Source organism: Lytechinus pictus, chromosome 5 (assembly GCF_037042905.1).
Source record: "Lytechinus pictus isolate F3 Inbred chromosome 5, Lp3.0, whole genome shotgun sequence".
NCBI classification, from domain to species: Eukaryota; Metazoa; Echinodermata; class Echinoidea; order Temnopleuroida; family Toxopneustidae; genus Lytechinus; species Lytechinus pictus.
In genome coordinates, this window is record NC_087249.1 from 10,554,764 (window position 1) to 10,626,852 (window position 72,089).

The window sequence follows — 72,089 nt, forward strand, 5'->3', positions numbered from 1 at the left end:
AATTGGTAAAGCCGAGGTAGATTCTATGTATGTTGGTGGGAAAATAGTATCGTTGCTTATTCGCTAACAATTCTCTTCAATTCAATATTCATACACACTAAGAAATTTTTGAACCCTAAATGAACATTTGTACCAAACTTTAAGGGTGTAATCTTACACCTTAGGTGGAAAAGGTGCAAAAATGCACCTTTCTTTTTTTATTTGCACCAAGAAATTCTCGTTTGCTCCCTAAAAGGTGCACATTTGAACCTTTTGAGGTGCATCGTAATACTTGACATTAAAAATGGTTCTAATTTGAACCCTTATTACATGGTTCTTTTCTGCACCCTATAGGGTGCTTACTATAACTAATTGCACCCTTAAAGGTGCACAAATGAGCAAAATAACACTGATAAACACTCCTTGGTGTACTGCTATTATACCAATCCCTAGGGTTCAAATTTGAACCCCATATTTATTAGTGTGTAGGTAATTCCTATTGGTGATTAGAAAGGAATGACTGTGTAGACCCAAGTCCTTCAATTTTTACATTTGATATTTTTCTTGTTGTTTTTTTACCGTAGGTTATTTGGTACAAAGTGTGCGAAGTGTGCTCAAGGATTCACCAAGAATGACTTCGTGATGCGAGCGCGGAATAAGATCTACCACATAGACTGTTTTCGTTGTGTGGCTTGCAGCAGACAGCTTATTCCTGGGGACGAGTTTGCGCTCAGAGAAGACGGTCTATTTTGCAAGGCAGACCATGAGGTGATGGAGAGGCCTGGGGACAGGGACCAAGCACCTAATGTCAACCATAGAAATTATATTAATGGTGAGTTTAGGCCGAATATAGAACTGACTATGATTGTTCTTCACATTGACTGAATTACCAAAGATGAAGAAAGAATATATCTTCTTAAAATCCTTATCAGGAAAATCTGGCGATTTACTTGCTATTACTGGGAGAGTTGGGTCACGTGACCTTGTGATGGTTTAATGAGTTACGCCTTATGCGCCATATTTCTATATTTGAACGTAAATATTGGAAAACAACACCCCCGTAGCTTTGGTGTCATAGCACATTCTGTTGATTTAATTGATTACCAAAAGATGATGTCAGTACTGATAATTGGAGACGTATATAAAACTTTTATGATATATCGTTGTAACATTATTTATAATTTTTAATTTCTAGAAGTAATTGTGCGTGTAATGTACCTTCGCTCGATTGACATAAAATCCAACGTGGAATCGTAAAAATAAGTCGTAATTATGGCTTCGTAGCAACCGAAATATTATTAAACAACCTTGAACTTCACTTACTAACAAATATCTTGATCCGAAGTAGATCACGTGATATGGGAGGTTCCCCAATCTGAAATAGAACTAGAACAAAAATGTAGTCAAATTGCGATTTTGAAACATATCAAGTATCTGCATTTGACAGTTAACACCGATAAACACGGTATTAGATACCCCGCTTGGATGCAGGAATCCTTAATTTTCTGGTCAATTTGGACTCTAAAGGATGAAACCTAATAATAGCCAATACAAACAGAATCTGGGTAGTACTTCCAAAGATGCGTCATCTCGCTATCTCCCAAATTGTATTCATATTCAGATTCATTGCGGGATGTCTTCGTTACCGTATTTTCTTTAGCACGAAACGGGGGAAACGGGACGACGCGTTTAGATTTCAGCCATTCGTTCGTCAAAATAGGGCTTAAATTGAAAGGGAATTGCAATTTTTTTACATTATTATTTCGATGCAATAGTTTATGATTCAATGTCACCAACTTCACGATCCGAAATCCTTCTCCTCTCTGTCCTAACCCCTTCTGCTTTCATTATTCATGTAAATATGTGTTATGGGTGGAGGCAAATGTTGAGGATTTTTATTTTTTCTACGTTTGAGCCCCTATCTCTCTTTGTCTCCTTCTATCTTCCCCTAAATGTATTTTAAGGGTACAATTATATATGACCCTGTTACCTGTTCTTAAAATTTTCGAAGGCAGATCAACCATTTAACATGTCAAACTATAGATCTTTTAAAAGATGAACTACGAAGAAAATGAATATAAAAATAAATAACTAAATGAATTCATAAATGAATATGTAGAGCACATATATAGTTCATATTTGTTAAGTTTACAAATTGATACGAAAATGAAATTATGGTAATCAATAAAAACATTAAATTTCTCAATTACGATAGGCTTTTGTCCAGTATTCCGCTTCTGTCAATATCATGAGCCGTAATCATATTAATAGCTCTTACTCTGAATTTTATTTTGAGTGAAGCCTTGATTTATGGTAGTGCTACTATATGTCCAATCTTTATACGGTATATCTAGTTTGTTCTAAGCCTTCTTCGTTGTCTATTCACGCTCCAGCGCTAGGCCGATCGATGTGCTGAAAGTATCAACTGTCAAAAATGATGTCAATTATTTTGACTATCGATATTCAAGCAACATAATCAGTGCCCCGTCTTACAAACTCTGTGGAAATCCATCAGGTTCATAATTTTTCTTGCAGGAAATTTGCAAAATGTCCTTTGTAAACAAAGGCGAACACATCAAATTGCCAAGAAAACAATGAATTTATGAAAATACATCATATAATCTAAAAAAATATCTTGAACAAACATACATTTTAGATGTTGATGTTGCTGGCCGTCCATAATTGTGGTTGATCGGATCTATTGCAACTCTTTGTAAGACAGGGCCCAGGACATCAGTAAGTAAAAAAACGGTGTTCTGAGCAGGGAATGGTGTATCCCGTGCGGGTCGATGTTGAATTTTTCACAGTACCCATCGTTCGATGACGGCCTTTAAAATCATCATTGAGCACATCCCTAGCCTACTCGTCCACGCTGTGTTCAGTGGATAGAAATAGGAGAGAGATGTTATTACAAAATCGAGTTTGGCGCCCTGTGGGTATGCATGCTTCACTCGAATGAATCGAGAGATTCGTCGAGTAGTGACGTTTTCCAAGTCCTCCTGAGTCAGTGACAACAACCAAATTAGGGTTCTCTTTAAAGTTAAAGATTGCGTCCATTCCTGGTTAAATGATTCATCCGTAGAACAAATCGCAACCATTGAGAAAATAGATGTTTTCAGTAATGTAGATGTCATGTTAGATGTTCAAACATGGTTGTCCACGGTCATTATGACTTGACTCAGCAATAATGGAATTACATTACTATTATTCAGCTCACATAGAATTAGGTTTATGGGATAACGCATAATTATGACCCGAATGTTGATTGAAATTCCTAAAACGAACATGACGAATGCTCAGTATAATTTTGAATAATTAGAATATTCAAAACATTCCTATCAAATTATTCCACAACGATCTTCTTTTCTTTAATTGAAGAAAGATTAAAGTTCCCTTTACATCTTTCACTAGCTCTTTAAACTTACCTTCTGCCGTTTCCCCCATCCCCGTCTTCATGCCCTCTCCCGAGTTTAGTCATCCCCTCAGCACAGGGCCTCGTGTTCACCTTCCCCCTCGCTCGTGCCGACATCATGCACGAGCTCCTTGACGATTTTGGCTTGGGGCAGGACTGTGGTCGACAGCATGTGGAGTAGGGTATATCCTAGGTCGTCATCGTAGGTCGTGGACTCGCGAGTGAACAAAGGAATAATTTGTTTTACAGAATAGAATCCTTGTGTTCATTGTGCTAGAGTTGTCTTAATAACTTGATTTGAAACAATTTAACCCACAACAATTTGACTTTATAAATGCCGATGATGAAGATGGAGAAAGAGGAGATATAGGAATTAACAAATTCTTGTCTGAAAAAGAATAATAAGTCATAACAGTAGTATTGAGCTAAAAGTAATACAAGGCGTGCATTTAACATGTCCACGATCATGACGATGTTTAGTACAATCGTAATACTATGTTAGACGTCATGTGGACTGCCCGATTGCGAAACTTATACGGGAATAGCCACCATCATTTGATCCGATTTAATTTTGTTTGATTCATTTATTGAATTAAAGTTAAATATTAGACTTTCAACCTTTTACATCACCACCAAATAATAATTCGATTTGACATCGAACAATAATTCTCATTCTTTTAAATAATTGGATCTTCTACAAAAGCCCCGAAATACAATGCTAATACATATTGAAGTTATCATAGATTCATGCGGCCGTTTCGATGCTTTTTCACGTAAACCTTTGCTTCCATTCGTCACATGACTTACTCACGGCGAACAGCCTTCTCATATCCTCCCATTCCGCCTCTCAATATTTTTCCCGTTCTCCCATTCCCACTCTATTTGAAAAATCATTTTACTCCTTGATTGACATGAGAGTGGGTCGTCTGAAAAGTAAGACACGACACCCAGACAACACAACAAATCGAGACATAATAATCGGTGGTTTCATTCAAGCGACATTTCATAGTCCTGCTGCCACCTGGGGGCCCTTACACACAGTCCTTGCGGCCGGCATTTTCGGCGTAGTGTTACCTCGTCGAGCCGCTGTGTTCATGAACGTGCGGGCGACAGTATCCTGCTGCACACAACTTGCACAGATTGATTTCACCGAGCGCGAGTTGAACGGCTGTCGTTCATTGTTACCATTCAAACGGCTTCAAAGGGGGAAAATAGACTGAATTTGCAAGCAGGGAAAAAAGTCCAGCTTAAACGAACAGACTGCTTCTCTGCTTCTCAATCAAAATACACCAGCTCATAAGTGAAATCATTCCCACTGCGCCTAATATCTTTCCAATATTATATCGTACACCTCGAAGATACATGCCTTCCGGGTATGAGCCCGTCTTCACCATCCCAGCCTTCATTGATTTATCTTTCTTTTGCTTTTGCATCCTCGCGAATACCATATCACATTCCTCCCGAGGAAATTCGAGGATGATTATGGAATCGGTGATTTTTGTCCAAATGAATGAACGCATTTATCCTATATTTCTCTCAGTATCAATGGCGGGAATGGTATATAAAATTACGACTCCTTACATAGACATGACTTGCTCTTACATTTCCTTCGAAAATGTTCATATATCTTGAGTGAATTTGTCATACTTTCGAAGAGTCAATGTCCTTGCGCTGTGGAATCCCCCTATTCCCATGTATATAAAAGTACCAAACTATTTGTCATAATGTTTTTATCATGCATTGCAAACCATAACCATCGGAACATCTGAGATCACAACCAAAATTCAGAGGTAATCATTAAAATGCTGCTCAATGCTGATTCGGCAACGCAACAATCAATCGACATTGTGCATGCAGGCAAGGCTAATAAAACATGTACTGTATCTTGAAGGTCATGTGAACTTATAAACGAGTACATTTGCATTAACAGAAAAAGAAATCTACGATAATGGCGATGGACTCGACAGGTATCGATTATATGATATACTGGTGAAGAAAACAGAGAGAATAGTGTAAACTGTATCTCTTTATCTCAAAATTGTTAGGGATTTCCCCCTCAATTGTCACATTCGTATGAGTATATAAAATTCCCCCTCAACTTATGTAGATAGACGCTCAATTACGGCTGAAGTATCCACCAATCTTGCAACCAGAATTGATGAAAGGAATGAAAAGGACAGTTTTCACGCGGTAATTCTCACATCCATTTGTAAATGTCAGTTCGGATCTTTACGTTATGTCAGTTTCAAGTGACGCGAGAAAAGGCAGAATCAGCTTGTGACTCGTGGAATCGTGAAAACGCAGCATTAAGTGTGGAGCTATTGGTTTGATATTGGGGACTATATGACTTGCAAAAATACATGCACCGATACTGGTAAATTAAACAATTTGGTATTTCAAAGAATCGAAATCGACATTGCGGTTCTCGGTATCTACAGTCATCTGGCATTCGTTTTTTTTTTTACTAGTACATTCGGTCAAAAGATGCCATTAAATGATAAATAATGTAAAATTACTGAATATATTCAAACTTTATTTTTGTATGCCTATCTGATTAGATATTACAAAAGCAAGAAAAATAATAAATTTGGCTCCTTGCCATTTCAAAAGTTTGTTGTTTCGGGCATGTCCTCTCATTCAAATTTCATTAAGTGTGTAATAGAAAAAAAAAAAAAAACTATATATTATTTATATACAATATGAAGTAATATAATATTCTTATTATATATTTTGGCTGTTTTTTCTGCAACAGTAAGAGAGTACACTGTGTCTACATCTACATGAGATGATAAAACGCTTAACTTTTTTATTGTTGGCGCCGCATACAATCTGACGACGACCACTTGGTTATTTCCCCTTTCACACTCATCCACATGCATACCCCATTAGGGCACAAATACCCTCTTACACACACACACACACACAGCATACACACCCTCCCCCACTCACACACATACATCCACTACGAAATCCCAAAGAAATACACATTTACACACACGACTGCACGTCACATCCCTCTTTAGTACTTTTATCTCACCCACCCTTTATTCCCTCTCTCTCTCTTGCTCTCTTCGTCTCTCTCTCTTCGTCTTTCTCTCTCCGTCTTTCCCTCTCCTCTCTGTGTATAAGCACACGCCATCTTCTAGTCGCCTTCTTTCTCTCTTTTTCTTGAATTCTCTTTATATCATGCTCGATTATTGTTGCTTTGCTTATTTTCAAGTACTTTTAATTTCCTAATTAAGCCTACTCTCATAAGCATTGTACTAAACTCTCACTCCATTTAACCTTTCCTCTGTGACTGTCTTTCTCTGCTCAAATTAAGTCTTAGAATGGTAAACTCTCTCTTTCCATTCTCGGTATTTTTCATTTGCCTTCTTCCCCCCCCCCCTCACTCTCCCTCCCTCCCTCTCTCTCCCTCCCTCCCTCTCTCTGTGACTATGCACTTCATCTTCCGCATGTGAACATTGTTAGCCTATCCCTTCTATGTCTTATTTTCTCGCTTTCATTTTCCCTTTATCAGCGTCTCCATATGCCCCTCTCATGCTTTCGTTCACAGTATCTATATCCCTTCCATTCTGTCTCCTTCCCGATTCCACCATCGTCACCACCATCGCCACACCACAGCTCTCCATCCACCTATAAAGCTCATCGCGATTAGCTCCCATCTCATGCTTCACATCTGCCTGTAAACGATGGGGCGGTTTTTCCTCGCTACCTTAATGCATATACAACAAACCAAATTAAATCTAACGTAAACAGCGAAAAGTGAGCTTTTCATCCGACGTCCCATTGGGCGCATTATGGTTTACGTGAGCACAGCTCAATCATAAATTTTCCCGCCATTTCCACATCTCATGCATGTATCTTCCCCAACCGATGAAGCCATTGAAACATTTTATTTATCTTGCATCTCTGTCTCTTTCACTCCATCATCTACGACCATCTCGCTCTATTCATATATCTTTTTACCCCTTCCCCTTATCTATCTCTCCCTTCTTTCCAAAATATTTCCCTTGTATTTTCTATGAACAACCGATTTCCTGTAGTATTCTTGAGTTTTAGTTGATGTTGTGCTTTGTAACCATATAACATGCTCCTTTATTTATACCAATATCCTCCATACTAGTTGACTTTCACCATACACTCATATAATGGACCCGTCTTGTCATAATGTTTGCACGACATCTCCCTTCTCTGTACGCCGACTCACGGAAAGTATGAAATATTTATTTGAATATTGAATGTTCTGCGCCGACAAGCTCTTTCGTATCTAGTCACACATCTCTTATCACCACGTTCCATCTCTCAATAATCATTGTTATTGTCAGTGTTTCCTCTTCTTCCTCTTCATTTCCACCTCTCTCTCTCTGTCCCTTTCTATCCATCGTTCTTTCTCCTCTTGCCCTAGCCCTTCCCATAAAAGCGAGATGAGCACGCATGCAGGTAGGCGTGAAATCATTTTTCAGCTTGAAATTTTCCAATTAATTCTACCAGCGCGATCCGTGAAATCTAGTGCTTATGGGGTCATTAAAGATTCATGCACTCATCCCAGGCCCGGGCATCTTCTTTCCACTCTCGACTCAATGGCACGGAGGCGAGACGCGCTTCGATGTCAAAGCTACCGGCGATATATAACAAGCGTCACATGTGAAATTTGTCTAATCGTGTTTTGTTTGCCGTGTTTGCGTAGATATAAGAACTAGAGAAAACATTGTGTCTTGTTGCTTTACCCACGGTGAGCGAAAGACAAGAGGAAAAACATACCCAAAACTAACAGACAAAGATACGTTGCACTGGGTCATCAGGACAAATATTGAATCTCCATTAACTATATATTCCCTAGAAGATAGATGAAGAATAATTTTTGTTGATTCCGACAAGAATACTATAAAAACAATGTAAATATATATCCTTGGATGAAGGATTGATTTAAAATTTTAAAGTTTAACAGAGTGCATTTTGCCTTGTTTATAAGATTTCGATATTGATTCCCCCAACATGGTCTAAGAATATCTATATTCCCTGGAAAATAGATGAAGATTTTTGTTGTTGATTCCGACAAGAATACTATACCAGTATATATAAAGGATTGATTTAAAGAGTGACAGAATGCATTTTGCTTGCAAACGAGAGTAGGTGATTATCATTATTAACATGTCTTTACTATCATAAGCTGAGTTTAGTTTCAATCACGAGTATAATGTGTTAACCCACAAACTTTGCGTTGTCGCCATGCTATTTAGCACCACTCTTGTGCTTTGGTCGATATGTTTTGTTGCTAGGTTTGCATGGATATGATTATGATCTCCCAATCCGCCTCGATTTTCTCCCCATGTCCAAATGTCTCGAGTGTATACACTACTTGTTTACGGGGCGTGTATGAATTATGATATAGCGTGACCGATGATGCAGAACGTCGTCGCTTTGCGAAGATGAGACTGGTGATAATAAGTAGCTTCAATTCGCGCTCTACTTGCCAACCGCGAAAGAGCCGGGGTTCATGCTACGGAACACGTAACCGTTTGGGGAATACGGGGAATACTCTCATTTGTTTCGTGTGAAAGTACTTTAGGCAGCCTGTTGTAAAATTGATGGCTTTATTGCAAAAACCTGTTGCTTATCCCAGCGCCCTAATCAAACCCACTGTTATTCGAAGTCTGTAAGATATGTCAATATCTTGGCGAACAACTGGTAGGAATGGATGAGGAATGGTAATGTAAAGATGAAATGCTCATTTTTTTCATTTTTATTGAATAGGCCCAATGGAACAATTTGATTCTTTCGATATTGTTTCCTAAAATAAAAATTAGTGTAGGCCAGTATTTTTTTTGTTATTCAATGTGAATAGGGAACGCTTGCTAGACAATCCTCAGACACTCCGCAGAAAGAACTGGTGCTACAAGAACGAGATCCTCACATGTCCTTCTTTCCAGGAACTGTCAGGGCATGGAATGCTCTTCCATCCAGCTCCATCAATGCCTGAAATCCAACAGCCTTCCGTCAAAGCTTGACGGAAGGCAGAAGCTAAACCGCCAATACTTTTCACTTGCACCTTGTAAATGTGCACACTGTACCTGAACCCAGCTACTCACACACGTTGCACCAATCATATCTGCAAGAATCTTCCAACTTGAAGGAGGCAGATCAACCCAGAAGAAGAAGAAGAAGAAAACTAGAACTGCAATCGTTTCATTACGATGTGCATGCATTGACGTGTCTGATTTAGAGGTCAAGTCCACCTCATAAAAATGTTGATTTGAATCAATAGGGAAAAATCAGACAAGCACAATGCTGAAAATTTCATCAAAATCGGATGTAAAAAAAGAAAGTAATGACATTTCAAAGTTTCGCTTATTTTTAACAAAATAGTTATATGAACGAGCCAGTTACATCCAAATGAGAGAGATGATGATGTCACTCACTCAAAATGGCGCATGCACTGTCATGCATGGATGATTTTAGAAAATGAAATAAGAGGTACACAATAATGCATCATGGACAACATGTCTACCAAATCGGAATGAATTTGGATGAGGAGCGGAGGCAGGGGAGGACTAACAAAAATTACATGTTAATCAAAGTGGATTTTGGTACATTGTGCCCTCTATAGGAAGTTACATTCTCGAGTCAAACAGATTTCGTCCATTTTTAGACCAAATGGCCGCTCAACAAAGAGAGAGAAGGGAGAGAAAGACACAGAGAGAGTGATATGAATAAGCATACACATTTCCCTGACAGTTCATTAACGTAACTCAGTGTAAAGTATACGTATCAGAACGATGTGCATGCATAATACGTTATGCCATAGACATTGTATACAATTCTGTTATTGATAATGTGTGCATTCTGAGTAGTATACCATTTGTTCAGATTGGCTTATCTTGAAATTTTCTGTTGTAACCTATGTCATATTTGGTATCACTGGAAAGAGCATTCCAATGCAGTGACATTGATACCACTTTTTTTTGTGCGCAGGCAATAGACCGGAAGTAAATGCCATATAAAGAAAGACATTAAAAATGAAGGTTTTGCACAATAATTTCAAGCTGACGTCAGATTTTTGTCGGTTTCTGTTACAAAAGGTTGGCGAACGGTTGAAGTATATATCAATACTCATATCTGCCAAGTTAGAAAGGATAAACTTCAATAATAAGGAAATAAGAGCATGTTGAAGTTGTGCTGGCATTATAGTGCATTTTTGCGTATTTTGCTGATTTTCGGGAGCATTTTTCAGATATTTCGTCAGTGGTAAGGTATATATTTTTCTAAATGGCATGAAAGGGCATATCTTGAACACCCTAAATCTAAAAAAGGGTACGGGTTTGGCCATGCATGACGCAACGAGGAGCATTCAAAGGTAAGCGTTTTTGAAACTTTAGAGGGCGCTATTTCAATACCGGAAGGTCAATGATGCGTGAAAAATGACTCGTATGTATGATATGTTGCCAGTATTCATTCCTAAATATATGAGCTCGAATTGCAAAAAAAACAGAAAGTTATGGCCATTTTACGATTTTTTGACTTTACATTTCAATAAATATGAAGTTTTTTAAGGAAGGCTATTTCGGATTTGAATTTAGGGCATGAAGCAGGCATTTTTAAGGTCAGGTTATACGTCGCAAATGATGAAGCAACTCTTTGACTATCTATAGCCATTTGTTAGAAGTCTGTAGCATGCAGGATGCGGGAGTTAGGACGAGATTAGTAATGGTATGCAAATGGACTTGAAATTTACAAAATGGCGCCTTGATGGTCATGCATGAGTGATTTTGGAAAATGGAAGACGAGGTGCACAACTAAGGATGCTGGACAACATGTCTACAAAGTTTGGATGAATTTGGATGAGGGACGGAGCCAGGGTAGAGCTAACAAAAACCATGTGTTAAACAAATGGGATTTGGTGGAAGAAGAAGAAGAAGAAGACGACGGAATAGGAATACGGAACAAGAACAATGCATTGTCGCCATTGGGCGTCAATGCAAAGAAGAAGAATTTGATACTTGGTTGGGCATTTTCCGTAGAAAATACTACTTCTACCTCTCCTTCTAGAACAAAAAATACAGTTGCTTCTTCTGCTCTCTGCGATTCCCGTGATCTTTCTCTACTGTTCCTATTGCAACAAGAACTGCTGCTAGTACTTCTACTATCATGAAAATTGCCTTAATGTTTTATTAGTTAAATAATGTATTAATTAATATATTTATTTATTCGTTTATTTCAGTAAAGTAAGAAAATCATCTTGGTTTTCTGAGCCCTTATCTTTAATGGAAAAGCTAGAAAAAAAATTGATGAATGGCTATAGAGAACTGCAACTGTGGCTGAGCTTTCTCTTCGCAACATGCAACAATTTCTCGTCATCAGGTAGTTCTTCAATCGCTTTTCATTTCGACAAGCATCCACGATGCCGTCCATTCCCTTTCCTTTCCTGTCCATGCCAACCAGATTTCTATAGCATATCAAGACTTTTCAGGATTGTCGTTGAACGTCAGATTTTTCTGTGGATTTGGAACACAGACTGTGACCTCCGTTTTGTGTCGAACTGAAAAGAATGAATCGGTGGCCATAGGAAATAGTCATCATGGTCACGGCGGAGTAGGTGGATGAAGAGTTACACGAAAATCATTTTTTACAATTATAGTAAGGTAGAGAGGATGGAGAATGAGGATATAAAGATATAGGAGGGGAGAGTGAGGATATATAGATAGAGGGGGGGGGGGTTAGGATATATAGATAGAGGAGGGGAGAGTGAGAGAAAGAGATAATGGAGCGTTAGGGAAAGGAGATTAAACTTTATGGAGGGCATAGTTTTGTAGGTATTAAGAAGAAAATTATGCATTGAACAGCGCGGACTTCGGGTATTATAAGGAAATGTTATTACGAAGCAGTGAGATGAAATGGGATGAAATTCTTGATAAATGAAACATGATGATAGAGAAAGACAAAGTAATGCAACAGTGAAAACATTCATTAAACCATACTTTTAAATCATTCAGCAGATATCATGAAGCAACTGTCAGATTTCTTTTTTTCTAAAAATATGCGTGGAAAAGTGATATTGAATACACGAAAACATAGAAGAAAAGATTTTTGTTTTTGCATGATTGGTTCTTTTGAAAACGCAAAAGGTTACTTATCCTACCCAAGATTTCATTCAAGATTTATTGAAGAATTTCATCCTACTCGGAATTATTTATGACATGATTGGATGCTTGTCATGCTTATTGATTTTTAAAACGAAAAATATGAACATGATTAGAGTATTTTTTATAAGCAATATGGTTTCATTGAGAGGTCACGTGATCACATCCAGGTCAGGTGACTATTTATTGGTAGGGTCGAAAGAACTCTCAACCAATAAACATACAATCATTGTGTAAATCAGTCCCAATCTATGCGATGCATAGATTTATGAAAAACCTGAATGGATTTCATGACTGGCCGATTATCTCCACATGCGTTTTGTATTCCAAACTTTTCATGAATCCGAGATTGGTCGAGAAGTAGGGCACTTTTTATCTCTCTTCTGTATTTAGCATCGTTCATATCTTCTCTTCTTTTATTGCATTCCTTCCAACCCCCCTTTCCAATGTAAAAATCGCCATTGATGACGTATCGTTTGTGAGAGCGAACTGCAGGCCCTATTTGAAGTCCGTAATCATCGGATGTAATGTTGGTTCCATCGACGACAAAGTCGGATCCAATATTGAGTTGATTTAGTGGAGAAATTAGATTATGCCGAACAGAGTTGCCCAAATTAGTGTTGAGATATGCCGATGGTATAGACGCGGGTTGGTTTTTGAATAGTAGCTAGCAATCATGTGGGGGTTGAGTTCCCCTTTTTTCTGTCAAGTCAACCAAAGTGCGCAGGCTCCAGTCGAGGCTATCTTTCTATAAAAGAATGAAATGTAAAATGAAAATGTAAAATTGGTATTCAATTAGTTCATTCTTTCCTCCCACGATAGGGCATCGAGAAAAGAGGAACATTTTAGGTCGGGTTCATCGTCGATTTTAATGAGATGTACTCTTTTAAATTTATCCTAAGCTTAAAGTCATGTACAATGTATTTTGTCACAATACAAATTTCAATCAAATTTCTTTCAAAAGTTCAACATTGCACATTTCATCCTCCGTTGAATATTTAGGCTGACTTTTGTTTATTAAGCCAAAGATTGTGTAATAGTCTGTTGAAATCTTTTTATCCACATCATTCTTCATCAATATCAGCTCAGCTATTGTATACAATAGAAGTTGATGTGGGGGAAACAACAGCAAACAGATGAATCTAGCATTGAAAGGTCGATAGCAAAATAAATGGTTACATTTTGTTATTTAATCGTAACACCTGATCAGTCGGATGTATTCGGCAATTCACTTTCACCACAACAGATTGTAAGCTGTTAGGTAGGACATGCCAAACCCACTCAACGGGATCCTCAAACGAGTTCTTCATAGGTTGTTGACCTGTTACGCTGATTTTGAATAAGTTTGGTCACGTGGTCTGCCAGCATTGTACACACCCTTGTAAATGCATGATGTTCCTACAGGCGATAGCTCAGGCGCCATAGAATTGTTACGTCTTGGCTACGAAGGGCAGTAGCACGTTTCTTCAGAATGAAGGAAGAATGGCGGGAATGGGGGGGGGGGAAGTTCCAAAGCAACTAGATTATAACAGTCAATAAACATTTCATTACGATTTGATTGGCGACGAGAACAAAAGTGACAGGCCAAACTCATCATTGGGAAGTTACTGTTATTACTGACATGCCAAATACCCGGTGAGAAAGTGATAAGAATCTACACCGGCTCGTCATGGTCAATAAATACCTGATGAATGTAAGAGATGTAATACTGTTGGACATCATTGGCGGCCATCTTGGACTGCCATCTTGGATATTAAAATGGGGGCTTATTGAAGGAATTTGAATGGATGAAACCGCAGGGTAGTGGACCCAGAGGGAACACAGACCTGAAAAGTTGAAGATCTGATTGTAACAATACGCAACTATTTGCCTTAACTCAAGATTCTGGAAGATTGCTTAAAATCCCTTACAGCGCTTCAATTGCAGTGCTATCACAATGCTCACAGTCTGGTATCTTCCAGCATTTCTGCCAAGCTGATTTCATTTTTTTTCTCCTAGTCAACTGTTTACACAAATGAGGACATAATAATCTGTCAATAATACGTTACTGTTATAAATTTAATACTGGTACTTTCAGCATGAAAGAGGAACACTAACTGCTTACTGTTAACTGTATATACTAATGTTGCGACTTGAGGATTTTTGTCATAGGCCAAGGGTTGATATGTTACCTTTTGTACACCGATTGCCATAATCTTACATTTACGTTTACAATGACAAATTAGTGTGCCTGTATGGTAGAGAACACTGTTAATATAATTTAATGTAACTTATATTTTGTCGTTTTCTTCTCCTACCTTTACAGCAACCCGTGCTGAACCCATGCCGAATCGGACCTCCTCTGTTCGCTCCCATGTCCATAAGCAAGAGAAGCCTACGCGCGTGCGCACAGTTCTAAACGAGAAACAACTCCATACACTACGGACGTGCTACGCGGCCAACCCGCGTCCTGACGCACTCATGAAGGAACAACTGGTCGAGATGACGCAGTTGAGCCCCCGTGTTATCCGTGTCTGGTTCCAGAACAAACGATGTAAGGACAAGAAGAAGAGCGTCCTGATGAAACAGATTGCCGAACAGCAGGCCTCTAAGGTATGTTCAAAATTCAAATAAAAAGGGAAAAACGTAGAAAACAAACAAACTGAACAATGTAAAAAAAAAATTCCTTCATTAATGGGGTAGTTATGACTTTTCGATTCTAGTACGCTCCCAACTAACATACATATTTCCAAACTGGACGGGAAGAGGGGCGTATATTCACCTTGGGACGGTTTACTGATGTAGTAGGATGAGAAATCAACAAGAGTTTCCATCTCGTAGTTCTTACGTTTCTTGTGTTTATACAAATGCTGATGAATTGATTGTGATGGTGATGTTGATATTGATAAAGTGACATTGATGTTGATTTTGATATGGACAGAATAGTTGAATTATTAAGTCATGTCAACCCTGAATCAGAATATTTCATGAAGATTACTTGGCGTTCAACAATATCAAATGTTTATTTTCATCACACGAACTTAATAATTGCAGTTGTGACACCTCTCAATTTTGAGTGGACTAAATTAACATTTGTCAAATGGAGTTTTTTTAATTATTTTGAAAAAAAGCGTTTGATATTTTGAATTCAAACGGAAGCGATTGTAAATTACTGGTCATCCTCAATTAAAAAAAGTCGTTTAATCTTCAAACGGTGGCACGTGCATATCTTTAGCATTATCAACCGTATTTGTGCCCTATAATAACCGGAATATTTACCCTACATCCCGAGCTGGGCAATTTCTACGGTCTAGTTATTTGATGATGTTTGAAATGGGAACAAACATTTGCGTTTCGCCAAGAGAAAGAGGAAGAGAAAGGGAGAGTGTGTGAGAGACTCCTCGTCACACCCCCCCTTCAAATTGACCTACGTAATGAGAAAGCGATAAGACCGCTTAATATCACATTCAACTTGTGTGATAATGACACATTGACAGTTTGTCAGACAGGCGATCGCAGGCACGCAAACGAACAAATTGCTCGCAATATCGCGCCAATAAAAGTGGTAATATTTTGAGGGATTCCTCCGTAAGCCAATACACATCACTAGCAATCAGTCATAGTAAGTGATGAAGTGATGTGCCGTATTAAAATAAAGCCCCAATGAGCTGAGGAAATTGAAACGCAGGATTAATTTAGGTGAGATTTCCGACCCAAAATATATGTTTATTTAAGAAGATGAATCGGCTAATTCCAAGGGGTTTATCAGCGTTGACGCTGCGCTTGATGACATGACACTATTCTCTTAAGTTAACATCTACTCTCACGTAACAGAAATATACATATATGTTCAGAATTATCATAATATTCTTCTTTCGATTTATGTAGAAAGGCAGGGTGGGATTATTTTTTTGTACCCATAAATAATTCATTTCATGAAGAAACCATTTAGGGAAGATTAATTTTGTAAGACCATTTAACCCTCCGCTCTCGTTCAATTTCCCTCTCGCTCATTTATTATTCATATATTGATATAAGTTTCCAATTATTTACCAGAATCGAGGCAGTACTACTCCATGGACCCCCGCCCCGCAAACCGAAAACAGCATCATTACACAGCGTAATATCGTTTTCGTTATGTTAACCAACCATACACAACCCGTGCAAGCATGCATACATTTAGCCGGTCTAATCAGGTTGAAAAATCAAAGCATATTTTTATCGATATTTGGACGAGGTCTGTAAAACACGTCATCTTTGAGTCTTGCGCTAATTCCATCGATCTCCGCCGTTCTGCATACGTAATTGCGGACGGTCTCCGTCGATCGCGGTAAGCGCAAACATCAATGGTAGATTTCATAAGAACCATTAAATCGTTCAGTGACGACCAAATGAGCACGCAGTACAGGCCCAAAAGATGAATTTAGGTTTACAGCAATCGGATGATTGAATGTTAAATTGACGGTACATTACTTGTCTCTGATAGAGGCTTGATGATTCTTTCTCTGCGAAACACAACATGGAACAGGTTAGTGCGCACCGGTATTGCGCATCATATCGTTTATGTATCTAACTCCCTTTAGACAAGAATTAATAGGAATAGTTAAACAACAACAGCAGCGATGTGAATATTATTTAGCTTTCTCAGTGTTTTGTGTGCTCGTCATTCATGATATTGCATAACTTAAAATTGCCCTTACTAATCACAACGTTATCTTAACGTTATGATGGTGTCTTGATCTTAGGTAGATGTGGAAATAGCGAAACTTATTCTCAATATTTTGCATAGCGAAACATATTCTCATTATTTTGCAAACTCCTAATTCATGATATTTCATAACTGTACTGTCTCTACATTGTCCTGAGAAATCAAAACGTTATCTAAACGATATTACTAAATCTCTATCTATGGTAGATGTTGATATAGGGGAAATTGGTTTCAAAGGAAACGAATCCATGAAACAACCATACTACGACTCTCTTCTCTCTGGACAGTGTTTAGATAGCAAATGACCATTGACATTGCGTGTATGGTGAGCCAATATTTCAACCTTGTCCAGTTTATATCAATAAATACAAATCATTTAGCATTGACTGGTATCGATCCAGTTTGTTGGTAAGGTTACATTGATTTCCCCAGGCTCACTTTGTCGGTGGATCTTTTGTTTAAGAATCCTACTAGATTCATTTAGAACAATATTGAACGGGCTAATTAAGGGGCTAGTCGGTAATTATGTAGCTCTTTTTTTCTCCCCGGTGTGTCTCTGCCCTGGGGAGTAATTAATGAAGACAACGCTAAAGAGATGGTCGCTCCAACCAAATACTTTAGATCTTGTTGGCACTATCGAATAAGGTGGTAAATAAATGAATCGTTAGAGTCACATAATTTATGAGGTAGTAGATGGACCATTGTTCATGTGTCGTAAGAAAAGTAGGCAATAGATTACGATATCTTTTAGTGTCTTCATCTGGAGATACTTCAAGTGCTTGGTGACTGCGCATTTCTGACCCCTCCCTCAGATTGTTTGGAATTTTCAAACTAGATTTATTCACGCTGGTCATGTTAATGATTGAGAAAAAATCCCAGAATATTGTATATACGCATTAAGCATACACTTGGACTCAATTTGAAATATACATGTTAGTGAAGGGCCATGAGCCTTGCAAGCTTGCTTACCTTACTAATCATGTTCATTTACTAATTCTTTTAGATAAATCATTGTAACCTGTTTCCATTTTTCTTTTAACAATTATGCTATCAATGCATCCTGGCTTTGATATTCCTTAATAATTATAGTGGGGTAAAACAAGAGAAGCAGAATAGGAGTTAAAAAAACAGGAAACTATCACTAATCATTATTATACAGTTTGCTGCAATTGCTAGAAATATACCTTGACTCATCTTATTTAGCAAACAGACAACCTCCCCTTATCAGTCCCATAGGGATGTCTGTATAACAACAGACTGGAACGACAACAACTGTTTTCTAGGTGGATCGGTCGTCAAATGGAATTAAAGCCCGTGCCACCTCCCTGCACCCTCCTCTCGAATATATAATTACTCGCCTCTCACAGGAACAGAAGCCAGATCGGGGATAAACTTGACCGGGAAAGAAGCACCCCGAGGAAACGTTTAGTGACATTACTCGCTTCACTTGTAATTCCCACTGCTCCACCCGCCCAGAAGGCGCAAAAACACGGATGCAGTACCGATCACATCATGCTATCCCTTACGGTGATATCATCGTCGCATCCTTCCATAGCTGCATCGAGCCCTGTATCAGACAACCACCCCCCCCCCCCTTTCAACATCCCACTTCATCCTTCCTCAGTTTCTTGTCCCTCTCTGCTTCCGTGTCGGCTAGAACAAAGTGATTTACTCGTGAGTGAATCATAAGAACGGTTTGGCAAAACTCCTGTAGGTATGTAGGCTCGACGAAGCTAACCGAACTCTAGGGAAACCTCCTCTGCACAGGAGTGTGTGCTATTGATTGTCTCTACACCTCTCCAAGAAGATGACACGAACGCGGGGATCGGTCCTCACTTGTCACGCAATGAAAGCGATTGATTAATGAACTTCCTTAACGCAACATACCATGCCGTTTGCCTAATATAGAATACACAGTATGAAAGTCGACTCAGAAATTCCGACTCGAATTTGTGAAACTTTATTTCTACTTCTCATGGAAATATATTCCTTATTGATTTGGTACGTCTTCAACACATGGAACCTTCCTTTGCAATACACATCTGCGAATTATTGGAGATGGTTCTCTTCTGCAAATTTTCTAGATGGTGGGTCGGGGTGGATGATGAATTTCGCTCCCCCAAATCTTGGTATCTCTTTCAACTTGAGTGGATGAGTAAAGTGTTGTTGTGCAGTCAAGGGTGACTTGGTCCGTACGCATCATTGGAGTAAAAGCATTGACAATCCAGTTTCGATTCGAACGTCATCCTAGTGACATCCCCACCATTTTTACACTCCATCTGCTACACCAACCAACCTCGTCTCCCTCACCGACTTCCAATCTCCCCACCTCCCACTGTCACCTACAAGCTTGGCTCAAAGAAGCATTAACCTCTACCTGGTCATATTTAAATCTCAGTTTAACATTTTGTCACGGTTGTGGTGATGATCATGAAATGAATCCGAAAATGAATCCCACAACATGACCTCCTGGGTGCCTGTAATTATGTATATGTCAAAATGAATCTTGACATCTGTTGGTCACCGGGACTACTGGAGATTAGCTCCAATCGCATTACAACATTCAGGAATTATCCACTCTTTAACATGACCGGGACGTAAATGTGTTTGGTGAACTTAATCATCTTTATCATCTCGTATCCTTTGGAAAGGTGCCCCATTCAATTGCTGTGGGCTGAAAGTGCATCAATACATTTTCCAGGGACCAATGGGGATGCCTTTGATAATATTTCTCGATCAAATGGGTCCTCCTCCATATTCATGAATTACATAAATACCTCTCCGGTATTCCTTAGTTCCTTACTGTTGAATACAGGTGTCTTGTAAATAAAACATCAGTGTAAAATATACTCTCTGGAATTTCTGAATCCAGAAACTAGTAGCCGATAGCAAGGTAACTTTCTTAGCAAAAGAAATCTAAAATGTTTGTCCAATAGAGGTTACTGAAATTTCGCCACGATTTCATTGATCGAAGATTAAATAAAAATGAAATACGTGGTCGTCCAATCTTGAATAAACAACTCGGAGGAAGGAAATTGGGAAGTGACATTGTTTAGATACGCATTTACTATTCGCAGCCGTATTTTACATATAAAATGAAATAATAAAAACCGCTCAACAGAATTGAACTTACTTTCTCGTGATACTGTTATCAAGAAATCTATACTAGTATTTAATCGTCGGAATGGTTTAAATGGCAGATAATGTCTAGTAATCTTAGGTTAATAGATTGATATTCATCATTTTAATATTCAATTTATAACATTATACGACTTAAGGAAGAAAAGGACGAATTCCCGTTTTGTGGATATCGTCTCCTTCTTAACTGCCGATATCCCCTATAGCTTCGATAAAATAGTTCGGTCGATGTGAGGGTTTTCATCACTATGTAATAGAATTTCGAGAGAATCATTTCAGATCCATACATGATCGCCAATTGTCTATAGTAAGGAGAGCCAACGAATGAAATACTTACCAACAGCCTTCATTTGCAGACCATTTTCGATTTTTGTTAATACAAAAGCAATGCATTGGCCATACAGTAGACATAATTATAATGCTATACCGGCTAACTACTTACAATGTTATAGTTTTCGAATCTTGTAGAATCGCAGAGTCACAGATCATCAAGAATGTACATTTGCTTGAGATTATGTAATTATCGATTTTGTCACATAATCATATTGATTTTAGATAATCAAAACATGTGTGCTGTGTCTACCTATACATCACTTTCTTCGTACATAGATATTAAATATTAACGTACTACATGTAATATTTGGTCTAACTCAAATTTTACAAGAAGCGAATCTGTGGGCTATAAACGTGTATTTTTAAGTTCCGTCCGCAATAATATTAAAAAAAATATATATATTTTGATATAATTTTGACATAATCTACACGAATGGAATCTGTTTGCTGTAAATCATGAATGCTATGCTTATTCAAACATGAGTTTGTTTCATTTTGTAATCGATTTCTATCAAGCAGAAGTATATACCAACTATCATTATTTTCCAAATCACTAACATTTGAGATGTAACCATGCACGATGGTGGTAAACGGATGACGAAGGATACAAGCATTCTCTCGGGTATCGTTTTCAAGACTACAGGCATCTTAGTTCATCAGCCAGAACAAGATGAAATCCGGTTTTGGATTACACCGAGATCGAGAATTAAGCAAGGGTCTATTTACAATCGAATAGGATAAGCGGTCGAAAATTAGAAATTATAATTACCACAATTACCGCGACAACGACATCTGTGTCTGACCGCGCATACTGTAATGCAACTATAGCGTGCCCCGCGGCTAGCATTGGGTATTTTTTCTAATCATTGAAATAAAATACGACAAATCAACATATATTGGATGGTATTATATATATTGCGGGAACAAATAGGGACATCACTATCCCTAACAAAGTAATTAAGTTGTTTTTATTTTTGGTAGTTGCAATGTACCTGCTAAAGATACTTGAAAGACGAAGACACAATACATGTAAAATTCATATAAATGTTTTACTACGGAACATACTTTTAAGCCGTGTGACATGGTGAATTGTAGGTCTGATTTTAACAAAGGATCCCAAGCTATTCACCACTCAATAATATTCTTCATCATGAGGCTCGTGTCTGAGTCATGTCACAGAGGCCTAGTCCATGGACAATTTGCCCTGACCACATTATAGTTATTTTCCCAATACAAATGTCATCCTTTTACTATGACATTGTGTATATACTCCACATGACGGTGTAAAATAAACATTCCTCTACTATGTCGACTCGCATGTGTCTCTGCACATACACACTTGGGAGAAATAGACTTGAACATGTTCTTATTCATTTGACCTGAATCGCGGGCAATCTCCTGCACTGCTCCCAAGCGCATGAGGGTTCTCCTTTGTATTTTTAACATGAACTACAAACAGTGTTGGGCTCTTGAGGCTGCGCTAACAACACTCGACATGGCGAACACACATCGTGTACCTTCCCTCAGGATATACAAGGGTGATGCGAAGAAAAAAGGACGAAGAGATGTGTGTGAATTTATGTGCGAGGACAGCGAGGTTATAGTGAGGGTGTGTGTGTGTGTGTGTGTGCGTATGTGTGTGTTTGAGGAGGGAGGGGGGTAGTCGACGGCAATCCCCGTCCTTCGTTACACTACCCAGTAAAAAAAACCTAAAGCGACATCGTACCCAAGGGTTCGGATCTCACCAAGGCATGCCAGGTGGATGACTGAAGACTGACCCGTTCGTTCTTGTTCCAAAAGAAGCGGGTTATGTAACGGGCTTCATTGGCCTTTGAATAGGTTACGATACTGTTGTACATGTATTATCTGCTGTGGATGTCAGTGTTGTCCTCCTGAACCACATTGGGTTAAGACAACCCTGAAGTGGTATGATTTCGATCCAGGGATAACGGACCACTGTAAGACCACGAGACCAGTGTTCCAGAAACTTGGTCATCTTAGGCCTGTTTGGTAGTAGGTTTTGGCGTCGGGTCGACTGACGTGTACAAGTAAATGGGATACAGTTTTCTCAGCATCCTCCCGGTCTCAACACCAGCCCTGCCTGTATACTATTTACATACTCCATCAAAATAGCTATAAATTATGAAATAGTTTCCAGAGAGTCAAATCTATAAATCTTCTACCTTATTGATTTATCGTTATGCTGGTTCTTCACAGTTTGGGATTGACCTTCAGCAATCAATTTCATTTCTTTCGAATCAAGCGCTGCAGGATTTAATATAGAGGAAAGCAAAACACCTCGTGAATGGCCTCTTGACTCTCTGCTCTCATTCTTGAGCATGTTCTCAATCGGATCAAAACCTCCACCACCGAATGGGATACCACGTGATACCCAGTCTCTTCACTTGGCTTCTGAGGAACCTAAGCCCACAATACTAGTTTCTTAGAGGAGACAATTACACGACGACGGGGCTTAAATCTTGTTAACGGCCTCCAACATGCACCATCCCAAACACCTACTTCATCCATCTCCTTTCGCACCTCAATTACCATCCCGAATGTTCCATTCACAAAAAACACAGAACCAGATTGAATCCTCGACTCTAATACACTCTTGTCCTCCTTTTTCTATCACACTCGTTCTCCATCCCCGTCTTACCATCTTGTGTTACGCCACACGAGCCCGATGAACAGCGTTTTGGCGGGAAATAAAACTCCGCTCTCGGACAGATTTTCTCTCTCCGCCTTCGTCGTCTGGCCCGTAATTACGACATTTTATATCGGGGTGTATACATACAACAATCATGGTGGATAGCGCTTGTATAGAAAGTGGACACGTGTTCGAATTGCGTGACGCTCAAATCCTCATTTACCCAACTGGAGTTTTCCTTCTAAATGCGATCGCTCACATAGTGGAATTACCACTACCTTCTTGGCGAAATTCAAGGAGGGGCGGCTGAGGGGTTGGGGGAAGCGAGAACGCAAAAAAATAAATAAATAAACAACAAACAAAACACACACTGGAGTAGGGAGAATAACACAAACCAGTAGCCGAACATTCTGTAAAATTAGGAGAAAAGTATCTTAAGCCCAGTTGTGATAAATGAAAGCTTTCCCGTCCCAATGAAAGTGGCAATGTAAAAGGATTATCATGGCAAGCTGACTTCAAATTGTGAAAGAAAATATTGTTTCCGAGATAATCAAGCACGTTAAGAATAAGAGACGTACATTATTACTAGTAAATTATGATATAAATGACTATTTCTTTGCTTGAGCCTTGAGCATGAATACACTAAGAAATGGTCAAATTGTCTCATTTGTAAAACATGAGAGTTGATATAACAAGCAATTCAGATAAGGACAGTAGTACACATGATTATAACGATATGCGTCACGCTGCCATCGGAATTGCATGCCGAAAGGCAGATAAAAGATGTCAAACGTCAAAGTATATTAGTGAACCAAATTCACACCGTAATCAACTTGTTTGCCTTAATGAAACTGTAATATCATTGTCGACAGTTCAAATTATCATCAAATATGCTTCGGAATGAATTATCACACACCCAATTGAAATTACTTATATTTTGCCTCGTCCTCCGTTCAATTTGCTAGAAATGGCTAAACACACACAGTAAATTATATCCCCGGTAACGCATGAGCATAGTATTCGTAACAATCTATTGGCATGAGTGAGTGTGTGCATGTGCGCTTGTAGTGTGGGTGGGTTCTAATGAGCGTGTATGGTAATCTAGGGATTATCTTTAAATTGACCTTGCATTCATTTCGTGCTGAAACGCGTCACAATTTATTAATTTGGTAATAACCTTAACTGGTGGATAAAAACAGGGAAATGTCAAAATGTAATTTCTAGAAACAGCTGATTTTAGATAGGTGAAAGGCATTTGAATCAAAGGTAATTTGGTAAAACCAACATTCTATTTTAAGCGAGCGCTTAGAGACTTCTAATAAAGTAAGTGTTATGCGCTATATAAGCAACTATTATTATTATTAATATTATTATCATTATTACTATTGATATTATTATTATTATTAAAGATGTTATATTGCCCATTGAGTATTGTTGCTGAATATGCAGTTTTGTTTCGATTGTTGTTTACATTCCAGGTGAAATACTCAAACAACACACATTATGCTAGGGCGGATAGGGTAGGATACATCGTCACTCACATTCAAAGCCCCCCCCCCACATAAGTCTTTACAACTTCACAATCAAACTAAAATTGATCAAAAATTTTATAGCGTTTACGTCACATATATTGCTCCGTGTAAAGAATTCATGCATTATAATTATCTAAAGCAGAAATATATTATTGTGCTAGATGCATAAATAGAACCATGTCGAAAAAAATTCGGAATACACCTATCCCTTGGTCTCGTTCTTTTCTTGAATATATTGCAAATTAGGTTGATATATTACCGTACGATAATAGGCAAATATGTCAAAATAAAAGAATCATTAATGAAGTGAGCTAGACCGCGCATCTTTCACACTCTTCCACGTGCGATGGTACATGTATTTCAGCAAATGTGAGGAAATAGTTATCCATGGTTGTATTTTTAAGTTGATATCCCCCTACCCCTCTTATCTGGAAATAATGCGCGTTTACACGCCATTTGACTCCGGCAGACGCCACCGAAGCTTGGTTTGGTCAGTGGCGTTGTGTTTATGTTGCAGCCGCCTGTGTGTCCATATGCAGCGATCGTAAATCAAGGGAAGATACAGACGAAATTTGTCTTCCTTACATTTCCCCATTTACTAGAGCAACATTCTGAGAAGCGTTAACAATTTCATTTGTTTATCAAACAACGAATGCATTATTATCCAGACGGGCTCTGCCGTGGCAAGGTGCAAGCGGATATTGGCAAAGAAATATGGAGGAATTCTATCTGATGTTCTGATGTTATTATCATATTGTCATGTACAGTTGCATTTGTACCTGATTTACATTTTATGCAAATCACTGTAAGTTCTTTATACCATCACTTGGCAAAACGTGAAAATGTCCTCACATTGTATTAGGGTATAGGGCCTTTAATGCACGCACCTACAAATTACAGTATTTTTCCACAAGTCATACCCCTCCTTTCGCTTCCGACTGTGATCTGAATTCTTGAATAATTTATCAATTGAATATTATGTGTAAAGTGTAAGAGGGCATTGTATTAAAAGACGCGGAAGTTCTTCTACATCATTGTCTTAAAATGGCGTCAAACAAGACAGTGCTACTCAGAATAGAGAAAAAAACGCATTCTCGCAGTAAAATACGTGAGAGAGGAAAGTTGAAAACAATTTACTCGCTAATTTTCTTCGGTTCTTAATTGAGGAAACCCAAGTAACTGATATGAATGTGCAAAAAAAGGACAGCATACGCTGTGAGAGAATGAAATCGAGAGAAATAGATGGACAAAATGAGGCCACAGAATTCCACTTTGCTTGCAGCGGCGATCAATACACGCTCAACTACCAGTGACTGAAAGAGAAGTGATTTTGTGCATTGACTGGTGAAAACGATTAATTTTTCAGATGACCAGGAGAAAGGATAGAATTCTATTTTCCTCGCCATTTATGAGGACATGATCTCATTCCATATTCTGCGTCGGGTATTTGTATCCACACTCTCAGTTCTTTAGTGCTTAACTGAATATTATGGGCATATTCTTCTTCTACCTCGTCCCTCTATTTTCTGATTTTTGGTTATTTCGATATTACAATTTTCCATACTATCTGATATGTATCTATATTTATTTTTTAGTAATGAGCAAATGAGATGAAACTGGTAGACCTGCAAGAGTTGCTTACACTGTAAAAAAGTAATGGGTACATTTTTTTACCACCACGAGGGTAACTATGTGTTCAACAAATTTGGGGAAGTATTTTACCCAATGCGGGATGCATATTGTCCTGTAAGATTAAACAATAAGCAACAGTTACTTTAGAATGGGCAAAACTTTCATCACAGTGGATAAATAAAAATGCCCAAAAGAAATGCCCAATGTTGGTTGGACACATAATTACCCTGATGGAGCACTTTTATCCAATAATTTTTAGAGTGTACGCTGGTATGAAATACCCTTCCAAATTCAAATGACACAATATAGGAAATCATGATGCATCCATAGCACCAGAGCTATCTATTTTCCCGTCTGTGTTCAGAGTGGCCTTGTGGAGACCTTTGCATATGATTATAGATGGTTCAATTTGTAACATAGAAAGGACGAAAGGCCCATCATTCCAATTTGGTTTACCTCTGCGTCTACGCTGTCAAAACAATGCCAGATTACACATCATACCTAAGCTCGTGGACTAGCGGCGTATGCAATGAGAAAGGAAGACAAGGAAAAACAATGAAGAAGTAAAAATGGCACCGACCGCCATTTGTCAAGCCGATGACAGTGGGGCTTTGCGTAGTATCATCCTCCATTTCATCGAACCTATTTTATCTGCCCAGGGATAAGTGTATCCTGCCTGCTGCTGGTAACGAACTATGTCCACCGATACTGTTCGAGAGGACAGACCTGACACAGAATAGAATACCACTTTTCTGAATAAAAGTCATGTCGGTTAAAATATGCAACAACTCCTTGTAGCATGTGATTTCATATAATATGATAATCAGCGATAGAAAGTACTACATTTTAAACAACGAGCAGTTAAGGATGCATGCTCTACATTCAAAAGTCGCCTCAAAACTTATTTGTTTAAGCAGTTTTTGATTGAGACATTCTACATAATAGCTTTAATCCATTCTTCTTTCTTTATCCATTTTCCTATACATGCGCTGTACAAGCATCGTATCTTTATTATTATTATTATTATTTATTAATATATTGAATCGTTTCTGATTTATCATTCCAATATTATAGGCATGACGACTTAAAATCGCCAGCTTGTACATCTACCAACATCATGTCATAATTAGAGTGAACTAAATTTCAAGTTGAAAAGACTGATCTTGTTTCTTTCCATTTTGTATCATGCATGGTTTGGGTATTTAGCCCCAATTAAGCAATGCATTGCAGAACAGTTTTGACAATAAGAGGTAATGTTACCTCACGAAAATCAGACTTTCATCTCAGTTCTTTGTGGTCTGCAAAAGCATCCATTTTGTTTGGATGTTCATCTCTTCTTAGGAGGTGAGAAAAAGGCGCCACTTTTTCACATTTTATTCTCGCACTTGGCAACGGAAATCTAAATGGCTTTCTAATAGCCACCGATTCCCCCAAGCCGGATAGACAGGAAGACAGAGAATGAAGAAGAAAGTGGTAAGCATTAGAAGGGGACCGTGTGTTTTTAGGCGCTCTGTATAATCAGCCTTTACAAACATTTACTTAAGTCGAAGAAGCCAAGATTAGCAGTGTGTGTACATGCAAGCAAGAAGCTTCTGTGAGTGTGAGTACACTGTGCCTCATTAAAACGACAGCTACCCGATAACGAATTTGTATGCACTGAGCTCGTGGGGTGGTAAACTGATACTCGAACCCAAAGTCAGGTATCTTTTACGATTTTGCTGCCCCTGTATTTTACTCTTTGCTATCAGTTACAAATAAGAGGATTAACGTGATGTACAAGAAGCAAAAACAGTTGGACGACCCTAGATAATCATTACATGTATAAGTACTTGTATAGGTACATGTTCATTGATGAACAATAAATTCCTGGCATTTGAAAGATTTTTTTAAGGAAGTTCCTCTATGAGATTCTGACTTATCCGATACTGGGCCTGATATTTATGTACAAGGTTGATTTGTTTTGTTGTTGAACAAGGCACGGTAATGCAATCATGAGGAACAATCAGCACGAGATAAACTAATTGTTTTGTTATGAAACAATTGAAAATACTTTAAGGACGATTTCATCTAAATACCAATGAAAAATTGATTTCGATTATATGTCCATGCGATTTTTTTTCGATATCGTGTAGGGATGCCCGTTCGTCATCTCTCCACACGCAACTGAATCAAACGAAGAGTTTACTCAGGCTCTTTGGCCAAACCGCGTGCGAGTGCGGAGAATGAAACGGCGATCTCATTTGGTTGCCGAATTCAGCCTCTATGTTACCCTCGTTGGCGATTATAGAGCGGATAGAATCTCGCGTTACTCTCCTGAAGATGAATGAGAAGAAAAGGAGAATGAGATGAAAAAGGAGGGGAGTAGTAGGAAAAGAATTCAAAATGCATGAGAGGAGGATGGTAGGCAGATGATGACAGACAGAGAGATAGAGAGTGAGAAGGGTACTAGAGAGAGGGCTGAATAGAAAATCATATTCTATATTTCATATTTTTAAATGTTTATTTGTCGTTTATTGTTACGTAATAGTATATCAATATCTTATGTATAGGCCTTGGTTAAACGATTTTACTTTACCAATTTGTATATCTCATTTGTCATGTTTTGGGGGTTGGACGTACATCATTACCAATTTCAAATCTTTACATTTATCAAAGTTTTGGCGTATATTTTGAATAAATGCAATTTTTTTTACCCATTCCCCACAATATCTTCTTGTGGAAAATCATTAGGCCAGTCATTTCTTTTAAACAAAGAAATGATATTCTGTTATGAAAATGGCTTAGTTTGTCCTGGAAAATTAATGATAGTTAATCAAAAGACGAGATTCGGTGTTAGAGAGACGGGTGATTTGTTTTATGTTAAGGCTGCTGGCATCATGTCGTAATGACTTTTAACACAAATCCTAATCTTAATGATTGTCCATTCGTGGTCCATTTATGGTGGTGTGTGTGGTATAAATAAGGAGAGGCACAGAGTGAAAGAAAAAGAGAGAGAGAGGGGAAAGTGGGGGAGGGGTGGGAGAGAAGGTTTCGATGGGCAATACGAAATTTTGTAAGAAAAAAGGATGAGTTAAAAGCATTCGAAACCTGTTAATGCATCCATTTGCATGCGCCCCGCGCGCGCTTTTAGCATTTCTTGCCCCAGTACATTTATCGATTGGAAAGAAACTCCCACTGTCATCCGTGTGTTATGGGTCATTACTAAACGCAATGAGAGGGGCTGTCCAAAAAGGGAATGTTCCCATTTCCAGAAAAAGATGATGTCTATGGTGCCACAATGAAAAAAATAGTTGTGTGCATCACATTCACATGTCTACCCTTCTCATTCTCCCGACGAAGTAATAGATAGTTCCAAAAATATTGAATGTATTATATTTACCATGTTGAGGTGACTTCAACCATGCACAGCCAAATAAAAGTAGATCCAAAATGTACAGGAAAAAAATACAATGTATGCTGCACCAAACAGGACAGAAGAGTTTGAAATTTAGCCTAAGAGGCAATGCGAACCACCGTTATTGACCGCCTTTTTTGCTCTTCTTATGTCACATTACACATCAAGCGGTAATAAGGATGTCTCACAGAAGGGAGTATTCCTCTGCCTTGGTGTGTCTATAATGGTCAGTCAAGGATATAGAACGTCCGAGGGTGGGCAAGACTGGGTCATGCAGAACATGCAAGGAAGGCTTTCAGAGTGAAAGGCAAGAATAAAGGGATGTCTTTGAAATTTTTCCTTTTTATTAGAAGTGGCAGTAATGCAATGATGTTCCAGTATTTTTCGATTTATGAAGAAAGGTATGTGACTTTAGACATGTAAAAATAGTATAACAAAAACCAAACTCCTGAGTATTTTTGGAAATCCCGGACTGATATTGTCACCCTCGTTATTATGATTATTTGTTTTATTTTGGTTTAAAGACTGCTTTGGCCGAATTGCTGTCAAGCGGCCAAGCCAGCCTGCCAGGTATCTCCGTTGCAGCGGAATTGCCTCACCGCCTCTTGGAAGTCCAATACCACAGTGTAGTGAGGTACTTGAAAACACACACCGTAGAATGCCCCAGAGCCTACATGTGTACCCCGCTTTGTCTTTCGCTCTGAAAACATCAATACGAATCTCCCCTGAACGACGTAGCCCGAACAAACCAAACCCCGATCGGATTTCACACCATTTCTTAACTGCCTTTACGCCCGTTCCCCCTTCTTCGTTCGAGAGAAGCTGCCCCGAGTTTAGGAAAATATTTGAGCAAGATGAGCCGCGAAAGCAATCCTAAAAGTTTTTAATATCCCCGGTTTGGTGTCTGTCAAGAAACTCGAGTGGAAACGAGAAAGCCTATTCGATACTGCACCGCCTTTGGAGTGAGAACTTTGAGGGCATACACAGAAAGAGAGGGTAGAGGCTGGTAGAGATGGGAAGAGAAAGAGAGAGAGAGAGAGTGAGAGCAGGAGGGGAGGGATACGAGCACACGACATCCCGACCGCATTTTTGTTTTTTGCTGCATTGGGGATATACGGCATGATATCATGTCACCACAAGTACGTCTCCGAGCTAAATATGACACATCCATGCAGATTTATTTGCAGATAATATATGAACATACGATTTTCTATGAATAATAAAAGACTTTTTAAGAAGTGATGCTAACAGGTCAGGAATAACATTTCAAGAGTTTGACGATGCATCACATTTCCATTCAAAAGCAAGCCAAAATAAGAAGAAATATTTACTAGCATTTTGTTTCTTTCTATGACACGCAATGCCCTCGCCGGCCTTACCGAAATGATCAAAACGCACGCACCCATCCGCGCACAAAAGGTATGGAAATTGGCAACCAACCTAATTTGTGTAATTGGATCTGCATTTAAGCGGAGACAAACCCAATCAGTAGGCCATGCTGGGCAACTAAGGAACCGTGCGTTTAATCTGCAACCAACATCAAGCTTGACCGAAAACACACGCCAAATTTGAATGAATTGTGACATGCCAAATTAAGACATTGAGAGGGACACACTGACATGTAAGAAAATTACTCTGCCGCCTTTTCTTCTCCAATTCTTCGTTATGCATTTATGTCCCTATATCTTCATAAAAGAAAAGATACTAGTTCCTTTAGGCGAAGGAAATCCCCTGATACTCTCTTTTGTCAAGTTTCTTTCATTATTATACTCACGATGAAGGCGATCGTGAATAGCAGTTGATGAAGTAAAGGGAAGAATGAACTTCCGTTTATACACACACCAGCTTCCCTTCCAATGGAGACGCCGGATATATTGTATAGGGAAAATAGAAAATAAAAGAACCAATCCGTTCATGTTTATTCTTTTTTTCACTGTATAAAGACATCTTAAAATCTCCGGGCGAAACTTACAATTCATCCCCTATGAAAAATACCTTTCAAAAGATTTAGCCATGTACTGGTATTTTCACTTTTACTACTCTCTCAGCATCTCTCTCTCTCTCCCTTTCTATTTATATCTATCTCTTCTATCCCTCTTCCATCCTTCATTACACTTTCCCCTCTGTTTTCTCTCTTCACCACACTTATTTTTTCTGCCTTTCCTTTGAGTCTTACTCCGAGCTTTTTTTTTTGCTCTATTTGTCTCTCGGATACTCTTAACTAGCCTTGTCGGTGATTGCGTCTTCATAATCCCGTATATGAAGACTAAATGTGGCAGAAAAATCATCGTCCATTCCATGTTTTGTCAAGAAAAGCGAACTCGGCCAACCCGCCATATCTCATGCTGATGTAGAACTACCGGACGATACACGCCAATGATATCAATATTGCATTCAACAGATTTGACATCGTGTTACAAAATGGAGGGTTTGTGGTTGCACTGAATGTACATTATTTGACATATCAATGGCCTTAAATACTGCCCCCCCCCCCCCGTCCAACACGCATGCACCCACCCATTGGTATTTCATATACCTTACGCGTGTAATCAGGGTAATAGTTTAGAAAATCACGGCTTTCTGGCTCTCCTTAAATTTCGATTACTTTGTTTCTGAACCAGTTAATGTAATTAGTGATTAAAGATATAACTATCACTTTTCTGATGTAATTGTAAAATTATATCCATATTTCTATTCCAGATATGGGCCTAAAAAATACAGAATATGACATTTGGTAAAATTGCTAACGGCTTGATTGCCTGTGTAGCGTTCAGTGGTTTGATTATAGTAGCCACACCCCTAAAATATTCGTCCCACCTATCTCTTTATCCTAACAGCTTCCCATAAGTTTCTCCAGTCATGACTGTGGATGTCAATGATACCGTTTCGTTGTTGGTTTTTTCATGCCCCTTATCATCTCTTTCAGAAGTATGACGGTAGATATCATTACAACTGCCATTGTCACTTGCTTCGACCTTTGGTCAACCTTTAGAATGAACAAAGCACATTAAAATGCCAATCCGTTACACCGATACACTTTCATATTCCAAGGAAATCAAACTGTCCATAAAGTATCATTATGACAATCAGCGATATTACGTTATGGCGTCCTCAACTTAGAGTCGTGCCATACCCAGGCGAAGCACAATTAGCTTCGTATTAGCAAACCATAACTTCTTGGAAGAACCAAGCAAGTTAAACATGTTAAAGAAAGAAGCAGAAGAATATGAACCCAAAATGAGACTGAATAAGTAGAGAAAAGACCAACTACACGACCCATCCATCTCCATTCCTGATCATTCAGCTCTGATTTTCATCAAGATCTATCTGTCTCCATCTTCCATTAGACCCCTGTCTCATTGCCATCATCTTAATTCCCCGCCTTTTTTCCATTCTCTCCCGATCTCTCTCCATCTTCATTCATACCCTTAATGTGGTGTTGAATCCGCACTCTAATCATCCTTGGCCCTTGTTACGCTCCAACGCCAAGTCCCTTCAATTCATCCTTTTATACAACTGTCGATTTTAACCTTAACCCCTCTACGTATGCACCGTGGAAGGAAGACGATGGCGGAGAAGGAGGAGAGGAAGAGACGGGGTCAGAAGAAAGACCGTCACTGTCACTCAAATTTGCGATTGTGTATGTTTGATCGATCCGCAGAAATCTTACACAGGCCAATTTTCGGAATAATTACATGTAGCACGATCAATCAGATGGGCGGTCTCTTGAAGCGCTGCTTTTGCTTCCATTCACAGTCTTCTTCTTATCTCTCCCCGTTCTTTTTTTTCTATTCTGAAGCGGCGCTTTTTCACCTGAATGGTGCGGATAGTCACTGCATTTCCAACCTCCGTCTCCCCCACGTACTTGTATCTCCATACAATTCTGCAATTTTGTATCGTAGTATTGTCTACCCCTTTGAATCCGAAGACAAACAAAAACAAACACATTTTGGTTATTTTGTGGTCATGAAGTCCGAAGGCCCCTATTAAGATCTGGCCAAGTTTCGTTGGTTATAATTTGTCACTATCAGATCTCATTTCTTATTTTCAGGACACATCTATTTTGTCATCATTGGCTTTAAAATGTCCAGGAATTGAGGTATAGGTTCCTTGTGTGTTAATGGGTGCGTTAGTTTGAACATATTATGTGGCTGACACTGAGATATGGTGGGAGATTACTGTTAATGTTTAGACTCTTCGGTGCTCTTAAAATGTTTGTTGGTATACATAGCCCTTTTATACCCAAAATTGATTCATACCCGGTATTTTCATATCAAAGAATTGGAAGTATTGTAATGATGAATTCGTACCATGAATTTCCTGTTAAATAATTATGATTTTAGTTTTCAAGAGGAAATCGCTTTCATGTCCATTCTTTACCCTGAGCTGCCATATTCCAGATATTCTATGATCATATTCCGTTTTTTCCAGGCCAGCTCTGGGGGAAATAACGATATTTTGAGTGAGCCCAGAACATCTCTCCTACCATCCAATACGTTTAGAGACTTCTCATTCTTTTCCCTTCTGTGATTGTGGTTAGAACGTAGCTGGGAGGAGGTCACGGTGAAGAATGGACCTTAGCTAGCCCAAGGGTCCGCTTACACTAGCCCCTCAGGGTTTGCTTACCTGCCCTTAGTGACAACCCACCTGAGAGATCAGTGTTCTTGGCAAGCTGACGACATCAATTTCACTCTTTTTACCTCAGCGACCTCTTTTCCCCTGCTTCTTTCTCGCTCTTGTTCTCTCTTTTCTTCAAGCCCTTTTCCTTTCCAAGCTTTTTTTTTCACCGCTCCAAAGCTCGATTTTTGATGGTTAATGACCTGTTTGCGTAGGAAAAATAATTCGCGAAATTACAAGCGCGGTTGGGGATAACAAATTTATACTTATAAGGGACTGAGGGCTTTTTGCCGCGTGGGTATGAAGGACCTAATTCCGAATCACACTCTTAAGGCAAAGTGTGTGATAAACACCCCTCGTGACAGGTTTGGATATTGAAGAATGTAAATTTCGATGAAAAAAATAATTACATGACCGGTTTCACGAAGGTCTTACACTATAATGATGCAAAGAATTATTAGTCTCGGTTAATTCCCTCATTTTCAGAAAGGTTAAAGTTGTGCATTTCATTCGCATTTTGCAAGACTGAAGATATTGGGGAAAATGAAAAGATAGCATTCATAATTCCAGGATCATTCTACAGTGTATTGGCGCCTTGTCATTTTGCATAGTGACATGGCGACACAATTTCTGGCAACTTTTATTTTCCGTGATTTATCTGTACCCATGTTTCAGAATTCGATCTTCAGGTATATAGTTGTGGCTGTATGACCAACATTCATTTTTATACGCACAACAAGCAACTTCTCTGACTTCCGAGTATAAGAAGTGGTGTCAAAGATATGAATGGGCTATCGTACTACACCGTTCAATGTTGAAGCAATGAGCTGGTAACTCCTTGGTTGAAGCAATGATTGCCGTGGTGAGAGTGAGACCAACACTAGGTCAACACCCGATTCTTCACCGGGACGTCACAGCTAGCTCAACGTGCTAATCTCCGCCACAGAAATCGTGTTAGCCTTTCGTCACAAAGGAAAACATGCCTACAAATTTGCCGTCGGCTGATCTGGCATAAGAACAGAGAAGAGAGAGAGAAAAAAATAAGAAAAAGTCCTTATTTTCTTCGACTCTGGCACGACAAAAGAAAGAAAAATTGGGGCCCCGTGACAACATTAATCATCGCGCTTAGATAAATATTTCCAAACCCGCTGGCTAAAGCTTAACGGATTATTGTTGAAAAACAACGGGGGAAAATGTCCCATGTTTTCTCAAATCACCTTCCCATTTCAAAAGGCCGTAGTGTGCTTCGGGTAAAGGATGCTTGATAGGAATAGTGGTAAAGAGTCATGGGACTCTAATAGAATTTCATAGGTGGAAAACACACCAAGGGATTTGCATCGGAAAATAACAGGTACGTATGGAAACCGATTGATATGAATATCTAGCATGTCCCCTATACGGATCTATACAGTCAGTGGACAATTACACCTTTAATGTGACCTACTAAACATACAGTATAGGGAATTGGTTACACCTTTCTTGAAGTCATTCTGAGTTTCATCTGTTGGACATTGCAACGGAACATTTCCAATAACATTTATGCACGAACCACCAGTATTCCAATGAATGGCCATTATCATTACTAAACGATTAGCTATATTCAAATGTCTGATTATTCTTGTCAACGCCCGCACTGAACTACCACAGACACACCTACGAAACCGACCGATAAATAACATACCATTCGAAACTTTTATCAATCTGGAGTCGGGTTTGTGAGTGTGACTGTAAGACCTTAAACTCCTGAAAAGAACACTCGATCCAGACGTACGTAGGTGGGATTCCATAATGTGAGACATTCCTTTCCCATCTATAATTCAGTATGTCTGTCTGTCGGTTTACAATCATCCTTCGTATGTCTGTTCAAATGTGTGTTTGTCGGTTCCATGTCTGTTTTGTGGTTGTTGAAGATCAAGAAAGCCCCTCAGGCATCGTCCCCGTTCGGTGAGACACAATGTGAATATCACATCTCGTCAGTCGAAGCTTCACCGATGTGCCTATGCAAAATTCAGGTTCATTTTAAACATTCATAGATGATTTACCAAACTAAATGTTAAGGCAGAGACTTATGAAGACAATCGACACGAAATTGATAATAAAAAGCCCTTTCATCAGTGAAACTGTTCATTTCAAAGATGTGCCTACATGAGTGCTTGCTAAATCAAAGGAAATATAGCAATGACTTTTTGAACCCATGCTTCTAAGGGTTACCCATTAGGTATTATGGAACAATACTTATAGTCGTAAATTATCTTCAAACTTCATGAGCTCCTTTATACTCACAAATAAACAAACTTTGAGATACATTAAATTTCCAAGCACATAAGACGTGAAAGCTACAGTACTTTGATTTCTTAATGGCTTTTCGGTAAAATAAGAATAAACCACGACTCAACATTCTGCAAGTGCCTATACAGTCATGTTAAAGCATAAATTTCAAATGATACTGGATTCAATCGTACGTCCTCGTTACCTTTTTCAGCCTTTTGTGCAAATGTAATTTCCTTTCTAATACGTACAGGATGAATAAAATATCATGTAGAATAAATGATTAATGATGAATATGTGTCGCAACAAAAATTTGAATATTCATCTTTAATCCCGTAAAAATATTATTTTTTTTCGGTTGTTGGTTTGTCAGTTGTAGCTCAAAATTCTCGTCTTTGTTGTCAAGTTTGTATCTTAACCGACTCTGGCTTGAACTCTTCCAACATGTCCAATGTGTCTATAAGCATGCAAGTCGACATGCTAGTTGAAGAATGTCATGGTTATTGGGCTTTACCAGACCAAAGTTGCAGTTGAATATATATTGAGACATTGGGTTTGGCAAGAATGAGGACAGCAAGTACTTAATTTCAGTGAGGTAAAAAAAAAACCTTCATTATTACATTACAGTATCTGTATTGAAGGCTGGATACGTCATGAAGAAACCATAGGGGTGGGGGCGTCGACGTGAATGGTAGAGTCATAAGAGTTGAAACAAATGAAGGTATTATGAATAGAGTACATGATAGTGTTTACACATATTCCAAAATATTCTGTCAATGTTGAATTGCATCGAATAAAATGTATTTCCACATCTTCATTATAGCAGACATACATCAGATGCACAGTATGTAATGTATCTTCCTACTTTCTATCGACGTAACTCTTTCTTTTCATTTAACTTACGATTTTTTTTGGTTATATATAGTAACAAATTCAAATGCAGCTTAAATCTAAATGAACATAAGTATTTGATAACAAGGAAGTCAGAATCTTCTCTTAAGTTTATTTTATATTTTTCCTCCTTAATCTTAAGAAGAAAAAGATCTGTAGTTATTTTGCGTTTCTTTGATCATTATAACCCGATATTACCCTTTAAAATCAATAACAAAAACAACGAGATGAAAGAAATCGCTGCTCTCAAAACAACGAGATAAAAGAAAACGCTGCTCCTCTTTTCTTCTCCATCTTCAAAAGCGTCTTCGTCTACTATAGCGTGCAGCATCGCTCGTATCTTCTATTATCGGCGGATAGGAGTGGTGGAGCAGTGGATGGGGAGGACGTGTAATCTCCGCGTTGGTTGGGCACAAAACAGGATTAAATTATGGGCCGACATCGTACGCATGTCCCGATTAGGGGTTCGCTCGCGTCGCCCGGTAGCATTTATTCGACTTCAGTAATTTGATTGCTGTATCAAACTAATTTGAGTCGGGTATCTCTATGTGCATGTCGCTTAAAGGTACAATTCAATTTAGGGCTTATGAAAGAGATAGAGGAGCTGGGGATGTGTACACAAGAGGGATAATGAAGGAGGTCGGCTGAAGTAGCAGGAGATTTGTTTTAAGAATTGACCCTGGAAATCTGTTATCCTTCCTTTTATCTGTTTGAAACGACATGAAAAAAAGATATAGGCCCTATAAAAGTGATCAACTTTGGTTATCCTGGTGATATAGTATAAGAATGTTTGCCAGACCGCATAATGAGCATATCAGAGGAAACATAGTAACAAATCAATTGCATTCTACAAAAGTGACTTTAATGTCCTTACGAGTCTGAAATAGTATTAGTAGTAAACCATTAAAACATTAAGAATGGTGGAGTTGTTGATTTGCTGAGTGAATTAATAGCGGGATTAATAGCTCATGAATTATCGATTGATTGAATGATTTTTACTACTATTAAAACTTTTCATATTGGTCATTAAAAGGATGATACTTCTAGATATCCCTACCGTATAGTAAATAATGTAATGGAAATATTATTAGAACAAACTGGAATCCAATTAAGTCTAAAGTGTTATTCCGGTTAGGGTGTGGTGTAGATTCTTTTACGAGGACATTTTAAACTTAATGCCTAAATCCTTCTTCATCCAGGGTATCGTTTTATAAAGTAACTTATGCACAATTTATCTAACAAATTTGCCCATCAGCCAATCAGACCAAATTATTTTAGTAGCTTTTAACTGTTAATATTATGAAAAAAGAAGAAAAGTTCTATGAAACGGGCCCCTGGTTTGAAAAGTGTGGTTCTCTGAGTCTGACCATAGTGTCAGGTCCCATGTTCAGTCGTAGAAGTCCCCAGAAGTTTACTATTAATATTATTTTATTTTAATTGCCTGTACATTGCATGTGGGAACTGTTCGGGAATGGGAATGACCGTCAATGTAATCCTACCCCTTATCCATTCTCTCCTTGAAATCTGTCTTTGCAGGATCCAAACCGTCGGGTACAGAGCTTCAATGGAGTCCCAATGGTAGCATCCAGTCCCGTGCGCCACGATTCTCAAATGCCACAGGGTAGCCAGGTCGAGGTTCAAAGCTATCAGCAACCGCCATGGAAAGCACTCAGCGACTTCGCACTGCAGAGCGACATCGAGCAACCACCATTCCAACAACTGGTGAGGACAAATCCTCGTAAAATCCTTTATAAATTATCATTATATCCCAGCTAGCATGTATCCCAGTTTCCTCCATTACAAGGGCCCTCCCAATCAAGTGCTTTCAGTTCAATATCCCAAAGACCGCTTTATGAAACGAATGTGTGGGAATGATTTCCCGACTCATGACCTTTTTTGTTAGATGAATCGCAAACACTGTTTAATTAATATTTTTGTCTAATATGTTACTGTAGTTTATAATATATTTGTTTATTTATGTTTGATTCAAAAGTCATGTCATCATAGCTATAATACCCATGGTTCTTATCAAGTTACATACACATATCCGGTGAAACATGAAGGAAGCAGTCTCACCGATGAAAAGTGTAATTTTCAACATCATGAACATGTTCAGGTAGACATGCCATCAGTGACGTAATCGACAATTCGATGAAGGTACACACCTATTTCTGCTAACCCTCGGTAATATTGTTGGCCCTTCTTGTCCTCTCATAATTACCGCAAAAACCGTCGGTGTTAATATTACACCTACGCGGTATCTCTACAGGAAAACACAAGAGAAATGTTGAGACAGCACCAGATTAGAATCATACCGATGTCATTTTAACACTGACTGGTGGTGTATAATGCCTATCTGGTGCTGTTTCAATCCTTCTCAGTCTGGTGTTTTCATGTATAGATACTAGGCAGTGGCGTCAATACAGGCGGGGGTTTTTCAGTCAAAACAATTCATCGATTTCATCTCTAAACGCCCCTCTCTTCTGTCGTGTTACTCGACGTAAACCTATACATAGTGTTTTCCTTCTAATGTTTCTATCCGACTTTCCTTCCACTTTCTCTCTCCAGCTCTTTCTGCCACTTCTACTTTCCCCCTTCCTTTCTCACCGTTTTTCTGGTTCCGTCACCATCTCCCCCCCCCCCTTCTCTCTGTCTCTTTTTTCCCATTTGTCCCCGTATCCAACTGATGGCTATTTCCATTAGTATGCATGGTCTGTTTTCTCTTGTTCTGTCCCTTTTCTGATAGTTGTATCATTATAATTGAGATGCAAAGGGCTTTCGTACAGCACGCCATAGTTCATCAGTCATATAATAGACACTTTGACAGGTGTTACATTACATATTATAGCGGTTAAAAGCGGTAAGAATTTCATATGAATGTCAGTTCAGACAGGATTGTTGTTTGCCTTTTGTATTTCCAAAAGGTTATTTCCTAGATATTCATGGGTGATATTTCTCTCTTAGATATGTAATCCAAACAGTTAAGTCTTCCGAAATCTGCCTTGAGTATATTTTGCCGATATCCCTGGAGTCTGACGAAATAGCTAGCGCTGATTTCTTAGTTATTTAATTTTGTTTACTAAAATATACATTTGTCTTGGAAATGTTAAAAGTATGTTGGTCTTACGGTGTCTAAATTGGCAAATTGACCAGAGTCCTCTGACATGTAAAGTATAAGGGTTGATAATGGAATGATATTCAAATGTATCGCAGGAGAGTCTTAAATGTACTATGGGGGAAAATATGGGAAACCAGATAGCGTTGAGAAAATATAAAAGAAAACTATTTTTTCTACTGTCGTGCTAGTGAAGGAGAAATATTCACAAATCTGAGTAACTAAAAGAAACGTGAAAATGTCTTTGGAAATTCCTTTTTCCCCCCAGCTCGCAAATATCAGCGGTGACTTTGACGAGTCCATTTGTCGTCATGGTAACCGAGTCGGAATACTCACGCCGATGAACACAAAACACACCGTTACTCACCCACACCCACCTCTGGGCTTTTATCTTAACGCACACACTCACTCTAGGTGCTGGCGTACTTAGAGTTAGACCTTTTACTGCACCTCGGAGATATGTTATGCCCGCTTCATACATCATTCAACAAACGAGAAATAAAAAATCCTGGACACATTTGAATTTCATACACATGTACCTGGTACATGCATAATGCTTTGTTACGTGTGTTTGGTTTCATATGGCCTCCCATGATGGTAAAAAATGTCATCACTGAATATAATGAGATTAATAATTCAGTAAGCCTTGGTCGGCCTCCCTAGGGTGTTTTGAAATCGAATTTACATTGTACAACGTGGATGTGTAGGGTTGGTTTGGAGGAATGATAGGCACAAGCTTTTTACGTATGGCAAAAAATACACTTGAATGCATCTATAAATGTATATAAATATATAAAAGAGAGACAAGTGGTGTTAAATGCAGTGGGAGAAAGATGTTAATTTCAATTCGTTCAATTCTTTCGCCATGTCATGGACAATATTTTTTTTTTAAATAAACCCACATGTTTTCATGGATTCAGTGAAATTTAGCGACAATTTCCCAATATAGCAACGTTTATATATCTATTTTTGTTACAGAGTATTTGTATTTGCATATTTATCTATATTTAACTCTGGAAAGATTGTACGAATTGGATACAATGACGTCATACTTGACCAAGAGGAATGAGACCCTAAGAATGACCTCAGAAGCTCTTAAGCGTCCCTTCTCTTCTTAAAACGACAAACCACTTTCCACGATGAATTGAGGAGTCTATGGTTTGAAGTGGTCACATATAATAACAGGAAAGATTTTTTAAGTGGACGGATTCATCGAAATAATGAAGACAAGCAATTTGGAACAGATATATCGCCCGGTTTGGATAAGCCTTCAGGTCGGTCTCAGGTCTCGCGTCTTGAGATTTTCAAAGCTAATTCGTAGCCCTTAACTTTTCTGCTGATATTTCTTAGTATGGATGAGAAATTGACGAGGTCCATGGTGGATTCTGCTGGCTATCAGTCAAGCGAATATGGGGTCTTTTCATCCGCTTCCTGTGTATGACTGAGCTAATATTTAGAGGGATTCATCTTCTGGCGTGGCTTGCATACTGATGTCATCCAAAGGTCTTTCTATATCCCCATTTTTTTTACTCTCTCCCTCCCTCCCCCTCTCTCTCTAGTCTATTCGATCTTCATTCGAGATTGATTTTTATTGGCTTCCTTCATTTCTCTTTGATATCATTTCCTCTTTTTTTAACGGAGGTTAGAAAATGAAAAGAAATGACAATCAATACGGTTCAGGTTTATCCCCGGTCTTCCACCTTCACAGAGCTTTGGTAGTCAGGAGTGGCTTATGCAGGGGTTTCGAAGAAAAGTTGCAGAAAATTCATGTGTCCCCTTTTACCCAATTTTAAATATAAAATCTGTCTATGCAAGGTGTTACTTTTTTACTCGATTTATAAACGATTCATGATTAGAAGAACCCAACCGGTGGAGTTATAATACGATTCTCTTCAGAAGGACATCATAATACACGGGCGTTAAGGCTATTATACATGCTCACACGTAAAGATAGATAATTGGTAGGTTATGTTTTTGGACAGATCCATCACTGTGGCAGACATTCAGAAATATGGTAGGGAGTCAAATTGCTTTGCAACATTTCCTTTTCTCCATTATGTTATACGTTGGCTCAAAATTCCCCCCAACCATGCCAACTGTTTAGAATCGTTAAAGAATGACGGAGGCCTACTTGTATTGTTAGAAATAAAAGGTGACGTCAAATTATGATAAAGAAAAGAAACACCTTCAACTCTTAAGACATTGGAGTTGGATGTGAATTTCAATGTATTTTCTTAAAGATTTCACTGCCGATGTTAGCCAATGTCGATGAAAGAAAGCAGAGCAGGGGAGCACAAATTTTATCAACCATTTCTCCGTCGCGAGGAAGATAGCGCTTTGCCGGTGGCCCAACCACGTCCCTTCCGATACAGACCATAATTCACTCTGAGCAGTCAGAAAGAATCTATCGTACTCCTGAAACAACCAACTGCCCCAATTTGAAGGTCTACGAAGACGATTCAGGGGGGGGGGGGGCTCCACTGCCCCTCTTCGGTTGCCTACCCTATAGCTAAAAAGAGTTACCTATAAATTATGTTAACCTGGGGTCCGTTGCAGAAAGAGTTGCGTTTAAAGGCAAGTCAAAAATCAATCGCAATTCCAAAATGCGCGCTGTTGATTGGGTGAAAATCAAGTTGCGCATGATTTTTAGAGTTACGATTGATTGCAACTCTTTCTGCAATGGGCCCCTGGTCGGATTCATCGTCACATGAAGTAACACATCTAGTAGGAATGACAACGAAGTGCCTTGTGTTATTCTTGCTTTATGTAGGTGAAAGACAACCCAGTGCGATCCCGTCATTTTTGTAAAACATAATATCAACTACACAGCCCCTATCCTGCTTCAAAATTTATGATTTGTCTCCGCACGCCCCTGCATAATGAAACCGATATAGATATACGAGAAAACCGTTGAGGAAAAATTATGGTCTGGCTTCGTGATATTTGACGGTGGCCGTGTTTGGGGCGTGTAGAAACGATGTCTCTGCCTTTTTTCTTCTGTCCTCGCTGTTTTATGCGCTATTTGTTTTGCTCAGGCAAGGGAAGGAAAAGAGATAAACGGTTGATGTAATTTATATGTTTACTCTGCTTCAAATCGGGGGTGAGTCAAAGCTGAATGTTTATCCTAAAAAATGTTAATTTGTAGCTCTCAGATTGACGTTGCAATATAATTGCAGATGACGATGTGGCCCAATCCTATCCTTGGCGGAGGGTGGGGGAGACAATTACTGCGAGGAAACACGAGTATGCTTTAAAAGATGAGAATAATAAAATGAAATAATATTCCTCATTTCAAATATCAAAGTAATGATTTTGATAGATTGCATTATAGGCTGCCAAAAGCGAAAAGCCCATAATGATTCGATTAAATTTTTGTTCAGATGAAAGCGTTAAGTTGTTCATTTCTTTCTCAATCGTCTCTCCATAGCCTTGTGAAATGTTATACATTCATTCTCGACTTTTCTCTGTTGGCTTTCAATTCAATTTTAACATTTTATGATGTATCTAAATCACTGCATCGATGAGGTGTCGACAGATTACAGTATCAGGACATTGCACCCCACCTCTATACATAGAAACGAGCACGTGGGACTGATGATGAGGTGTTCCATACAAACGTCACCCGTACTTCCATTTCCCTTCCCCTTTCCTTTTGACGATGGATGTTATCAATGAGGCAAAACTTGGAAGTCTATCTCTTGCCTGCATCCTCTCTAGTTATGCCTCGTGGAAAGTGGCTCTTGGCTTTTAGTTATGACAAATCTGCTCCACACCGTTGCTCGCCGTTTCGTCCCATGCGGCCATTTTGGATACAGGCGGAAACTCGAATCGTCCTTGGTCACGCTGTGTGGCGTTAAGGTGTCAAGAAGGTGTCGCCAGTATCACAACACACAAGCGATTCACCAATTGGTTATTTCCACCCATACGAAACTCTACCCTCAGTCTTTCCGCACGTAAGGCGGATATGATTTTATTACTCGGTCCCAGAAAGTCATTCAAGTATCGGCCCTGAAGAGAATCCTCCCCAATGATGTGTAAAAAGGAAATACGGAAAACAAAGTAGAAATTCAAGTAACATAAAAAAAAAGGATATTGAAGCAATTGAACAATTCAGGAAATTGCCAATAGAAGACCTAATCTAAGCACTGTGCCGAATGAAAAGCTATCGATATTCATTATTGATGATCTAGCAAGGCCTATAGTTTTTAAGTTATGCGTAATCATAATTCATTACCAAAATTATTTAACGAATCGTCTTCTTTCTCTTTAAGCCCCTCGCAGGCCTATCAACTCCCTCCCTTCTTTTTTTTCTTTCTTTCCCTGTTTCTCCATCTTCCCTCCCTCTCTCCACCTCCTTCGTTCGTTCATTCTTTCACCAACCATGGTGACACCTACCAACAGTCATGACGGTGTACGCCCACCTTGTCTCGATCCCTTGGAAAGTTCCCCAGTCAATATTTCATTATATCGAATCCATCACAGATTTGATTACATTACTCAAAAATATTTCATTAACACCCTTTTAACCTTGTACATGCTCCTTAGTCCGTACCATATTTAATTATGTCACGAAATTATATCATGCTTCAATCAAGACTATTTGATGTGAAATACTCGAACATGTGCATTTGACCATGGAGCTACGTAGCTCCATGATTTGACGAAAAAGGGAAGGGAAGAGAAGATGTATCGCCAAATAAAGGAAAGTTGTAAGACCTAGCGAGTCAGAGTGAGAGAGAGAGATGGAGAGAGAAGCGGGTCTGCATCTTTCTTTCTCCCTTTTAGCCAAATCAATAATTATTTCCCATCTCGACTCGAAACGGTCGGTTAGTCTGATAATGAATTCAATTACTTTACCATTTAGGTATCTAATCGAAATTTGCCCTGTATGGATATGAAACATTTCATTTCAGTAGCTGCCTTTTTTAGTCGCTCGTCTTTCTAGATACTAGATATGAGTCTCAAAATTAATGTACTCGAAATTAATTCGAATCCCTTGGCTTACAACGCGCCAAGCGAGCACTGGATTAATAAAACTGGCATGAGTCCCCCTTGCGTTTAAGTTGTGGAGTTCAGTTTTAAGAATGATGGCATTAACCTACGCGGCGGAACATGGGATTGTGTCCGATATGGTATCGCCGAAATTCCTTCGTTTTGGATTATACACTCTTTATGTATAACATTATTCAAAACTTCTCCTTTTCAAGGTGATTTCCCAGAGGAATTATAACCCTAATACTCTCATATCTCTGTTGAGATATATCCTGATTGGAAATCGAAGTCTTCGCATGTATAGTAAACCCATAAAGTTTGGCATAATTAGGAAATGCTTAAAATGGTATGTCAAGGAAGAAGGCCATTTCCCCATTATCTTTAAAGGAAAATTTATACAGTACAAAAGCTCACAGACAAATTGCAGATTTTGATAAAAGTGATTTCATGCAAGGATTATACACGATTTCATATTCATCAATACAATGACACACGAGGCTGTTCATACGGGTTAGATGATCTGTTTCTTAAATTTACCAAAAACTAACTTTGAAATGTTGGTAAATTTAGTTGTCCTATTTTTAATTTGTAAAATTAAAAGATATCGCCTGAAGTCTTTGAAAATAATATTATGAAAGTTTTTTTTTTATTCAGTTGTAAACATTATCTTTCATGATACATGTACGTAACATGTTAATTCATAGATATATCCCTCAAATGTTAATGAATGTTTATAATTCCCGGGGTCCGGAGGTTCTTTCGTAGGGGAAAACAATTTCTTTTCTTATGAAAACTGTAAGACTTATAAGTGGCCCTTTGAAGGATGCTCATCTGACATGGGTCATATGGAAAGCTAACATATTTAAATGATTAGTTAGGGAACAGAATGTGATCGCGTTTGTGATTCACTGCGTGTTTAGTATGAAGCGCCGCTTGGGCAATAAATCACATTTCCAAAATAGATACCTACAGCATTCTCCCTCCCCTTTATTCTTGTAAGCGGGATACTGCGGGTTCGTTGTACGAGTATCATTTTTTGTGGTCGAAGGAAGATTCGCGGTGACTTTGGAAAGGTGGAGGGGAGAAATAAAACATGAAATGGAGAGGGGAAAAGAAAAGAGAAAGTCTCTGTTTGCTTAGGCTATCGATGCAAATATTTATTGTACTTTACGATCAGGTTTTGAGTTATAAATCATCAAGATCTAGCCCTCGACGTAGTGTAAACAGTACAGCTAAGTAACCCTTGGCCATGCCTGAATCTTCTTTAATTCATACCACCTCATCCTCTTCGTCTCTCTATCCTTATTTCTCTTTCTTTTCTTTGAATGGCTGATGTGGCTAATGTGTTTGGGAAGACATGCTTAAATGTTTTGCATTTGTTTTGCTAGGAGCGGTAGATGAACTATGATGATGCAACGGACTATTCATGCCATTCTTATATCGAAAAATTATGATGAAAGTGATCGGAATCCACAAGAAGAAACCTTCGTGAGAGTTTGGATATTCCCCTTATTTTAGTTGTGGAATTTTAATGTAAATTTGTTTCTTACTCTTTTGTGTAAGCCTAGTTCATGTATATCTGTTGGAAAAAAAAATCGTTTAGTTTTCTCAACATTGTTGGTTCCGTCAGTGATGCCACATTGTTCTTGAAATACCTTAGGAAATTTATAAAAAAGAATACATTGATATGTAAGAACTGTGACATTGATTGTTTTGTTTCATTAAGTTTTGTCTCGCTTGCATAGCAGAGCGAGACTATAGGCGCCGCTTTTCCGACGGCGAAGGCGGCGTCGTCAATATTGGAATCTTAAGCAAGGTTAATTTTTTTGTCATCATAACTTAAGTGTATGCTAGTTCATGAAACTTGGACATAAGGGTAATCAAGTATTATTGAACATCCTGCCTGAGTTTCAGGTCACATGACCAAGGTCAAAGGTCATTTAGAGTCAACAAACTTTGGTAATGTTGGGGATATTTTTGAATTGTCATCATACATGAAACTTGAAAAGTTTATGGATCTAGTTCATGAAACTTGGACATATGAGCAGCAATGTATCCCTGAATACCCTGTGCGCGTTTCAGGAACATGGCCAAGATCAAAGAACATTTAAAGGTCAATGAGCTCTGGCCGTGTTGGAAGTATGTGTTGAATTGACATCATAACTTAAAAAGTTTATGGATCTAGTTCATGAAACATCGACATAAGGGTAATCAAGTATGAATGATTGTTTTGCACATTCTTAGGTCAAATGATCATGGTCAAAGGTCATTTTGGGTCAATGGACATAATATCTTATTATCATATTCGTGTTTTTTTATGTGAATAATTATTCATTAGCTGTTTTCAAAGGCAGCACTGCTGCTATATCGAATTGCGTAATGCAGAGGCGTTCCACTTCTTATTTAATTTAATTGAATTACATTCTATGTATAGCTACTAACATTGAGATGAAAGCTACAGATAATTATGAATAAGAAGAGTTGATGAGGTATGGCATATTGTTGGGTGTTATGATCATAGTGATGCCAGAGACAGTTCTTCAAGAGCTCCACGGTTGCTTTAAGGATATTTCCTTAAACCATAGAGCTATTAGGACTGGAAAGTGCAGAAGGGAACTGCTGCTATCATCAGACTCATTCTATCCAGTGTTAAAACAATGTTTAGAGACAATATGTTCGAGTCCTTAATCCTAAATAAACGAAGGGCACCCTACACGATCATTTGGCAAATCTGCAACACTCATCAACTGCGACTTCTCCCGAGTAATTGAGCAAGATTCGCCGTTTCGTCTGCAAATCACCAGGCCTTTCTTATTTGAAAGCGTCACCGAATGGGACCGAAAGACTCTTGCCTCCCCTCCATAATCATATCTGTATCTGTGTAGTGTGCTGTTGCCTAGTTAGTAAAGTGTTATCTAGTGAGAACCATTCCTAAGAGAAAAGGTGGGACGTGTTCGTAGAAGTTTTCTTTAAAATTGATGTGTATTGGTGTCTGTCGTCGGTCCATCCTTCTGTTCATAGTAGATTAGGCGAAGCGACGCATGGCTCGTTTAGTGCGGTGTATTCTTGTACTAGAGTTTTTCTTTGCCTCAAGGCGTACTGGAAGAAAGTACAAACGATATTGCCTACAAGCAAGGCGCCAAAATGAGTAGGTGACGATGACATATCGTCTATAAGTGTACTTTCAAATTTGGTCCTTTAAAAATCTGCATAAAATCATAAAGCATCGTCAAACTTAGAGTTATCTTATATATAGTGACAGGTATAATTGTATATTTTGTAAGTTATCGATCAAACTGTTAGATAAGAATGTCTGTCTTCCAAGAAAAGTATCAAGCTTTTGGTTTCCCTTGCTTTATTCAAAGTTTCCTCTTTCCTAAATAAAGTATTCGATGTTGGTGTGGATTTTCCATGGTATCCCCGGCATCACAGTTTACTTTACAGGTGTTTATCCCAGGGGATTTCCCGTAATCTTACCTCATCCTTCATGTTCCCTGACACACGCTTTAGCCACTTCAAAGCCACCAAAAGGCGCGAATCGCACGGGCACAAAATCAATTTACGATGCACATCAGGATTAAGTGCGTAGATCGCCCGTTCGCGCGTTCGTCTTTCATCGGTAATCCATCACGGAAAACGACCCGCGCGGGTGCAGCACAATCCCGCCGTTCCCGTAGGTAATTTCCACAGGACATGCACAGCGTGCGCATGTACGCGCATTGTCGTCTGCGAGGGGGCTATCAAATCATGAAACGTACTAAGTCAGGTGATCAATCAGGATTTGCTTCACTGTAAGCCAGGCAATCAATTTACGAAACAACAAAAAAGGTTAAGAAAAAAAAGTGTTTGCAAACACGTATGGTAGCCGTCAAGCATTGACAATGACGAGAGTCGAGAGAAAGCATTTTGCACAAGACCAAAAGCATTTCATGTATGGGGTGGGTGTGTGAAGGTGTAGGTGTGTGCGTGAGAAGGTGGGTGTGTACGTGTGTATGGCAGAGACAGAGGAAGTTGATGAACTTTATCTATTTTTATTGTGAACATGAATAATTTCAGTATTGTGGCTGTATATCATGTATTGCATTTTATTGGTGAATAAAATATCCATTGAATTGAATTGAATTGAATTGAATTGAATTGAAGTATTCGTACAGTGATTTATAACTTTTCACAGTAAGACGTACCATGTCTCAACATTCGCATCAAATTTTACTACGTTTTATACCAAATTCTGGTCGCAGGCCGTCGTAAGGTGTGCCTTGGCCTTAACCCATTTGTTCGATTTTGCCCCCATGAATCCTGAATATCAATTGAAGAATAAGGGGATATTATATGAATAGGAGAAGAAGACGGAATGTGAGGGGGAAACGAGGGAGAAGCAGAAGAAAATGAAAAAAGTAGAAGAGAGCGGACAAGAAACGGAAGAAGAAGTAGAGGGAAAGGATGGAGGTAAGGATAAAGAGTGAAGGGGAGCAAGAGGAGAAGGAAAACGAAAAGAAAGAACAAGAGGAGATTTCAGCTATACCAAGCATTGAACATTCTAGTTCCTTTAAAACGTCATCTCTTCTTTTGCATTATTTTTTTTGTCTAAGTGTCTTGAGTGCTCCATCATTTTACATCTTCAGTTTGTCTTCAAACTACTTCCAACGTGTAGCTACACTTCTGGAAATTGATATTTTAATGTATCTGACTAACTGGCTTGTCCGTGTCGAGGAAAGTCACTTTTAGGCGACAATGTGACGTGTTCAGTACAAACAGCTTGCGGACTATCACTTCCAATAATTTGTGGCTCTCCATGTGCTCAAATATCGAAAAGAAAATCAATCTTTTCCCTCTCTAATGGAAATATGTCTTGATTTCCGAACTAAACTTCCCGTACTATGTCTCTCGTCAACTCGTGTTATTTTTCACCCGACTTACTGACGTCTCATTGCATGTACATGTATGTAATATCCAATCACATTTATAGCGTGTCGATTCCTATTCAAAATATTTTGGATAACTCCGATCCTTGAGAATGAAAAATTGAAACTTTAGTCTGTATCTTATAATAGAAATCTTCTTTACTTCTCTACAAGCAAGCTTAATTGTTGCCTGAAGACGAATTATTATTTTGGGCAAATTGAAATACTATGAACACACGAAAGTAAGATAACCCATGGAGTTATTATTAATTACTTCGTGGACAGACCACTCCTCATCGATTGCTTTACACAGGACTCGGGGATAACCTTGAACGGTTGAGACCTTCTCACATTTCAGGCTTCCACACGCTGAGATCTAACTTGTTTCGCTGAATTATATAACGTTATTAAGATAATACATACGTTTCAGTTTAAAGCTTTACTAAATTCATATTAGTAAAGTGTTCTTCAGATTTGTTCAATTCATAGGCCTGGCGTTCAAGATTCCAAAGGCGTCAACATCTGAAATCAACGGGTAGTTTCCGAAAACTTTTGAATATTCTGGTACTCTCATTGATTCAGTTCTTCTCTATTTCGAGTCATGTTTCTTATCAAATTATAACTTTTGTTTTGTGTGTATACAGGTCAACTTCTCTGAGCAGAGTCTGGGCCAGACGACAATTCTTAAGGACATTCCACCTCGAGATGATGCGGCTCCTGGATCGGGAATGAGTCTGCCCCCAACCCCGGATTCCTCCGACCGGATGCACTCACATCTCGACTTAGAACCACTTAGTGCCAGCGACTAAGTCCATCGAAACAAGCAAACTTATATCTACAATAGAGAGAAGTCAGAGAGCCATCTGCTAAAAACAATGAATGATCTTAGCACTTGACGAGTGGATCTCACTTCCCAAGGGTCGAATTTTGACAGCCGAGTTTTGCTATGGACGTAACAGGAGTTTTAACGCGAATGCTAGACGTTACATAATTAATCATCGTTATTTTACAAGGAATTATACATACTTTCTCGCCTCACTTTTGTACGATTTGGAATCTTCATTTGGTGTCTCTTATTGTGCACTCTTTCGTGAAGCTGTGGACGTAAATGTGGTATATAAATTTTATTATATGAATGTTGGACAGTTAGCTTGTGTATGATAGATGATGACGATGGATTCACGCAATTTCGGGTGCTGTAATAAAACAAAGGAGAAAGCTGACAAAACAGTTTTAACGTGTCAACGAACAATCAACCGGACTTTGTATTCAAAATGACGGGGGAAACCTGAACTTGACATTTCTGTGTGCGTCGGCAATTTTGTTGTAGCGTTTAAAATAGAAGAACGGGAGACAGAGAAATTGCTTCAACATCTTTGGACCGCGAGAAATTCAACTATGAAGTACAGGCGGCAACAGATTTTAGAATCATCGTTCTCACGTCACATCTCTGTATTAGTCTAATACTATCAAATCTTAGCTACGTTAGAGTGACATTGACATTTCAAAACAAGTCATTATTTACGTCGGGCGATCACTTTGTGGGCGGCATATATTATCCAAAACTATAAAATCAAATCACATTTATTATGGAACCAGTTCTCACCAATGAACGAAATAAAAAATGATAATGATCACCTACATTGATATCAAAAGTGTTATGTAAACATTCACTTCGATTGTGGATAGAGGGCATTTTCCTTTTTTTTTTTTTTTTTAAATATACTTCGCAAATGTAGTTTGACGCCATAAATATATATAGATATTTATGGCGTCAAACTACATTTGCGAAGTATATATTGTTATAAGGCTATTTCCACTGCCAAAAGTTAATAGAAAGAAAGTGCCACTTCTCATTCGGCTATCTTATTTATACATAAATTTGGTGAATTAGGTTGAATGTAAATAAAATGAAATAAACACCAACACCGTACACTGCCAATGATTGACACATTATTTCAATATCACTTGACGTAAAGAAAATAATGATGATATCAATACTAAGGCGCTTGTATCCAAATGAACTAGCCTTACCCATCATGGCGTATGGCAATCCCCTCTCCTTTGAAGAATGAAATGTGTGTTTTGTTTAGAACAAAATACATTCAAACCAGAAACGAATACCCATATTCATGAGTTCTGATACTACAATTAAAATTGTGTGTTGATTGGGGGTATTCCCGTGCGTTTATATATGCCTTCTTTTTTTTTTGGCTAGAGCTGTCTAAACATTATTCCGCCAGAATAACATCCATATTGAGTTCCAGAACCGAAAAGTCACCATCACGTGTGTAAATCAGACTCCAAATGATGATGCTCTGCGAATTTTACCCCCATTTTCTGGAAACTAAAGAGATACATGCTTGTTGTATTTATGCGCGTGGTCTGTTTTCCGCATACCGGGGATATTATCTCGATTGCTGAATAAGCCGGGGTTGTTTGAAGTTTCTCTCAAACGTGCTATGGTGCTGCTCCCAGGGGAAGCTCATTTGAATTTTGTGGGGAAGAAAGAGAGACAGAGTGAGAAAAAAAATAGAAGTGTATTTTGGCTCCAAAATTCCTCTTCATGAAAATTCATGACGAAAAAAGCCCCTTTTCTTAGATTCAGTTTTCCCTCGAGCCCCTTCACTAATATCTACATACACACTATGGATTTACGCTGGTGAAAAAAGAATGCAGGGGAAAAGGGGGCATGCAGGTAGAACAAAAAAAAATGAGAGAGCGGGGAGATGAGAGGGGCTGAGGCTGTTAAGAGGGTGGCGGTTATGTTGCCCGTGGCTCACAAAAAAGTTATGAATGGTTAATGCTGATCTTGCAGATGCTGCGTTGTAATTATTCACCCTAAGTGGGCGCAAGGAGGGGAAATATGACGTCACCATAGGGGAATTTAGCCATTCTCTCTCACAACGATACAAGCCTTTATATATATATATATATATATATATATATATATATATATATATATGTACACTGTTGTTTAATACCATTTCCATGTAATATACCAGGATGGGTTATACGCAATCATATGGTGATGAACGAGAGTGCAGCATATTTTCCATGGGGTATATGATCTGTGTTTATTTACAATCGTGACATTAACTCACTTAACGAGGAAAAATGCTGTTTTCTGTTACCGTCAAAAGTTAATAATTTTCCGCCATTTGTCTTTCTTACCTATATTATTTAATTAGTTTGTATAACGTGAGTGATTGTCACCTCATAAATGTCTCGACAGTGCACTATCCATTGACAATGTCATGCAGTTATGATAAATATGTCAGCTTTTTCAAAACATTGACACACATTATAATAACAATGTGTAAAGCATGTGATATTTGGAGGTAAAGGAAGTAATTCGACTGTTTATAATGACGTCCTTCAATGAAAGTGATATTTGGTATAAACTGAAGGTAAACTATACATTCGTAGAATGTAGTATGAGGAGATAATATAGCTTAAAGAAAATAACGATGTACATAGTTTCTGTAGTATTCACTTAGTAGAGGACTACTATTATATCGTACATTTTGAGCATTTATTCTCTTAAAAGCTCATTCATATTAAAAGATTTAATCTGCGTTCCAAATCGAAAGTATAAATCATCATTGTGATATGAAAGCGCACGGGAAGATATTATGAAGTAGCTTCCTCAAGCGAAGGTCCGTTTATGTTATTTATTATTTGCGTGTATGATGAGTGTTCTCACTGTTGTATGGTTCTCTTTGTGTGATGTCACAATAACTGGCAGCAAAACAGCATTAGTATTGTTGGTAAGAGACCTTGTGACGACAGTGTGAACGTTCTCATCCAATGTAATAATTATTATTATGCCCGGGAATCATGTGCATTATTAGTGTTGTCTATATTATGTCTGTTTTATCTATTGACGTTTCAAGCAACCATGTGGTTTGACTATATGATATATTATATATATAAAAACGAGGAAATAAATTCGAATTCTTTTCGTTGAAGAGATGCTGAAAAATTAAAGTACCGAATCGAGAAATTATTTTGTGATGGTATGCGGAAAGATGATGTTGATGGTGATTAATAAAGTGGTGGTGGTGGTGATGATGATGATGATGTTGGTGAAATTGGTGATAATGGTGATGATGGTGATGATGGTGGAATTGGTGATGATGACGATGATGATGAGGAGGAGTAGGATGAGGACGATGATGATCAAAGTGGTGATGATGGTTGTAATGGTGGTGGTGCTGTAGATAATCTTTGTGATAAAGATGGTGGTGGTGATGTTGATGATGATGGTGATGATAATGATGAAGATGATGATGATAATGATGGTGAGGATAAGGCTGATAATGATGATGATGGTGGTGAAGTTGATGAAGATGATGATAATGATGGTGAGGATGATGATGATGGTGGTGGTGATGATGATGGTGATGATGTTGATGTTGATGAAGATGATGGTGATGATGATGCCGATGATGATGATGCTAACAATAATCATAATGGCTGCAGCGGTAATTATTATATTGCTGATTGAATAGGTGGTGATTAGATGACTATAATGTTGCAGATAACGGTTGCTTGGTAGGGATGATAACGAGGAGGACCATAAATATGTGAAGTTGATGTTTCTGCGGCCGCACTAGTTACTACATACTATCGGTGTTCTTTACCGATTGAAAAAAAAATAATGATACTAAAAGAGTCAATAATAGCTGGTGGTAGTCCTTGGTGTAAATTAATATAAATATTTAGGTTGTTGCTCATCCAACATTCGATGTCTTAAGTCTTCAAGAGATATTAGTGAAGATGCTTATACCGGTTCACAATGATGCATTTTGATTTTTTTTTCGACAGATGACAGGAATAATTGCTAATCTGCGAACACTCTTTTAAAATATTTATTAGGGGTTTGATATTTCTATTGTGTATTTTAAATGATAAAATATTTTGGAATAAAATGAAGTGTTAATCTATCCCCTGGTTAAATCAATATTTATTCATGAATTGAAAAGTACGCCCCGAAGATATGGATCTAAGCGAAGGTATCTGTACTTCTCCCCCATGTCTTTTTTTCAGCCCCTTTACAAGCTTTCTGATCGTCACTCAGCTTCCCTATCACTCTCCCCCTCTCTCGTATTCTTTCTTTCCTTTATTTTCCTTTTTTTGCTTTCCCTCTCTTCGCTCGTTTTTTCTCTCGTTCCTTCTCACTCTCCCCTTCCCTGTATTGTTTCTCTCCCCATTCCCTCTTATATATTCCTTCTTATAAGGAACATATCAAAAAAACATCTCCACTTCAAACGATAAAAAAATCCCTAAATTCCTCTCTCTCCCGCCTCTCTCTCTCTCTCTCTCTTGCTTTATCTCCCATACATTTCTTTCTTCCTGTGTCTCTTTCCCAGTGTATCGACTCATAATTTGCACTCTCATTTCTCCCCATTTCCCACAATTCCATTACAATTCAGCATTTACCCCGCGGGTGTATTTTCCGTTAGAGGATAATCATTTTACGGTATTAACAACTTTCGTATCGCACCTTCTCAATATTCATCCTTATTGAATAAAAGCGATATACTCTTCCCAAACGATGGATGATAAATTTCATAACGCGCGAATTATTCCAAACATCCCACTGAAAACAGACACACATTAAAACGAATAAAATTCATATTATATTTTCTGCATACAATTATAAAGCCGGGTTCATCCGAACGAAGGAATTATTACAGATTTAGCAAAGAGAGTCTTATCCAGGAAAGGATAAAATGGAGATAGGGAGATAAAGAGAGATAGGGACAACTTGTTGATACACCTGGGGGAGAGATGCATATGGAAGGCTTTTAGGGATGAGATCCACACTTCTAATGGAATATAAGGTGGGAAGGGTCTAGAAGAGGGTGGGGGAGAGAAGAGATTTTGCCTATAGTCCGTGACTCTGGGCGACATTTTGCCCACCAATCTAAAGGATCAGGTAGAAAATGGGTTTTTTGCTACGAGATAAATCGAAATGCTTTTAGTTGGCAACCCCGGCGATGGCGAGGAGCGAGTGCGGCTCAACCGCAACGAAGCCAGTAACCTAAGCCCAAATCGTCTTGTTTTATTTATTAAAAAAAGTAGAATTAAGAGGTGGGAGTATTTCAAAGTATTAGTGTAATAGCCTTTTATTAAATGAAACGGCAATAGTATACAGTAAAATGAAGCATTAGAAATAAGGTGAAGACGAGGGTGTTGGGTGGGTGACAGAGCTAGTGATTTAGTGATTAAGTCCATTGCCATCATGATCATCATGATTTGTATTTAATCATGCATCAAAGTAATACACTAAAACATATGTAAAAGGAATTGCAACAACGATATTAGTGTAGAAGAAAAAAGATGGTTCTTGAATAATGAAACCTACTAGAAGCTGAATATTTCACAAAATTATTGCTTTAAAAATTGTATTGAGAAATAAAAAGAATGACCAGAAAACAGTTGATTCCAGCAGTAGAAAACAGAAAAGAAAATGTTCCACGCAATCGTGGTAAGAAGAGCTCAATGAGGAGAGCGGGTGAGTGTGAGGCTGGTGCTTTTGAGGGTGTGTTAGGTTGTTGATAGGGTGTGTTTGTGTATGTGTGTGTGTATGATATAGAAGAGAAGGAGAGTAAGAGAGAGTACGGTCGAGTGGGAGAGAGAACAAATGGAAAGTTGCTTTCATAGTTCGTTGTGTATGAAAAATATTTAAAACGAATCCTGGAATGAGACTACATACAGAATACGGTTAGACGGTTATCTTGAAATATTTCTCCTTGAGGAGTCTACATCTGTAGAAGATAGAGAGAAAGGACGAAAAAGAGACAGAAAGAGCTTGGGGAGAAGTAAGTATTTACGGAGAGTGCAAAATGGGTTTAAAGGTTTAAATTGGTAGAACGAAAAGCATTTCTTTGGTTGTCATTAATTACCTTTTTCATCTATTTACCTACCTATTCGTTCATTTATTTATATTTCCTTATACAGCCTTTCATTTATCTATCCATCTGTTTCCATATTTTGATAATATATTATGCATTTTTGATTAATTCATCTCAAGAAAAATCACTTGATTAAAGGAAAATGAAACTCTTGGAGCAAGTTAGCTTTTGTGAAAGCAGAAAAATCAAAGAATAAGATCAACAAAACTTTGAGTAAAATAGGACTAGCAATAAAAGAGTTATGAGCATTTGAATGTCGAGATCACTAATGCTATGGAGATCCTCCCATTGGCAATGCGACCAAGATCTGTGATGTCACACACGTACAACTCTCCCATTTGGACACTGAAAATATACCCCAAAACATCTCTTTTTGCTCATTCTAATCATATGACAAACGATTCATCATTGATATAATGTTGTACGAACCTCTGTACTTGTCATCTCATAAAGAGAACACCTCACCTTGTGATAGACTCTATAAAAGTGAGAATATAAGTGAAATAAGTACTAAAGTAATGAGGGAGTTGTACGTGTGTGATATCACAGATCTTGGTCGCATTGCCGTTTGGAGGATCTACATGGCACTAGTGATCTCAATATTCGAATGCTCATAACTTTCTTATTATTCAATCAATCTTCCTCAAACTTTCAACAATATGTTTCTTTGATTTTTCTCTTTGATATGGATTCAGCTGGTTTCAAGGGTTTCATTCTCCTTTAATATACAATACAAAGACCTTCACCAATAAATTTTAAGTAAGCATAATTATTTGACGCAAATGGAATTCCCTTGTTAAATTATTCCAAACTGATAGAAGAGAATCGTCACACCGTCTTTCATTCCTTTATAAATCTTTATGAAAGCATTTTTGCAACTCTTTAAAATATCATCCATTAAATAATATCGCTTTGCTGCCCTTCAGATGGATGGAAAACCATAAATGATTATTAAGATAAAAATGCTTCGCTATCACAACAGGTTTGCATGTGGCATGTGTAGGGCCAACGTGAATGCGTGCAATGAATAATAGTGCATTTACGCTTTGTCAAGATAATAATCTATTCCGCTTTGCTCACCGAAGAACGCTACCACTTTATATCGTTGAACAGTCTTGAATAAAAAATTGAAATACACACATTTTGAGGGGAGCAAGCAAATCTTAGAAAAGTAATCATATAAGATAAATTTATTTTTTTACAAAACGAGGAATACTGATAAAATTGAATTTGATACTTGAATTAGTCTACATATTCTCTTAATTCACTCCCATAAAGCTCATTTCCAATTAGAAATAAGGACCAAATTGGAGGCTTTACGCTACAGTTTTTACTGTCGAAAAACGCTGAGCGCTCTGTCGCAAAGTAGAAGAGTGTGGAACAGCGAAAACTAGAATGCATCTTTAAGATGCCCAAGGGATCCAGTTCGTAAGAGACAAATAGAGTATAGTATACCAACCTTACAACAAATGGAATAAGGATAAAAAATAAGAGGATGAAGCAAAAATACTCCCAGGAATAAAAGCTAAATGGATTGGTCGATGTAATAGGAGGAAACGAGTGGAATATAGCAATGGGCCATATTCGTATTATGCTTGATTTATATCTTAGTACCAGCCATCTTATTCTTCTCCCTGCATTCCCTCTGCCCTCGTTACTGTAAAGAGAAATGCGATGCAGTATTTGGTGTATAGATTTTGATGGTTTAAGTGAATGCAGTTTAGGGTTTGCCTTTTAGGACGACATAAAGTGGTTTGATCGTTACTGATCATTTTCTCTTATAGGAATGGGAAGTTTATATGTTCTAAACAGGTTTCGTCGTTTTTGCATCATTGTCTCAGTCGATTAATGTCACATCGTTTGCCGTCCCAGACCCCCTCATCCCCCTCATCTTCTCCCACTCCCTGTTTTTCCTCCATCTTTTTGTCATACATGTATCCTTGTATGAATTTCAATTCTTATGTTGCAGTATGTTATAATATGTTATGTGCTGTGTTTCGTGGGATACTAGGTGCAAAATTTGTTTTATTTTCCCTTTCCTTCATTTCTCTATAATGATGACTTTGAATCTTTCCTATAATTAATGCTCTGCATGGCGCTCTCACTCCCCCACTCCCTCATTTCTTCTCTTCTTTGTCTACATCTCCCTTTCATTTAATTTTCTTTTTATTCATTATTTTCTCATCACTTTCTATATTTTTTCTCCCTTCCTTCCCTTTTTCCGTCCTTCCTTCCTTCCTTCCGTTCCTCCTTTCTTTATTCATTTCTTATTCTCTTTCCTTCTCTATTTTTTCTTCTTTCTTACTTTCACAACTTTCTACCAATGGCTTTATTTTCCTTATCCATATTTACCATGCTTATCTAGTTAATATTTTATACACATACAAATACAAATAAGCCTTTCAACTCTTTTCATTATATTTGTTTATTAAATCGACCTTTTCCTATTATTTACTACTGTGTCTTTTGGTTGAGATGGCTTTTTTTTAAGTAATGAAATTTAAATTAATACCAAGTGTTCACTTCCGGATTGAATATACTTAAATATGATTAAATATGGTGTAAAATCAAAGAAACTTCTTCACAAATCCAAGTCCCGTGAACCGTATTAAATAACTAAAAGCAATACAGTAATTCCATTAAACTTGTTTGTAGTTTCTTGTTATCTATGCATAATATTAATGTATTCAAGAAAATTTAACTACTTAGTACTGTCTCATCAATGTTTGGTACAAACTTCTATTACATTGATATTGGCTAGTTCTTTACTAAACGCTTGGGACCCGCAATACATAACACGATGGTTTGCAATTTATTTTTCAGTTTATTCACAATTATGAAGGAAAATTTTCTAATGGTTTCTGATGATTATTTTGGATTAGAGGCATACAAAAATGTGAAATCATGGGCAACCGATTTGAAACTATTTAGCTGCGACGCTCTGCCCAATTTTTTCTTGTCCATCTGTAAAAGATGTGCCTTCATTTATTTTCCCGAAACCACGCACTTGTGTTGGTTTTGGCGATTTCCAATGTTTCATGTTTGTGACCATGTTTATGATTCGTATTCATAGATTTATACCAACCTAGTTAATTCTTAAAGTTTTTTTCAATTATCGATTTTAAAAAAATATGATGTGTTTATTTGTAGAAAATATCTGAACGTAGACAAAGAAAAAACAAACTCAAATTGTAAAAAAAAAAAATAACCTAAAATAAATAATAAAAACCTTCTTAAGGTTTTAAAACATTGATGGTAACGGACTGACGAGGTAATCTTGTAAATTTTGATTGTTGTTTTTTATACTGATTAGATTTTAATATAAAATATCAATTCCTAATATTGGATAATAGATATGAAATATTAGAGTTACAGATTTTGTAAGTGTTCTTCATCTCAAACTTAAATCAGGAGATAACCATGAAAAGCCGGCGTTTATCAGAGTTCAGCCCCAAAACTTTTGCGCTCTGAAATATTTTCGTTCTTTTAACAAACTTCCAGACTCTTTGAAGTACCGCTTCTCTAACATAAGAAACCACAAAAGCCACTCTTGTAGTCCAACTCATTCGAAATGATTACGGTTGCGTGTAATAAGATGTAATAGCCCCTCTCCGACTTCTAATCAGCAGTGTATTGTCTCACAGTGTATATGGTGTCTGTGTTAGAGGGTGGTACAAAGTATAGAAAGAACATTGCTGTTTCTCTGGTCTGTTTTGGCGGCGAGTTCTTTGGATCTCGTGGAGGAGGCTCGCTTTAAGCACATCACTCCTTGAGCTTGTTACACCTGAATGGCTGCCTACTGTGAGAGTAATTGATGAACTATTATCGGCCCAGCATGGTCTCTTCCCATACACGAGTTGTCAACCGCTAACTTGTCAAGCCCAATCAACGGCCATTGTTCCGAGCCGTCAAGTGAAGGCAGAAACTCCTCCCAAGTTAGCCCAAACAATCCGCCGCGACGATCGGACTTTGTGTTGTAAGGTATTGTTGTTCGTGCCGTGCCATAAAGAAGGCCCAGTCTAACGTAGCCCAAAGCGTTCAAAGTATCAATAATATGATTGGTACCAGGCTTACTAATCGATTGACGTGATCAATATTTTAACACGGTATCTTCTGCTCAGTCTTGAACTACATCCCTGGGGCTAAATACAATCCTTAAGGAATGATTGGGTATGGGGTAGCGATAATCTAATGTACACATATTGGTCCAAAATGGTATAATATTATTTAATGAAGATGTAAAATCTTCGAGATAGAAAGCAAGCTAAAGTTCATCATGTTAATAAATAAGTGTCTAGGGATAAATTTCTTTAAACATTCATCGCTAACGTAAATAAAATTAAATAGACAGAGAAATAGTTTCAGGTATAAAAATAAATGTTGTTCTAATAGACATATTGATTAATAAATATGTATAAAATAAAACTGAAATCAAGGACGAATGCTCGCTGTCTCGGGTCATTCGATTTTGATTCTTTTTTTATACCTTTCCTTAAATATCAACTTATCAACAAATTTCAAGTTGAAATACTGTAGAGCCTACTTCGAAGTTTGAAAGCTGATGATGTTATTATTTACAAAATGTCAAATGCAACCAAAGTTGTGATCATATTTTATGTGTGTGTGTGTTTTGTTATTGCCTCATCAATACACGCTACCGTGAAAAAAAACCATTAGTGACATTGGTTGTTTAAAAAAAAAGATCAAACACAATATCCAAGGACGAAAAAATCAATCAATTCATCAATCGATTAATCGTTGTGTAGACAGATAAAACCCGACCAAGACCTAAAGCAGACCTAGATCTAAACGGGGACAGCTAGAACAGCCAACAGCTATGATCTTATAGTCCCACATATAGCTTTTTGACGGACGTTTATAGCCTTTGTTAAAACACCGCGTACAAAGGCCAGATTATAGACCCAACTCATAGTTTGAGCGAATTTGTAGACCTTAACGTGTTTGTTCGTACTTTTCTTCTGTATTAACCTTTTTTCCTCTCCGTCACTTTTTCTTTCTTACCTTTTCCCTTCTTCGCCTTCATCTTTTCACTCTTTCTTTTGGTAAAGCACACACAAAAAGGTAAGGTATGCAATGTATAGCGAGGGATAGCTTGTTTTTCCTCAGTGTTCGTCTTCTGTTTGCCCAAGTTTTAACGCGCTGTCTGTCAGGATTTAGTCTTCGCGAAATGTGTGGTTTTGCTGGAAGCGAGAAGAAAGAAAGCAACAAAAAAAGTTATAGCCTCTTTCTTCTTCACCTCCAGTGCCTGTGGTAATTTGTTCGAAAGTTGAAAAGTTTACTTTGGAATAGTTGATGTACAAAGACCAAAATTATATGTAAACAGTCTTAAAAAGTGAACAGTTACGAAACGTTTATCGAAGGTTGTTGAGGCATTATCCTCGTCGCCCTTGTATTGTTTTGTGATAAACGCTTTTCAGTATAAGCTATAGACATACCCTCATGGAATAGTACCACTTGACACTGGTAAAAAAAAAAAGACACAGTCAACATGGCTAAAGTGATTATAAATTGATCAATAAAGAAAGTAAACTATCAAACTTCATTTTTACCTCATATCATTTACGTACAAATGAAAATATTTTCTCAAACGAAAATAGAATCTTTATGCGATTTGTATATTGATAAACCAAAACACGACATTTCATGTACCATCCTTTTTCTAACATTTGTACACACTACAATCTTGAGTGACACTTTATCTCAACATTTGGCAAAAATGAAAAATACGTGTTGGTTGAATAAAATAAATGCAAAAGTTCTATTTTATGGGTAAATTTACACAACATTGTTTGACCATTACACTGCATTCGGTGTTATTTTAACCAACAAACTGCCAAGTTTCCTCATAGCCAACATTTGGTTTACCAAGGGCTTGTAGATAAGGGACCCTTGTTCCACGATTAAATACATGTACGTAAGTCATAGAAGGAGAAAAAAGGATGAATAATGAAATAACTCTCTGAATATTATGTCAAAATCAGTCACAAATAGATTTTCAAGCGATTGGTGCGGGTGAAAGTAAAACTGCAAGCGTGCATGCACGTCGACTGACAATACAAAGTTCCAACAAAAAGACGGCGTGCCTGTACAACAAATATTGATTGCGTAACATTCGGAAGTCTTCCACCATCGACAACGACCCTAGCTATAGGTAGTCGGTCAATATTGATCAACATCTTTAGTTTGATTAACATCTGGAAGTCAAGCATTGGATGACAATAACAACCATCCTCTATGAGACAACAAAATACTCCTCCCCGCCCCTCCTCCAAAGACCTTTTTGTGTGGAAAGTTATCGTACGAAGTCCTCAAATTATTAAAGGGTACTATTTGGGGGAAAAGATAAAAATACCTTTTAAACAAGGAACTCTAACATATAGGGCTATTCAATAATAAATTATAGGAGTGTTCCCCGCTGGAAATATAAATCATTATAATCAGTTTCAATTTTGATCCTACAATACGCGTTTGAACTTTAACCTAGGCCTAACTTTATTTTAAAAGAGATTATCGGTATGATTTATTGACAAAAACGAATACACCCGGTTTTCATAAAACTCTTCAGGATCTGTAACTGGAAGTATGCAAAGGTGCGTATAAAAGTAATTTTGTTCGGCCCGAAAAACAACAGAACGTTAGATAGCTATACCTTGGACCAAGAACCATATACAGTCCCACGTGGACCCTTTAAACGTAGCCTAAGACATTGTGCAAAGTAATGTGAAGTGCTTGTTATAGCTAACTTCACAAATTAACAGTTTCCATGTAAACGAATGTCTGTTTTTAAGACGGGAGCATCCAGAACGTGATTAATAGCGATTCATTTGGATTCAAATAACATAGACCTAACTTACTGACATCGGATCTAAGATTTATGGATTATTACCATGATTACAGTATTTGCCGTGCGGGGAATGTAAAACCTCGGAAATACTCGAGCATTATCTACAAGAGTGCACGAGATATGCCTAAAATTTGTTATCACTTCCAGTATTCAATTTCATTATCATTACAGTAATGTCAATCATAGTCACTGCCACTGCAATTTTGTTTATTATTTTGATTCATAACACCATGAGCAAGATCAATATCATTTCTTTGATTGATTGATTGATAACGAATTTATTTCATTCCAAAATTTCAACAATTATTTTATTAACTTTATTAACTTAATAGGAATTGAAATTAAGCCTATGTAGTATGCCTAGCAATTGATTCTTGGAACTCTTGTTGGAATGCTCCCCAGGGAGAGGAGAAGGTGCATACATCGTATGTGGACATGCAAGGATCCGATGACCGGGGTAATAATATATCTGTAAAGCGCTTAGAGACGTCGTTCTGATGTATTAAGCGCTATATAAATGCGGAATATTATTATTATTAACTTCGTTGAATATTCAGATTAAATATTTGTTATGTTAATTAACCGCATCGCCAATGGGAACAGTTTAATTCCATGAATAATCTACGGCAAATCATTTGAAACTACTGATTTTCATAAAATAATTGTTATATGTGTTTATATTTTTCAACATCGTAAGCATGGTAAGGAGCATAAAATGTTGATTAGGGTTCCGTTACACAAAGGTTTGCAATTAATTGTGCGCGTGATCTTCACGATTGATTGTACATTCTACTCAATGCAATCAATCGTAAACAAAATGTTGTACGACAATTGCTAAGCTTTGTATTACAGAACCCATGTTTCTTTTTTTTTACTTGAGCTTTGTTTGGATTTCCAGAACTTGGCAAATCATTCATTTGAATGCGGTGTCCAAGCCATGAAATTTCTACACGAAACTGCAGAACGAGGACGGCCCTCTATTGCTGAGAGTTTCGATATCTCTATCACTAATCAATTAAATAAGCTTTTTTAATGACATAATTAACATGTATATTTTTGTTGAAATTAACAGCCAGCTTTTGTGTGATTTTGAATTTCATTTGTCAGGGAAATTACATTACATCGAAGTGAAGTCCATTTGGACAGGCTCTGGACGAGTGAGGCGTTATATTACTCTCGGCCAGTACAGAAAATTGAAACATTTATACATTTAATGTATTTATGCAGATGTTTGGAAGTGTGAGACCAACCTGCTTTTCGAGGCAAGTCGCGAGAGTTCTTTCCAAAACGTGCGATATTTTTGTTTTCGGACTTGTGTGTGTCTTGTTCTGGAACTAGAGCACTGCTGCCCATGATTTGATGGTTTACAAAAAAACTAAACCAGGACACTGGGTCAAGCAAAACAAAAATAGAAAGAAAGAAAAAAAATAACATGTAGCCTACAATTTGAAGAACTAATGAGGAGCTGGTGTCAAAACACTTCTGGATATTGCGAAGGTGAAGAAAAGCTAAAATGTACAGTTTTAAGAATGGACGAACGTCCGTCCGCAGGCAAGGCGACCATAGGTCAGTTTGGCCGTGGCCCGATTTGAGCGTCAACCAGACCTACTGCATCAATATGGCTCCCGGCCCATGACCGGCGTGTCGGCAAACAACAGAGAGGGGTCGTACATAGCACCGTACTCGAGATAAAGTAAAGTGCTGGATTATAAGCCAAACAATCATTTCTCTTACGGATTTAGGTGTGATAGATACACTTATTGCGCCAAGAGAGATGGAGGGAACATAAAAAGGAAAAAGTGAGAGAAAAGGAGAAAGGAACAGAAAGAGAAATATATTGAAAAAGGCATACAGACATGCCACTAAAGTATATAGATATAAACTAAACACAGGCCGTGAAAAAGTTCCACAGGAAGAAAGAAAATAGTGTTGAAATGTTTAAAATGTGAGACGGGGACAAGAAGGAGACTCAGAATAAATTGAAATTAAAAAGAAAATTAAAATCAAAGGTTTTATAAAGGGGAAAGTAAAGTAATAAGTGAAATAAACAAAGACACCTAAAAGAGAGAACGGAGGAGAGGGAGAGATGGGAAGTAAGAAAAAAAAGTCAATTGAGGGAAAAGGAGAGACAGAAATATAAAAGCAACAGTGGGGGGGGGGGTGAAGAGCCAGAGGGCGCATTCTCAAGGGCCTGACACACGTTTCCCTCACTTTGAAGATTATCACACAGGACAAAAAATTGATGGAAAATGCGGATTTACAAAATGGTAACTGTTCCATTTCAGATCTTATCTCACGCCTGACTTGATGACCGTCTCTACTTATAAAAGATTGTTGCTGCTTCTCAAGAGAGTTAAGCCTTGATAAATACCCCAGATTAGACGCCAATCCGGTTACCATTCTACGCTTTTATACCGAATGATATCAGTTTCATTTATAAGAATCTCTATTGTCTACAAAATTTGATACGCCTTTGTTGTTATTATTTTAACATGTTTTTCTTTAAATTTCTTTTACCATTACTATCTTTTACTACTACTTTTATTATCTTGAACTTTTACGCTTTTCCCATTCGTTATGCCATGCAACTGTAAAATATCCATGTTTAGCATGTACACGTCTAATATGACTTTGCGATGTGTGCGTGGGTATCAAAGAAGTGACACAACCCTCGGATCTCTAAATCTATTTATGGCAATTACAACATGTGCTTGTGTGCGGGGGGGGGGGGGGGTAGGGTGTGAGTGCGTGTGTATCATATATGGTTTGCGTCTCGATAGTTGCGTTGGGATTTTATTCCTGACATTGTTAATCAGATATGATTATTTACGTCTGGGATCAACCTTTGATGTCACTATTTTTAATTATGTATTTATTTATTTATTTTATAGATTGAATGCGTTTTCAAGGACCGGGTTTCGAACTTCGATAATAATTGGTAGGTCGCTCGGCCACAGAACCTGTGAATATGTCAAGTCTCCCCATATACAGAGTTTATAAAAATCTGGTGCTAGGCATGCGATATGCAATTGGTGTGCGCTAGAGTGTGTTGTGTATGCGGCTATGGGCTATGGATGTGAGGGTGGGTGTGGGTTCTTGATGGGTACAGGGGGTGTGTGTGTGTGTGATTGGATGTGAGGCTAGGTGCCATTTCGTGTTGGTTAGCACAATTTCGTCTTAAATTACTGAAATATTCTTTACGAAATTTGTAAAATTGAGATTTAGTAGTAATTTTCTCATCTAATATGAATTTCAAGAAACACTTTCATAATCTTTAACAAGACGTTTTCGTTGTTGACATAATGATTTTGATTTCTCCCGATCTGTAATAACCATCTCAACAAAACCTCATCACTTTCTTGACGTTGTGTTTACCAATCACTATTTTCAGGACGCAAACGATCGTTTCTAATCCTCTTAATTAGGTCTAGACCATGCGATCCCTTTCCTGTCAGCTTTCGTCAGCTACGCATCAAAATTCCTTGGCAGCGATAATGATTTCCATTTTTCCTATCGTGCAATTTTTGATGACCAATTTACTACACATCATCTTTTGAAATTGGCTCATCTGTTAAACAGTTGTCTGGATTTCTCGGGATGGATTCGATTATCGAAGTTTACCACACAGAAGGCTTTCTTTGTTTTCGACGCCATCTTCGGAGCATCGAGAAGCTCATGAAGAGTGATTTCTTTCTGAAAAAGTAGGAATCTTGTTCGGCTAAATCCAATCTTAGTTTCCAGCATGTCCTGCACGTCTGAACCTTCCCATGAGGATATCATTTTAGTTATAATTAGCTCGGTCCACGGAGCACCCTCAATGCGGTCCAGGCTCTGGTTCTGTGACGATGAAATTGGTGAAGAAAAAAAGCCAAGAACAAAATTACATTTCGAAATTAAAATTACAGTTATGAATTTTATTCATCTCTAACATGTTGATGTTCCAGGTATCAGGGGCAGTCATATCAACGAAACTGACTCAACCAACCGAATATCACGTAATGTATATACATGTAACTCGGAATTGCTTTCGTTGGTGTAACCAGGGTCCCGTAAACACAAACGTTAGCGATTAATTGTACGCTTGATTTTCACTATTGATTGTACATTATTGTCAATGGAATTAATCGTAGAAAAATGTTGTACGATGATTTCTAAGCTAACATAAAAGTTAGCGATTAATCATACGCTTGATTTTTACGATTAAATTATAATACATTGCAGTAAATCCATTCAATATTGTACAAATATTATCTTTGTTTATTGCCAAGCTTTGAGTTACAGACCCCAGGGTGTTATTTCCGCTCATTATTGTTTGAAATTGCCACAAAGATCAACCAATATTCGGTGATTATTCCATCAATATTTATTGACAACAAATTTTATTAAACAGGACCCACAATGACCCAGGGCCAATAATTGTGTTTGTCATGTTTTCTACTATCCGAAATGGCCAATCCAGAACAAGGATTTGACGAGCATTACGAAACACCTCTTTAAAATGTCGAGAGATTATTATCGTGGAAATTAAGATATACAAAAATGAAGCATAACATATCAGTCATTTACATCCTTTCATAACAAAAATGTTTATACACTGTGTCAGTAAAGATCACACGTTGATCATGTATTTTTTTTTTCTTACACAATGACGAAAAATTCCCATTTAATGAGATAAATCTCACAAATAAGATCGTTACCACAAATAAATGATTCATTAGTTTGTAAGCCGAGATTCGGACGGGAACCGTAGTTTTTCATTATGAATATTTATTTTCATGACAAAAACGGACAGAGACTATCTTCAAATGACAAGGTAATTTCCCCTTTCGGTGCATGTGATTAGGAGACCAATCAAGATATAATAGTGTCGTTAAAAACGAAACAAAAACCTCCCTCAATCCGGTTTACGTTCACGCAAGTGACACTCTCATTACAGAAAAAAAAAATTTGAGATAGATAGCGTAATCATGGTAATTTTGCCAATTACTAATAATCAAACGAAATTGTGTTCTTTTTCCATTGACAAATCACGTCGGAATTACAGCAACAAGCTCAGTAAGCTTAATCATCGGCGCAGAAACAGACATAAAATTGCAGATTCGAGCGGTGCTAGTTTCGGCCCCAATCAGACTTTTTAAACGAAACGGAAGTCGGTATAAGGTAAACTTTTTTTTAAATTTAGATGAGAGAAAGCTGAAAACGCATACAATGTTGATGATTTTAATGATGAACCAAACCAGGATTGGAAACGAGAAAAGGAGATTTTAGAAGCGCAAAGAGTTCGCCGCACTTTGTAAAACCGGAACTTGGATAAAGGATGAGGCCTTTTTTCCCCAGCATCCATTCTTTTTGGACGGTGAGAGAAGAGAGGCAGGACCATGAAATTGATACGCTTAATGAGTGGGAGCAAAGTCCCTGATCTTTTCTTGTTAATGGACAAGTTAACACATTGGTGAGATGTGTAAGTGAGATGGTTCATGTTCAAGGATGGGGGAATGGCATTCCATGTTTCATGCAGTTTAAAGTTGAAATTGTGATTTGTCGTGATTGTTCGGTCACTTTAATGAACAAATTTTACTGCTTCAGAATATCAATTTGGGTAAAAATGGTCTATGACGAGAACGACAAGCGATTTTTTTGTTTGTTCATGAAAGACAGAGGAGGTTCGAATACGATGATGAATTCTGTTGAATTTAACGAGAGCATTTCTCTCCTTTCTTCTTTTTCTTTTTTTTCAAACAAAGTTGTATTCCGATCTCATTGCCCTCATCTACAGTAGATCATAAAGAACTCAAGGTGGTGCTTCCTGGACCGTGAACATGAAAAGAAATATAGTATCAAGGGCAAGAAGAATTAGAACTAAAACCAACAACATTACATTATCCAATTTTCGAGGTAATGATAATGGTTGTCATGGTGGCAGTGGCAATGGAGTTGGCGGTGGCGCCGTGGCTGCGGCGGTGGTGGTAGTTGTTAGGATAGTATTAATGGTGGTGACTTTTCTAGCATTACTTATGACATAGAAGAGAGTTTATCGAACGTTATTCAAAAAGGGGTAAGTAAAGACGGATGCAGGAGAGAAGTTTTAAGGACACTTGAGTCTTGAGGATTGGGGTGAGAAGTCACTGTATAGAAACACATTTTTGGAGTGTTGGAGATAATTCTTATATAATAATTTTGATTTTTCATACGCATTTGTTCCCCCTCTATTGTTTTTCCTTTTAAATCATTGAAACTACCAGTTTCTTATCCTTGCTGTCCGAATGCCATCGAGTGAGATGCGGCTTTAATGAATGCGATGGGCATCGCCCGTTCCAACCCGCGCTCTTCCATCCATTACCGGAGTGGATTACAAGTAATGTGGACGAGTTAAAAATAAAAAAGGGAAAAAAAGAAGGATGAAGAGACACTGCCTGGCAATGCTGATTGTCTGTGAACGAACACGCAGTCCCATTAGCGTCTGAATTTACTAAGTGAATGGGCGGCTCGCCGAGATGAGGGGGGAGGGTCGCGTTTAATTGATAACAAAGGAAAAAGTACCGGCGACTGAGACTCGAAACGAACGGCGCATGCAGAAGTAAGAAACATGTAACTTCATATCTCTTTTTACGCATTGTAATGGCATTGAGGATGATATAGGAGTAATGATGGTGAGCGTGGTGGTGATGGTGGTGGTTAACCGGAAGTGAAAGATGCGGTGCTGGTTACCACTAGGTACCAAGGATACATGGATATGCATCCTGACAGGTTGCGGATTAAATGAACATCGTCGGCATGGTTAGTGAAGCAATAACGACTCGATAGATTAGAATAAAATTTGGTCCGAGTTCAAATACAAGAAAAAGTGAACGAGATCAAACGCTGATGAGAAACCCTATTACACATCTAATGAAGATGTTAAAACACTCTACGTCCTTCCGTCTAATTAGCGGGTTGTTTGTCTTTGAATTGATTGCGATTGATGATGACGCTATAACGTGAGATTCAGGGACCACAATCAATACAGATTTGTTTCTTTTCATTTTATGTTTACAGTGATTATGGTGATCTCCTCAACTAACAAGGAGAGCCTTCTACAGAATGAATACATTCTGGTAATCGTTTGCTATGTGTCTGCCATTAGGCTATTGTCTGTATTTTTAGTGTTATTATTACATTTTTTACACATTGGTATGTCCTAAGTTGTGTGCTCGTTTTGAAAAAAAAAACATAGAAAGTATTTCAATTATGTGTAGAGTATCAGTCGTCTATCTGCCATATAAAAAAGCATTTGTATCCCGGGTTTGTATTATAAATGCATGGCAATTTACCAGGGCCTTTTTCATCAGATATTCAACCGCTTAAAACAATGTTTACAAAAAATATATTACATAAAATCAATTACATAGGAAATTTGGGAGATCTTTTTCCAGGGGATAACGCTGATAATAGGCAAAGTATATGTTTGTACTCATGATATGTTTTACTGTAAAGGTATTAATATCAATCGGAGACTGGGAAGCATAAATACGGCCATTCTTCGGACTTCCTTTGGATGCGCTGTCTTTTCAATCAAGAACTTCTTGTGAAGCGTGATCTCATCAACCTTTTCATGTCCAGGCGGAATAAATCGTGAAA

The 72,089-nt window shown here is 38.0% G+C and overlaps 2 protein-coding genes across 2 annotated transcripts in view; both read left to right on the plus strand.

Annotated features, from left to right (window-relative positions):
• LOC135154238 (insulin gene enhancer protein ISL-1-like) overlaps nucleotides 1-6,054 on the plus strand; it is a 16,910-nt gene extending 10,856 nt beyond the window's left edge. Inside the window, exon 3 of the mRNA XM_064099790.1 lies at nucleotides 564-6,054. Within this exon, the coding sequence (XP_063955860.1) occupies nucleotides 564-864 (301 nt within the window). The 3' untranslated portion in view covers nucleotides 865-6,054. The remainder of the gene's footprint in view (nucleotides 1-563) is intronic.
• Nucleotides 6,055-14,991: 8,937 nt separating this feature from the next.
• LOC135154095 (insulin gene enhancer protein isl-1-like) lies at nucleotides 14,992-51,493 on the plus strand. Its single transcript, XM_064099323.1, has 3 exons — nucleotides 14,992-15,123; nucleotides 39,210-39,395; nucleotides 51,329-51,493. The coding sequence occupies exons 1-3, from the start codon at nucleotides 14,992-14,994 to the stop codon at nucleotides 51,491-51,493; spliced, it is 483 nt and encodes a 160-aa protein (XP_063955393.1).
• The last annotated feature ends 20,596 nt before the right edge of the window (nucleotides 51,494-72,089 follow it).

Bases quoted from the DNA above. Each gene is read 5' to 3' on its own strand.
- LOC135154095 (XM_064099323.1), top strand. From the start codon at position 14,992: ATGAAGGAACAACTGGTCGAGATGACGCAGTTGAGCCCCCGTGTTATC. The intron at 15,124-39,209 runs GTATGTTCAAAA...CTGTCTTTGCAG, and splicing joins CCGAACAGCAGGCCTCTAAG to GATCCAAACCGTCGGGTACA. The intron at 39,396-51,328 runs GTGAGGACAAAT...GTGTGTATACAG, and splicing joins AACCACCATTCCAACAACTG to GTCAACTTCTCTGAGCAGAG.